This window comes from Onychomys torridus, chromosome 9 (assembly GCF_903995425.1).
Source record: "Onychomys torridus chromosome 9, mOncTor1.1, whole genome shotgun sequence".
Classification (NCBI taxonomy): Eukaryota; Metazoa; Chordata; class Mammalia; order Rodentia; family Cricetidae; genus Onychomys; species Onychomys torridus.
Window position 1 is genome coordinate 63255374 of NC_050451.1, and position 71612 is coordinate 63326985.

General features: G+C 44.9%; 1 protein-coding gene across 2 annotated transcripts; it reads left to right on the top strand.

Annotated features, from left to right (window-relative positions):
- Positions 1-2493: 2493 nt before the first annotated feature.
- Positions 2494-43581, top strand: Rubcnl (rubicon like autophagy enhancer). Of its 2 annotated transcripts, XM_036199399.1 has the most exons (15): positions 2494-2605; positions 7933-7966; positions 16929-17564; positions 20611-20693; positions 21542-21752; positions 26336-26437; positions 27085-27145; positions 30113-30245; positions 31537-31682; positions 33206-33270; positions 37951-38189; positions 39019-39080; positions 40396-40549; positions 40940-41030; positions 42956-43581. In XM_036199399.1, exons 1-15 carry the CDS (start codon positions 2561-2563, stop codon positions 43066-43068), a joined length of 2175 nt encoding a protein of 724 aa, XP_036055292.1. In that variant the 5' UTR covers positions 2494-2560; the 3' UTR covers positions 43069-43581. The 2 variants fall into 2 exon arrangements, with proteins under 2 accessions (XP_036055292.1, XP_036055293.1); XM_036199400.1 differs by lacking the exons at positions 2494-2605; positions 7933-7966 and adding an exon at positions 15161-15330.
- Positions 43582-71612: the final 28031 nt, after the last annotated feature.

Sequence of the window (71612 nt, forward strand, 5' to 3'; positions counted from 1 at the left end):
CAAAGCCCTGCTCACAGCACAATGGCTTCTTGTGAAGCCTGGCTAGGTTTTGCAGGGCAGCCACCGCCAGGCTCTTAGTCTCTTGCGACAATGAGAATGTTCTGGCCACAGAAAAGCTTTATGTGTGTGCTCATCAAATGCTCGCTGGCTAAAGGGCTGAACTGGCCAAATGTCCCTGACATTCATGTCTTTCATGTTAGTCTTGGACCTCCTTGCCATTGGCCTTCTTCGGGGATGGGGGGGGGGCAACATGTGGTGAGTGAGAACTGGCCAGTCACCTAGGCAGCCTCAGGAATCCCAGTCCTTATGTTTAATGCTGAGAAAGTTCTTTCACAGAAGGAGTGTGGAAGACTTCTAGAGAGCATTTCCAGGTTGAATGATGTGTCCTTGAAAGTTCCTCTTAGTTCTCAAGATTCTCTTTCAACATGTAGACCAATGTTGAGATTAGATGGGAAATAATGTATATTCTTTGTGTATGTATGCACGTGTGTGTGTGTGTGTGTGTGTGTGTGTGTGTGTGTGTGTGTGTGTGTTGGTACATGTAGAGACCAGAGGACAACTTCTGTTGTCATCCTTCTGCAACTGCTATTCACTTTGCTTATAAAGATGGACTCTCAGTAGCCTAGAGCTTGCCAAGTAGGCTAGAATGGCTGACTAGGGAGTCTTAGGGGTCTACCTGTCTCTGACCTACCAGCTCTGGATGACAAGTGCCACCATGCCCAGTCCCCTCACCCCCAGCATAGGGTTTGGAAATCGAACTCAGGCTTTAATGCTTGTAAGGCAAGCATTTGACCCAGTGAGCTAGAATATGCACATTCAGATTTGGTAAGGTACTCTCACAGGAGGTCAGCCAAATGGCAAATTTGGTAAAGACGATTTCATAGATCAAAACTCTTATAATGTTTGTTCAAAAATTCCTAGTCACCTTATGAGAAAACTTTTTTTAAAAATAATCTTTATAGATCAGGGACTGTGGGGCCTTATGCATTCCAGCAACCTGCCACTGACCTATATATCCCTAGCCCAAGAATCCTTTTCCTAGCTAGGACTTCATTTGGTCTGCCATTTGATATCTGTCTTCTTCCCGTGCCGGGGACTGAACTCAGGGCACACATCTCTACTACTGAGCCTCACTGCCATCTTCCAGAGCACTTGTTTTTATTTTTTGATTAGTGGTGTGTCTGGAAGAATTAACTCCAGGGCGGAAAGGCTTGTTTTGGCTCACAGTTTTAGAGGGTTTCAGTTGACAGAGGTCAGGATGGCAGGCACAACTCCATCTGCCGGCAAAGGCTTGTTCATCTAGGAGTGGACCAGGAAGCAGAAAGCTGTGGCATTGGGGCTGGGCTGCAAACTTGAAAGTCCTTTTCTTAGTGACCTGCTTCCACCTACTTCCTAAAGGCTCCAGGATCTCCCAAAACATCACCAGCCACTAGGGAACAAGCTTTCAAAAAACAAATCTGTGGGAGATGTCTCAGATTCAAACCTTAACACCAATTTGTTCTGTATGACATTCGCCGTTGCTAAGACTCTGCCTCCTGTCCCAGCCTGTGACTTCTTTCCTCTTAGATATCCCTGAAACAAGTTTCCCAAATGGTCCCCTTTACTTTGTTCATCTGCCTGTTTGATGCCCCATAGAAATTGGACTTAGGATCTGCTGTCAGATACACCTATCTTAAAAGTCTATCTGTGCTATCTAGCTGTGTGGCCTCAGAGGAGTTATTAAACAACTTTGTAAGCCTCAGACCCCCTTATCCTTGAAGCAGGATTGATGATTTGTTGCAGTCAGGGATGTTTTCAAGGCTGCTTAAAACAATAAGGCACAGCAGATGAGCAACAAATGTTAGCACTAACTTACACAGTCTGCTTATTGGCTTTTCTTGAAATAGTCTTGCCATGTAGCCCAGACTGGCATCAAAGTTACATTCCTCCTGCCTCTGCATCCGCTCTGCTGTCTGACTTTTTAATGTAAGTTTCCCCCAGCGGGTGTTCAGTCGACATGGAATTTTTCCAGGTCTAACCCAGTGTAACTCCCAAACAAACTGGCCACAAGGAAGGGGTGGGGGGGGGGGAGGCAATGAATGGCAGCTAGTATTCAGCTGACTTTGTCTTATTGGCTTCTAACCTCCTCTGAAGAGTCAACAACTAGTTAAGTTTAAACCTCTCCAAACCAGGATGTACCAGACACTGGGGATGTTTCAGAGATGCTAGACAAAGAATCCAAAATTTCATTGCATTTGCTCCATGACCTGGAAATGATAACGGACAAAGCCAAAGAACCATCTGGAGCGATGGAAGTCGGTTTTGCAGATAAGCAAAGAAGCAACAAGCCTTGGGAGGCTGGGACAATCTTCAGGATTAATGAGCCCAATCCTTTCCCCCAGAGAGCACCCAGCGCCACCTAGAGGGGCTGAGGGTGGTTGCACGTGAACCTGAGCCAAGAGGACTTAGGTTTCTATTGGTGAAAACTTTCTGTATTCGTTGGCAGCTTCTCTCTGCACCATCAGAACCTCGGAGCTGTTGGCTGCACACCGACGAGGTGACCCGGACCTACCGTGGCCACATGGCAAGGTGGCTATTAGGTGGATATGACGGCCAGGAGGCGCGGGTAAGCCACGGTCCCACGGGAGGCTCGCTGACTTCAGCGCTGACACGTCCGAGTGGGGAAGCTGCAGCTTTGGGAGTTGGGGGCTGGGAGCTCATTTGTGCCAGTTTGGTTTCGCGCTTATGTCAGCCGGGTGTGGAGGGTCGGTGGCGTCCGAGGGCAGAATGAAGCTCGAGGCACGGGTTCAGGGTGCCCACTCGGTGGCACGTCCCAGTGTCCCTACGTTCACGCATGCAGCCGCAGGCTTGGCTTTCCCGGGGCTTTTCACATCGTGGGCGTCACAGGCAGAGGGAAGCGAAGATGACCCGCGTCCCAGCAGCGTCCTGGCTGCATCTCGGACTTCTTTGCGTGTCCCCAAGGTTCGGCAACGCAGTGACCCCTTGAAGGCGGCCAGGAGCCTTGCGGGCCGGCCGCGGGAGGCGGGGCACTGTGAGGATGAGAGAGGAGCGCAGGAGGCCTCCCACATAGACAACCCGTGGTCCTGGAGGTGGTCAGGACAGTGTCGTGGTTACTTGGGGGCTGTGGGAAAGTATTTCTTGGGGGAGAAGGGGACTTTTGCGGTGTGATTTTTGCAAAACGAGCGCTCTTTTGAGAAGGGGAAGGGCCAGGAGAGGGGGCACTGTTGGCCAGGCGTTGTCCCTGGAGGCCATGACGAGCCTGTACCCAGGTGGCCCCCTGGGTCTTCTCAGTTCTCCATAGGTCCTTACATGAACTGTGAGAACCCCATCCTCACACCCAACTGCCCTAGACTTCTCAAGGTGGCAGAGAAACACATTTTTGCCACATAAGCATGCACACTCCACCTGAAGTCCATCCACCTGCTGAGCTGAAACTGGGTGATTCCCATCCCGCCCACCTGCTGCCACCAGCGCAGAATTGCAGAGGATTCCCCGTGGAACTGAGAATGCTTGAGAAAGGGCTATTACCCTAAATGAGACCTTAGGATCAAAAGACACATGTACTCTGGAGCTGCCCCTACCGAGAGCCCCAGTGCCAAGTGCGAGATCCTTCAGCTGAAGTGGTGATATGAGAGAGCAAAGAACTGGGAACCAGTTAGCAAACTTGGGGTTCCTTGGACCATCTCAAGGCCAAACATTTGTCAAGGCACTTCCTTGGTGAGGTGAGAGAGCCTGGGTTTCACTTCCCGGAGAGTTTGAGAGATAAATGAGCCACAGGGAGTGAGGTGTCCTTGCAGAGCAAAGCCTTAAGGGTGGTGGCCTTGCCGTGAGTGAGTAGCGCTGGGTCCACAGCTCCGGCCCACAGCCGCCAGTAAAGTTTTATGCAAACCTGATGTTTTTGTAACTCCCTGTGGCAAGGGTCAAAGCATGCCTGTTTCTGCATCCCCACAGCACTCAGTTCCTCTTTGGCTGCCTTACCACCTGACATTGCTCTTCACAGCCCTTCGTTATCAGATGATAGGAACTATGTCTTCTCATTCAGTTCCTTAGGGTCTGTATAGAGTTGGGAGGGTGCAAGGAACACTGATGAAACTTGAGGGTCATGGAACCTGAATCCTAGAGGTGGTCAGTTTTCATTCAATGCTCTTTTTTTTTTTTTAAATTAGTTTATGTTTTAGTGTTTTTTCTGCATGTTTATCTGTGCGTCATGTGTGTGCCTGGTACCTAAGGAGATCACAAGTAGGCCTCGGACCCCACAACTATGGATGGTTGTGAGCCACCGTATGGGTGTTGGGACTTGAACCTGGGTCCTCTGCAAGAGCAATAAGTGCTCTTAACTACTGACCTATTTCTCCAGCCCCCTTGTTTGTTTGTTTTTACATAGGAAAGAGTCTGTGAGAGCCATGGGCAAATAATCAAGTAGGAACAACTTTATTGGATAGTGAGAAGTATGTCAGGTAGGTGCTAAGAAGAGTGACAGCCTACTGGTCCATGTCCCCGCTCATCTCAGTGCACACACAGGATACAACACACAGATTTGAATATTTTCCCTCCTCACTAACAATAGATTCATATTGCTGATGCAGAGAGATTGGTGTAGTGTCCCGTGTGACTGTTAACATCTGAGCAGTTCTTCTTAAATAAGCATGCCTGGGCTTCCAGAGAGAATAAATCTCAGTGATGCTGGTGCCTGTCGATCCTATTACATCTTTCCATCGTGCCCCCCAAAAAGATCTCTGGTTGGTTTGTACATTTAGTACAAACCTGAGGAGGGACCTGAAGGAAGAATCAGAGGGTGAGGAATAAAAGAAGGGTTCCCTAGCCATCCGTCTTCTGGGGAACTGGGAATTGCTCTGCAATAAGGATACCAATGATAGCAAAGTTAACTTAGAGAACACAATGTGCCAGACTGAGGCTCACACGCTACAACTCAGTTAGTTCTCACAGCAAACTGGAAATGGAAATGGAGCGCAGAGAGATTCTGTGCCTTGGTCAAGGTCATGGAACTCATAAGTGTCTTAAAATCACCTTATTGCCTGGGAGGTGTGTGAGTGTGCATGTGAGCGCATGTATGCTCTCTGCCCTGGGTTTTATTCCATACATAGAGGGGGTCTGTGGGTTGAGAATGGAGGCTCTGGAGCAGGATTCCAGGCTGCTGTTCTCCAAAGAGCCATTGCTTGGCATCACTTTCAGTTTCCTGATGCATGAAATAATAATACTAGTATTCTCATATTGAGTAGATGCTCTATATTTATCAGAGCATGAAGTACAAATTGAGAAGGAAAAATCCTTCTTAGTGGGGAAATGAGGTTTCAGATTTGGGTGTTTTTATCAATCTGGAAGCTGGGTAATGGTAAATGAATAGAACATGAAACCACACACCCAGCACCATTCACCCTTAGGGTAAAAATCTTCTCTTTAAAAAAAAATGACTGCATCTTTGGCTTTACATTTATTAAAAGAGGGAAGTGTGTATTAGCCCTCCAAGATGGGTTGTGTTTGTGTGTGTGTGTGTGTGTGTGTGTGTGTGTGTGTGTGTGTGTGGTGTTGTGGGGAACTGGAAGAACACAGAGGGCTGAGGTGTGAGCAGGTGCTTTTCTCTAGTTGATGTCAAGTAATGAAAACTGTGGTCAGGCTGTTTTTCCTTATGTTCTGCAGCCTTTATTATTATTATTATTACAACACATTCTAGTGGATCTGAGAACATCTGAGCTCTGAAAATCGATGTAGTATCCTTCTCTTCTCTTTCTTCATTTGGAAATTAGTTTTTAAAAGATAGCTTTGGGGATGGCTAAGGAGACATGGACTGTAAAACATGTAAATATGGCTGGATTGCCAAATGACCTGAGCTGTCATGTGACCTGGACAAAAAAGCAGGAGCTTTTGGTTGCTCATCCCACTTTAAAGTCTTGTAGAGATTTAGTGTCAGAGAAGTAAATGCATACTTCATCACGTGGCTGAGGTAGCACGTGATAAGTACTGTTCTCCTGGAGGGAGTTTGGATTGCGAGGTTTAAACTTCTTGCCTTCACCTGTGGGTCTGAGATATTAAGGGCTACATTAGTTTGGCCTGGGTCTCCTGGGTCTACCCATCTGAAAACAGCTTTTCGGGCTGTGTGTGCCTTCTCCAGGAGATAACCCTGTTAACATCTTCCAGCGGACTGTGAGGCTATGAAGGCAGGTTTCTGTTTGTTTGGAGGTCTGGGCTGGTTCCCCACTCCCCTTCACCCTTCCTTCCTCCTCCTTCCCCTCTTCTTCCTTTCTTTGGAACTCAAGTTGATTTAACGTCAACTGTCCACATTTCTGGAGCATCTTCCCCCATTAAAGGGCTTTCAGATTTGTTCCCACACCAAGTATTTCTTAGTCATCTTGACTTTTTAATAGTCTTCAACTTGATCTCAGCCTCTGACCCCTTTGCTGCTATTTGGAAAGCAAGAGAGTTTATTTTTATTGTGGATTGGCTGGGTTGGTAATAATCTGAAATATCTTGACAGATTATACCCTAATCAAAGTGTGTGTGTGTGTGTGTGTGTGTGTGTGTGTGTGTGTGTAGAAAATTCACAACAGTTCCAAGGCACAAACTGAATGCTGTACTATGAACTGATGAGGGAGAAGACGTCAGAAGAAAACTGCTGTAGAGAAAAAGTGGGTGGGAAAAGGGATAGCACACACGTAGGTGATTAAAGGTCCGTGGGTAGCGTTTGCATAAAGACCCAGATACTGAAGAGACAGAGGGGTGGAGTGTTCCAGATAGGATAGAGGTCTCACAGAGGTCATAGGATAGAGCAAATGTTGAGATTCTTTTTCAAAATTCTTTATTTACAAAATTTTCTTACAGAAAATTTCCACTTGAAAGTAGAGTAGTATAATGAATAATACTCTCTTCTGCCAATCCCAGCAGTTATCAGTGTGTCTAATAATATCTTTCTGCCACATCCATCCCTTCTGGTAGTATTTTAAAGCAATACAAGAAATCCCGTTATTTCTGAGTCTTTCTGTATGTACTTCTAAACAATAGGCACCTAACCAAATACATCACAGTGCCTAACACTGGGGTCTCGTTGCCTCTTTGTTAACCAGGTCACAGACTCAGCTTCTGGGGTGCTGTTTGAAAGACAGGGTACTTGTCTAAGCATGTAGGGTACTCAAGAGATAGGGTCTGTGACAGCTGTCCAGAAGCCATCTGTGGGTGATGTTTTCCTCGCCATCTTTTTTTGTAAAGTTTAATTTCTTTCTTTTCTAGACAAAGCTGCTGTGGTGAGTTCACTTTTACTTCCCCTCCCTCTGCACACTATTTTAGGCTCACTTATTCATCCTTCCCTTTAGATGCTCTACTTCTCTTTCTGATGTCTTCTACCACGTCAGTACCTCTGCAGCCTTTCGGTTGGTGTTCCTCGGACGCCACTTTGATCCACCAGCTCCCTCGTATCCCTAGATCTTCCTGAAGGGAGAAGGACACTTATAAATACATAAAAATAGCATTGCTGAGATCAATATAAAATTCAGCTGCCACATGACTCTTGTTTCCTGTATAAGTCAACGAACTTTAGTGGATGTTATTACTGTGGCTGCTTTTAGAACATTTTCCTTACCTCATAAGTTACTCTTTAGGCAGCCGCTTTTCCCTCTCCTCCATTCTAAGAGCTGCTGATCCACTCTGTCTGTGTAGATTCACCTGTCCTGGACATCTATAAACATTTAGAAATGAAAAATGCCTTTTGTGTCTGACTTCCTTTACTTGGCTTACTCACGATAGTTTTCATTTTTAATTATGGCTAAGCACTATTTCACAATATGGTTATAAGACCCTTTGTCTATGTAGTCATTGGCTGGCAGACATTTGGGGTGTTTCCTCTTTTTGTCTGTGATGAGTAAGTGTTGCTCTTACGTTCAAGTATGAATCTTGTTGACCACCCTTTCCCATTCCTCATAGGTATGCACCTGTCATGGAGTTCCTCCATCAAATGGTAGGTTTGTGTTGACTTTGATGATGTGCCAAATATTTTCCAACATGGCTCCTCATTTTATTTTGCTCATTTGTGGAAATCCAGACATCTTTCAAGTACAGGTATCAACTCAAATGTTTCTGGGCTAGTCCATATTTTTCAATGTCTTACTTAGTTTTTAATTATGTTCATGTGTATTTCTCGTCTCATGTTGGTTGGTTTGTATGTTTGTTTGTTTAGTTGGGTTTTTTTTTTTTTTTTAAACAGGATCTTGCTACATAGCACATATCTCAGGCTGGCCTAAGACTCAGGATTCCCCTCCTGCCTCTGCCACTTGGAAATTGGCATTACAGGTAGATTCTGTTGTTTTCCATCTGTAACATTTAAAAATAGAATAGTATGGCTGGGCGGTGGTGGCACATGCCTTTAATCCCAGCACTCAGGAGGCGGAGGCAGGCGGATCTTTGTGAGTTCGAGGCCAGCCTGGTCTACCGAGCGAGATCCAGGAAAGGCGCAAAGCTACACAGAGAAACCCTGTCTCGAAAAACCAAAAAAAAAAAAAAAAAAAAAAAAATAGAATAGTGCTTGAACAGTAGTATCCTAAATGAAGGATTTTTCAGGGCACAAGAAGGTTCATTGAAAAGCAAAAATAATGTGTTATTTTTACATATCCATTATAATTATGTAGAATATTAAAGTAGAGAATGTATGAGCATATAAATGAAAGCATGTGGAGAATAAAGTGTGCCCTGTGTGTTTGCTGGGCAAGTGCTATACCACTGAGCTACACCCACAACCCCTTTAAATTTTATTTTGAGACAGAGTCTTGACACATCACCGAGGCTGTCAGTCAGTGTAGAATCATCAGCCTCTTGAGTAGCTGGGATTGCAAGCATCCACCAAGACCAGGGAGTGCTTCAGTTCTTAATCGTCCTGTTTTTTGTTGCTGTTTGAGACAGCGTCTCACTGTGTAGCCCACACTGGCCTTGGGCCTATTAGTAGCTCAACTGATCCTGTAATTCAAGATCCTCCTGCAGTAGCCTCCCAAGTACTGAAATCCTAGGCACAATCCACTACTCCCAGCTTCCTAATCCTTTTAAAATAAATTTGATAGGAAAGTCTTTAAGGTCACATTGCCAAGGGAACTGAGAATTTCCTGTTGACATCAGCCAGTGTGCCATGTGAATCCTCACGGAAGGACCTTCGGCTCAGGTGTCAAACTTTCATTTTGTCCAACTTCTGCTGATTGCCAAAGTAAAACTTGGGGCAGGTCCCCTCACAATCCCATTTCATTTCTCAAAGTGATACATTGGCCCCTGAGCTCATGTGAGTTTTCACTTGAGCAAACTGAGAGTAGGAAGTGGGTCATGTGTGACTCTGAGGTAACTCTGTGGTCCTTCAGGTGCACATCCAGTGTCCTCTGATCCATGTCTCAGGGCTGTCCCCTCATAGTGCCACCACACCCATTACTGTTAATGGCTGTCTGTCCTTCCTCGTGCCTCTGACAGCAAGCCTACAGAACTATTGGCAAATCTCTTTTCAGTAAAGAGAGGACCAGAGGGGAGCCCCTGTGATGTCACCCAGCAGCCACTGCAATAAGATGCTGTGTCCTTCCTGCTGACCGTGCTGTAAGAGAAGGTTCACTGTTACAGTAAAGCTTTGACCTTTGAAAACCTCCCTTTACTCTGATCCTAGATGCTATCTAGAAGCTTGGGGCCATATTGCTGAGCATCTTAATGTTTTCAGTTTGACATGATAGATTCAGAGTCTGTTAGCACACTTGGGGCTGTGAATCTTTGTTTACAGTCAAGTGTCTGAAGGGAAGTAGACCCAGAGAGAGCCTGAAGAGGCTGGAGGGAAATGTTCATGAATTTGATCACATGCCGTGGTTGAAGATTTTCTTATTTTCAACCACATTTGCTTACTACTGGATGTGTTTAGTAACACACCAGGAAATGTGTCATAATGAATTTTATTCATGAGGATGTGGAGAAAGAGGACCTTGTATGCTGTTGGTGGTAATGTAACAGTGTAGTCGGTGCTATTATGGGAACACAATGGAGTGTCAGCCAGTGCTGTAAACAGATCTACCAAATGGTGTAGGAGTCTCACTTCTGGGTAAATATCCAAAAGAAGTGAAATTATCACACCAGAGACATATGTAGTCCTATGTTTATCGTGGCTATTCACTATAGCCAACATATATAATCAATTTAGATGTCCATCAATAGATAACTGCATTTAAAAATGCAATACACAACACACACACACACACACACACACACACACACACACACACACACACACCAGAATACTAGTCAACCTTAAAGAAGATGAAAATCTTGTCACTTGTGACAACATGCATACAAAATACATGGAGGGTACTATACTAAGTGAAATAAACCAGTCAACAAGGTAAATACCACATAGCTTACTAGTATGTGGAATAGTCAAGCACGTAAAAGCAGAGAGGAGAATGGTGGTTAGCAGGGGCTCAAGGATGGAGAGGAAGGAATTGGGGAGATGTCCAGTTTTGCTTAGACAGGAAGAATAAGTTCAAGAGATTTGCTCTACAACTTTGTGACTATCATTAATAGCTGTATATTTTAAGTGTCCTTATTTACTTTATATTGCTGTGATAAAATACCATGACCATGGCAACTTATAAAAGTTAGCATTTAATTTGTCTTGTGGTTTTGGAGGGTGAGACCATGATGGCAAAGTAAACGAACAGCTGGGAGCTCACATCCTGATCTACAGCCACAGGCAGAGAGTGAACAGTGGGAATCATAGGAAACCTAACAGCCTCACTGACATACTTCTCCAACAAGACCACACCTCCCAATCCTTCCCAAAGAGTTCTGTCCACTGGGAACTGAGTGTTAAAATATATAAGCCTGGGGGGGGGGTGTCCTTCTCATTCAAACCACCATACTCTGCACACACAAAATAAGAGAGAATGTGTGCCAGTTGGTTTTTCTTCAATTTGATACAAGAGCCATCTGAGAAGAAACTTCTCTTGGGAAGAACCTTCACTTGAGAAGATTCTCTCCATCAGATTAGCCCATAGGCAGATCTGTGAGGACTTTTCCTTAATTAATGATTGATGTGGGAGGGCCTGACTCACTGTGGGTGGTGCGACCCGTGCAAAGGTGGTTCTGGGTTGTGTAAGAAGGAAAAGCAAGCCATGGAGAGCAAGCCAGTAAGTCGCATTCCTTCATGGCCTCTTGTTTCAGTTTCTGCCTCCACGTTCCTGCCTTGAGTTCCTGCTCTGACATTTTTTCCATGACGTGCTGTAGGCTGTAAGCTGAAACAAACTCTTTCCTTCCTGTGTTATTCAGGGTTCTCTAGAGGAACAGAACCAGTGTGTGTGTGTGTGTGTGTGTGTGTGTGTGTGTGTGTGTGTGTGTGTGTGTTTAAGCCTACATAACAAACACACACATACACACACACACACACAGGGGTGGGATTTATTTGAGTGGTTTATAGGCTGTGGTCCAGCTAGTCCAACAATGGTGGGCTTCTGATAGAAAGGCCAAAAATACAGTCTTTCGGTCCATGAGGCTGGATGTCACAGCTGGTCTTTGGGATATGTTTGAGTCCTGAAGAGTTACCAGGGAAAGAACGCCTCTGTAGCAGGACAGATGAACTTGCCAGTGAGAGCGAGGGCAAGCAGGCAAAAAGCAAAAGATTTTTTTCTTCCATGTCCTTTCATGTGGGCTGACACCAGAAGGTGTAGCCCAGATTTCCAGTAGGTCCTCTGACCTCAAATAATCCAGATTTATGAGAGTTTTCCCACCTTAAAATCCACTGCTGGTGTGCTTGGGTTTTAGTCAATTCCAGATGTAGCCAAGTTGACAACCAAGATTGGCTGTTATACTCCCCAAGTTGTTTTTAGTCATGCTGTTTATTGCAGAGGCAGAAATCAAACTAGAAAAGAATGTCTGTGTTGGTTGTCTCAATTTAGCTTTTCCATAATGCAGATATATTTCAGAATACCATGTCATTTTCCACAAATATATACATAGTATTTGGGGGGTTATTTTAATTTCTATATATGTGTGTTTTGCATTTATGTATACATGCAAAGTTAGGTATGGGTTCCATCTCATGGAGTGGGCAGGTCGTTGTAGATCACAGATTTTGTAGCTAGGTTGGTGCTTACCTTTCTAGTGCAGAGCCTTCCAGCACCTCCAACTCTAGACAGTAGGGCTGAAGGCTGTAGGAAGGCAGCAGCTCGACTTCTCTGTGTTCAGTGAGTTAGGTAGATGTTGTCTGCAGCAGTAGGCCTTACTCTCAGAACAACCAATAGCCTTGGCAACAGCCTGGGTTGTTTGAGGGTTTCCGTGGGGCTGCTTTGGCCAACAACGCATTTAGATGTTACCCATACCAGGCACTGGAGGTTTCATCTGGTGGTGAGAGATGATTAGTTGGGGGCTTTGTCTTGCCAGATATTTGGTGATTCCATTTAGATTTCTTCCGGGTTTGTATGTGCGTCACTTCCTGTCTGTCCCAGTCTTCCATTTCACAGAGACCGCTCCCCTCTTGTGAGTGTCCGTCAGGTCGGCTTTTTGCTTTTCCGTTGCTTGCCTGTGACTTTAGGTATAAGGAGGTTCTGTGGGTCTGCTCAGTGCTGTTGTGATCTAATTCTCTAACCCAGCGAAAGCAGCACTTGCAGGCTGTCTGTGTGAAGTGAAAATGTAAAGAGAGCACTGACTCTGATCATCTCGGGAGAGGAAGTCTGGTTTTGCTCAGTGAATTATGGTCATTTCTCTGTGCAGATTGCTTGCAAGTAAGGCTTAACTTCCAACTTGTATCTGCTTATAGAACATACTATGAGTTGGTGATGGTGCACACACCTGTAATCCCAGTTCTGGGGAGGCCAAGGAAGGAGTATCAGAAGTTCAAGGTCAATGTATGCACTTACTTAGTGAGACCCTGCTTAAAATCAAACAAAACAACAAACCATCGGGTAACTTTACCATTGGAAACTGTTCATTTCCACATATTTTTCACTTCCATAATCATCTCTTCCCTAATTACAAAAGCAAATATAATGTATAGAGAATTAAGGGAGTAAATCATGACCTATGTACAGAGCTCTATCCTCTAGGGAATAATGGGGCCATTCTGAATGTGACTCAAGTAAGATTGGAACTAGTAAGAGAAATGAAGAAGTAAAGGGGAGCCAGCAAAAACATGCACAAAGATGCTCACTGATGTGTATTTCCTAGTAATAAAGAGCTGGAAATAAATATTTGTCTGTTAGGTCTAGCAATGTAAACTGTAGCACATGCACACTGTAAAAAGTGATAAGTTAAGACAAGGGGCTGGAGAGATGGCTCAGCAGTTCAGAGCACTGGCTGCTCTTGCAGAGGGCAGGGATTCAATTCCCAGTTCCCATACAATGGAACACAGCTGCCTGTAACTCCTGTTCCAGGAGATGCCCTTTTCTGACCCCCACAGGGCCCAGACACACACACAGTGAACAGATACACATGCAGACAAAAACATTGATACAATAAAAATAAATAAAGATATAGGATTGAAAAAGAAATTAAGATGTATGTGAAATAACCTTTAAGTTACACTGTTGAAAGAGATAAGATAAATTATGGAGCATGTCCACTAAGAAGCTGTGATGGTCTGAATGAGAAGGCCCCTAGAGGCTCCTATCTTTGAATGTTTGGTCCTCAGTTGGTGAACTGTTTGAGAAAGATTAGGAGGTGTGGCCTTATTGGAGGAGGTGTGTCACTGGGAGTGGGCTTTGAGTTTTAAAACCCCACACCAGGCCCAATCTCAGGCCCCACTCCCTGCATACTGTCTTGTGGATCACAATATAAAGCTCTTAGCTACTGCTCTAGCACCATGCCTGCCTGCATCCTGACATGATGATCATGGACTAACACTCTGGAACTATAAACAAGACCCCAGTTAAATGCTGTCTTTGATAAGAGTTGTCTTGGTCATGGTGTCTCTTCACAACAATAGAACAATAATTAAGACAGATCCAATGTATGTGCTTGAGAAAGAACACAAAACAAATCTTTGGATCTGGACTGGGTGGGATCATTCATTGCAAAGGGCATGGGAGGAATGGAAAAGCCAGCAGTCATCTGTGGGATGGAAGAAGGGTTCATGGATCATTGAGTGATGGGAACTCTACACTCTTTATTCTGGACTTCTGTGTTTAGGACCTTTATAGAAACCTAGATATTGTTTCCTTTTGTAAAATCCAAAGTTACTGGGCAAGAAAGGTGTGTGACCAAAATAAACCAGAGCACAGGGTAGGATTCGAGGTAAGAAGGAAGATGGGATGACACTCTCAGTGGGGAGGGGGGGAGGGTAAGCTTTGGCAGTTATCATCATGACTCCAATCTTACTTTGAGTCACATTCAAAATGACCCCATTATTCCCTAGAGGATAGAGCTATGTAAGTAGGTAATGATTTACTCCCTTAATTCTTTACACATTATATTTGTTTATGTAATTAGGGAAGAGATGATTATGGAAGTGAAAGTTATCACAGGTGCTTTTATCCTGTGATAGTCTCTCAATGGTAGATTGGGACTCCTACAAAATTTTCAGGAGATCACACACACACACACACACACACACACACACACACACACACACACAAAATGTATCCTTCATCTGCATTACTCCAAAATACATGACTTAGAATACAGGGCTTTCAAATCAAGGAAGTCTAAAGACTTTTAAGAACAATTTTTGTATGTAGTTTCTTTTGGTGTATTTGAATTTGTATCTTGCCAATGTCCACAATGAGTGAGGAAAATTTCATATCTCTAGGAGGCATGTGTTCATTTCTATTCTCACTGAAATAATTATGTTCCAGTAATTGAACAACCATATCTACTAAAGAAGGTGTTTATCTCTTGACTTTATTTCCAATTTGCTGGTTATATTCATCTATTCCATAAGCATTTATTAAGCTCTTACATGCAACTGAAGACACAGGGGATATGATGTGGCTGAGAAAAGACAAAGCCCTTGCTGTCATGGAGCTTATAGTTGGGGCAGAGGAAGATTATTTTGGAAGGAGCTAGAAAAGAATCAGGAAGTGATGTTTCTGTGTCAAAAACTGAACAGAGTGACAGAGTAGGGGGAGACCAGAGAACTGCCTTTAGTTAGGAAAGACTTCCTTGAGGAAGTAATTCAAAACTAAGGCATGCATGACATGAGAAAGCCAGGCTGCATTCACTTGGGGGAAGAGCATTTCAAGCAGAAGGTGAACTGCACCCTTGGGGTGGTGAAAATTGAGGGTCCAAGAGCTTCTTGTGTTGTTGGGGCTGACAGAGGCTGAGAAAAAGATAAATGAGAGGTCTTCAGGGCCAGGGCCCATGTCGAGCCTTAAGGACAAGGTAAGGAGTGTGGATTTTACTCTTGATTTGATGGATGGGTAAGGGCAGAAGGAGAGGGGCCACTCTTCACTGTGAAGTCATAGGTAGGTGTCCAAGTGGGAGAAGACAGTGGCTTAGACGAACACGCTGGCTCTAAACGTGCTGAGCGATTAAAGATGGAGAGTTAGGAGAGCATAGAGTCACACATGGCTCCTAAATCTTGGGCTCAGGTGACTGAGAAATGTACTTCCTGGGATAGGGAAAGTAGGAGAGGAACAGATTGGGGCAGGGGGGCTTTAGAGTCTGATTTGGGCAAATTAAGTTTAGGTCACTGGGAAAATGTCAAGTAGGTAACATGATAAACTTGCCTGGAGTTGAGAGAATGTGAAATAACAATGTGCATGTGAGAGTGAGCTCCACACAGCATGGTGATGTCTAACACTCTGGAGTCAACTCTAAACCTCATATTCAGTCACACTTGTATGTGATAGTCTTGCCTGTCGACTGGATTGAATAGGACAATCCTCCAGTGTGTCTGTGACAGAGTCTTCAGAGGAGATTCAGTTCTGACCTAATCCATGGGCTAACCCCCTGATGGATTAAAAATTTGAGTAGACTATGGGGAGTTGGGGGCGGTTGGAAGAAGCAAGACATTGGAGGTATGCTGTGAACGGCATGTCTTACTCAGACCCCTTCTTGTTTCTGACTTTGTCACACACTGCTAAAGCCATGATGTACTGGGTCATTATACCCAGTAACATGAGTTCTGTGACCAAGCACTGAACCCTCTGAAGACCTGAACTGAGGAAATCCTTAAGCTGCTTTTCTCTCAGATATTTGGGCACAAAACCATAAAGCCAATCCCAAGTGCTGTGGCACTCTTCATTTGAGCTGAACTTGCCCAGATGGACCGTGTCTGTGTGAAGGCTGACCTGGGTGAACTTTCTCCTCCCTTGCTCTGGAAGGTGGACAGGAAAAAGAAATGTTTGCTGAGCCTGGGGAGATCTTCTCACTGTGCAGACCAACATTTTGACCATCATCACATTCACTGCAGCCAAATTCAGAACCATTTTAAAGGTGGATTCTATAATCATGCATCATTTAAGAATATTAGAAACTAATATTGAATTCCTATAGATATCATGAATATTCAAGTTGATGCAAGCCACACGGCACCAGGGTCTTAGTGGTTGTCTTCTTTCGTTTGAATGCTCCCTTACTTTGCTGTAAGGCTAGAATGAACCCCAAATAAAGTGATATAAGTGTCTTTACTTCTATGTGGCATTTCCATTTTTGATTTGGTGGGTAATTTTATCGTAATACCTTTGGTACATTGCTATTTTGCATTGTTAGTTTGTCTTTGTAGTTTCTTCAATTAAGTTCACACTTGCAAAAATGTTTCTTTTCCCTACATCAAACTCTCTAGGCTTACCGATGTTTTTTGTTATTTGTTTGTTTTGTTTGTCTGGTTTAGTCACTTATTTTTGGCTTGAAAATACAAGGAGAAGTTAATGTGAGCTATAAAGAAAAATGATGTTTTTTTTGCTTATTGACAATAATATATAACCAGAAATACAACTGGACTCTCATTTATCTGGAATGATTCTTGCTCATTGCAGATAAACTCTTCAGACCTCCAGCTGACCATGTGATGAATTCAAGGACCATGCCAGATGGTACAGCAGCCACTGGAGAGCTATGTTTTGAGCCCATTCATTCCACACCTGGAAGGATGGTGTCCCCGTCCACAGGCCTGCAAGATTCTCCTGTGGATCCCTATGAAGGGACCAGCTGTGCCTTTGAGGACACTGACGGTTTGCCCAGGCTCCTGGACACTGACTACCCTCCTTGCCGATTAGACATGAGGCTCACGAGGCACAAAGCCTCCTGGATCAACCCACCGTGTGTGGAGAAGCCGCTCCAAGACGTATGCCCCCAGAGACCAGCAGTGCAGAACAGTGGGAAACACTTGGTGGTGGACACTCTCTCTCTTGTGGGCCTTTCACTGCTGTCCCACGGGGACTCTGTAGCTGAGACACCATTGTTTGGTAATAGTGCTGATGCCCTCTACAGCACCACTGCTCATGGCTCTGGGGGCAAGAATGGTGACCTCTCCCTTGCTACAGAAGAGCGAGAGGTTCATCCTCAGCATAAATCTCTGCTCAAAACCCCCCAGACTGTGGCCACTTCCCCATCCCCTAAGGAGGACAGTACCCGTATTGAGTCTCCCTGTTTGACAGTTTCTGCAGATGACGGTAACTCTGTCTGGTGACTTCCTTTATTCTTCTCCATCCATGTGTCTGTCTGGGCTGGCTCAAAAGTCTGTCTATTGTCTTTGCCGTGAGAAGTGAAGTTCATGGCCTTCTACTTTGATTGGGAGTCAGTGCATGAGCTCCTTTTAATGTGACCACAGCCCATGCCCTGGGATGGTCACCACAGGTGGATCAGATATCATCTCCTCCTTCCACGGAGGTCATCATTTTAGCTCAGCATAGTTAGAGTGCTGGGCCCAGACCTTAGCACGGAGAGCCAGTGGTGAAGCAGGGCTCACTCCTAGCTGACAGACGTGAAAACACCCAAGGCAGTTCCAGAAGCAGTCTTTGGGCTTATTAGTTTGTCTGCAGGGAAGACCTTAGGAACACTCAACCTACTGTGGGTGGGGAAGGCATTTGCAGACTTGAAAGGAATTCACTATGTAGTAGTGTTCCTGCAGGTGATGGCCATGTTATAGTTCCAGCAGAGACAACTGAGGAAAAGCAAATTTGAAGACAGTAGCCACAATCCTCCCCACCCCCAAAGGCTGTGTAAAACCTATTGGTACAAAAACAAGGGCTACCCTTGCTGTGAAGTAGTGTACATGTTCTTAAACAGAAAACTCCTGAGTGAATTAGTCCACACAAAGTAACAGGCAAGACTCAGCTAATTGGCTTTCCTTGATTTTGAAGGATTCATTATGTTATATTCATGCTGTCAGTTTAGAGCCCTGCTTCAAACCGCCTGGAAAGCATTCGGTTGTTGTTGTTTGCTGCAGAATGATTTTAAAAGCTGTCACTTGCCAGTTCTCTGTCGCCTCTTTCTTTCTCTTGTCCATCTAGGTGGTTAGTTCTCAGGATAAAGAGTGGCTTGCAGATTTAGAGGTTGCTAAGTGAGAGATGAGTTTGCTGTTAGATTGCCTCCTGGAGGAAGTCTTTCTCCACATAAACCATCATGGTAACAAGTCCTAAGCAGCCACTGACTGATGACCTTTGAGGCTCAAAACCACCTGCCATAGCCTTGTACAAGAAGTAGTTCTGCAACTTAGCATTACTTTCGTCTCTTTGTCTTTATCCCAGAAAAACAGTGGGACAAAATAAACCCAAAGCCGAGACAAGTGCTGTGGCCCCCTTTGTCCAAAGGCAGGGTTTTCCAGCCATCCTTATCAGTACCTTTAAAAGCCACCCCGTGTTTTCAGGTGTTCTGTCTGTTTTCTTTTTGAGATAGACTCTCTATGACCCAGGTTGGTCTCAGATTCATGGCAGTCCTCTCATTTCTATCTCCTGAGTGCCGAGATCACAGGTGTGAGCCATCATGCTTGACAAGACTCTCTTGAGCTTGGTGAAGAGATTCATTCTACGGAATTAAGAAACAGAAGCTTGGGCGGGGGAGGGGGGTTAGGTGGTGTCGGATCTCTGTGAGTTCGAGGCTGGCCTGGTCTATGTAGCAAGTTCCAGTGTAGGCTCCAAATCTACACTGAGAAACCTTGTCTTGAAAAAAGGAAGAGAGAGAGAGAGAGAGAGAGAGAGAGAGAGAGAGAGAGAGAGAAGCTCAGAAGTGACTGGGTTCTCTCTTCCTTTAGTGTGGAGCAGCAAAAGGGCATTGACCACTAAGACATGGGCTTTCCTAGGACCCTCACATCTCCAATGGCAGCTGAGGGAAGCATTTCCTGAGGCTGGAGAGACAATCCTCTGGGGCCAGTTGTTTGAACGGGATCTACATGTTTACAAAATACCTTTGTAGTCTATCTCCTTATGTCGTAACAGGTAATAATTCCAACTCAAGGCATGAGAGAATTTGTGACTAAGGCATAATGGGCTTGGCACCGTTCTGCTGGATCTTGCTTTTTCCTGTATACTCAGGTCTGCACCTATGACCTAGGGACAAAGCCTGCCAGCTTCCTGTTTTTGTTTGAAAAAAACAATGCAGCAATTTAGTCTCTTTCATCAATAGTGGCATTCTAGTTACAATGGCAGAGAAGGTAAATGGCCCTCACATCCTACCCCCAAAATGTTTACCGACCCCAGCCAGGAAGTCCTCGGTTTTCATTTCGGGCTTACTTTGTTAAACATGAGGCATCAGGATGACACTGCCTACATTTGTCTGGCATCTGAGACCCACAGCTGCCAGAACGTCTGCAGACTCTTGTTTTAATTCAGCAGGGCAGGAAACCTCAGCCCCTCTGGCTGTCATGAAATTTCACTTCCTTCCAAGGCTGCAATTAGCAGTTACGTGATAGGAAGTACTCTCTTAGGTGCCCCTTGCCAGTAAGGAGTGGGTGAGGATGCCAGAATGGGTGATACAGTACCGTCAACATTGGCTTGACCGGAGGACTATCTGTTTTCAGATGACTTTGTGTGTGTAACAGGAAGTTTGGGGCCAATTGCCATGAGCTGGGGAAGTGATCCTGTAATTCAGGCCACCTTCCTATCTCTCTGGGTATTTCCCATGACCTATTCACTTTCCTGCCATCTCTGCTCCACAGCTCCCTCTTTTCTGGTGGTCTTTGGCTGATACTTCTCAGTGACTCCGTTAGTTTCCTGTAGAAATGATTGACAGTTAGGGCCTTCTCATCAGAAGGCTCTTTCCTCTTCTGTCACCCACATCTTTCTAGAACTGTACTTTTTCCCCTCTTAACAGTGTTGAAGACTTGTACTCTACAATTAGCTTTGTTTGCTTAGATAATCTTTGAATTTGCTTTCCCCATTTTTTTCCCTGTATGTGCACTCATACGAATGTGTGTGTGTGTGTGTGTGTGTGTGTGTGTGTGTGTGTGTGTGTGTATGTGATGTCAGGTGGCCCCAATCACTCTCCACACCGCCTTCTTTTGGAGACAGAGTGTCTCACTGAACCTGGAGCTCACTAAGTTGTCTAAACTAGCTGGCTAGCCTAGGGATACTCCTGCCTCCGCTTCTCCTGAGATTACAAGTGCCTGATGCAAAAGGAGACTGAACTGGGGTCCTCAGGCCTGCATAGCAAGCACTTTCTTGATGAGTCAGGTCCCCAGGGCCCCTTTCTCCATTTTTTAATTACTCACTGTGTTGACAGGTGCTGCTCAGAGCAGCAGAGGAAACCATTCTTGGAATTTCTTCCCGCTAGAGACATTCATGCTGCCCATTGATGTGGAAAAGGTGAGTGGATCTTCTCAATCACTGAGAGTCTGAGTCTTTTGGTAGCATTTCTTGGATGTGAGTCTGGAAACCTGTAATCCAAAGTTTCTCTGTCATGCAATGTCCTGCAGCCTTTCCAAATAATCACTCATTATAAATTATAAATGTTTGGCCGATGGCCCAGGCTTATTACTGTAACTGTGATTACAACTTAAATCAACCTATTTCTATTAATCTTATTGTTGTATGGCCATGACATTATTGGCCTGCTGGCATCTTGTTTCTTGGGTAGCTGGCTATCTTCTCCCAGATTCCACCCATCTTCTCCTGTATCTGTTTGGATATCCTGCCTGGCTCTATCTTGCCTTGCTATAGGCCAAAGCAACTTTATTTATTAACCAATGGGAACAACAAATTTTTATAGTGTACAGAAAGACATCCCACATCATAAACCACCCTGGTGAGGTACAGTCAAAGGGTTCTTTTCAGGATTTGATGGAGAATTTTTTGCAGGTACTGTGTACTCAGTTGTCCATGACTAACAAAATATGTCAGGTGCTGGGCCCTACCTATTGAAGGTGTTCTAGCATAAGACATTCAACTTGATGGCTGGGGATAGAGTTCAGTAGTAGAGTGCTTACCTAGCATATGTTGTGTTAAGTTTAATCTCCAGTCCTGAAAATGAATTCAATTTGCTGTATCTGTGTCTCTGGGTGTGTGTTATGTTATAGTTATGTTAAATCAACAGTTATGTTTATCTGCATTTGTGGCACTTAAGTGGTACTTCTCCAGTTCTGAAACATGATCTGTACTCCACAGCAAAGTTGATTGTGCTCCTATTTGAACTGACTTTTTTTTTTTCCTTGCAGGAAAATGTCCACTTCTATGCTGCAGACATGATAATCTCCACAATGGAGACTATGAAATGCAACCTCCTGAGTCAACAGCAACCAGAAATCTGGGGCACAGAGGAAGCCAGCAGGTCTCGTGGGAATAGTCAGACCAATGCTGAAGTGACCTTTTATACCCCCGCCAAGCAAGAACCAAGGTCCTCTACTTCTTCAGACAGTGGCTATGAAGGCAAGTTGAGCAAGTGCTTGAATGCTAAGTGTTGTGATCTCCAGGCTGTCTGTCCTCTGTCCAGTCCTGAAGGAAGGACATTGTTTAGGCCTTTGAAGATGTGCTCAATCCATGGCCCATTGGCCACATGTACCCCAGGTTAGCCATGTATGTGACAATTCAAAATCTGAAACTAACTTAGAACATTTTGAGGTGGGTGTGTGTGTGTGTGTGTGTGTGTGTGTGTGTGTGTTATTTTCAGTGACTTGGTTTTGAGGGTCTTAGGTGTATACATTGTTGGTGATAATGTCACTTTGCACATGTGGATGATCTCCCCCAAGGCTGCTGTTTTGCCTTGTGATTGATGCCCATGCTCCATCTTTTGGCCAATGCTGCATTTCTTGTTTGTTTGTTTGTTTTCCCCTTGGATTTCATTCTGCCTTTTCCTGGTCGCTGCTATCATCTGTCTCCCTTCATTTTCTAGCACACAGCATTCTCCTAGCTTTCCTTCCACATTTTTTCCCTTGCTTAGTGGTTCTCCTTCATTTAGCAAACAATGAACCTGCCATGTACTCGGTGATGGGGCTCAGTGGTGGCAGGATACTTTTTTAGTTGGCTTTCTATTGCTGTGAAGAGACTCTGTGACCATAGCAACTTTTATAAGGAAAACATTTAATTGGGGTGGCTTACAGTTTCAGAGGTTCAGTTCATTATCATAATGGCAGGGAGCATGGCAGCCTCCAGGCAGCACCAGGGTATGCCAAAAAAAAAAAAAAAACCCAAAAAACAAAAAAACAACCACCTAAAACCAAACCAAAACAACAATAACAAACACCAAATGCAGTGAGGGCTATCTTTTTCTATCTGAGGGGTAACTAAGGAAACACACACTTTCTAATGGCAACTTTCTCTTTTACTTCATCTTGAAAAAAATCCTCTCTGAAAAATCTCTCTTGACCTCTCTCCTGCCTAGCTGCTCATCCTCCCTCCCCAGCTCTCTCTGCACAGCCAGACACACACTCACATACTCACTCACTTTTCAACAGCTATCAGGGACTATGGGGGTCCAGCCCCTCAATAGTCCCCTCCCAGGGTCCAGGAAGAATCTACAACCAGCTGATAATAAATCTTTGATGAAAAGAAATGAATCTATGTACACGAAACTCCTTAGTCCACACACTTTATTATTCTGAGTCAGTTCTCTGTCTACACAGCTTCTGTTCTGCTCACATGGCTAGCTCCTTTCTTGATTTCTCTCTACATTTACCTGCTTGTCCCCTTTAAGGTCTATCTTAATTCTCTCATCTTAGTTCTGCCCCATCTAGTTCTTTCCCATCTTAGCTCCTTTCTCATCTCCTTCTTTCTATCTTGTTCTTCCTCAGCTTGTTCTTTTCCATCTGGCTCTTCCTCATCTTCCATCTCGTTCCTCTAGTACTCTCTTCTAGCCCTTCAATCTAGTTCTTCCCCATCTCAGTTTGTTCCTCTCAAGTTCTTACTCATCTAGTTCTTCCATTCTCTTTTCTCTTCTCTGTCTCCTTATTCTCTCCATTCTCCCCAAGTCTCTCTGGAATCCAGCTATAAACCCAAGCAATAGCAATCCTCTGGCCTAGAAAGTCACCAGGCTTGAATTCTATGGTGCCATAAAGGCAGGTGAGAATTTTCCTCAGGCAATAACTGTCAGGCCTTCTTTTACAACACTAAATGGGAGTGGGAAAAGTGATCAACTGAGTGCTAATGGCCATTTAGTATATCAGAAAGGGGATCTCTATGTGCTCAGTCTACATTCCTAGAAGTGGTTAGGTAAGAAGTTAGGGGTCTATTAGTAAGGTTGTATAAGAAAGGAGGATCTCACCCTAAATTGTACAAGAAATAAAGCTATCCACCTGACTTAGGAGACAGGTGTAGTTTCGTTCGGCCTTGGATGCTTGATAGGCATTTTAGATAAATACACTGTTAGGAGTTATTGGAAGCACGCAAGAAAATCATTTTAGGAACCAACTAATACATATATATATACAAAATCTAAAATATCACCAAGACTTCTTAAGCCGTGGCTTGACCTTTGGAGAAGTCCTTGACTTTTCCAAGTAGTAGCTTTTGTGATTGTAGCTGAATTCCATTTTGTTTTCCTGCGGCTTGCAGCAAACAGCTGGACTATTGTATGCTACATTTTCAGGATATGACCCATTCCCATAACACATGATAAGTCACACAGTTTTTTTCTCAGACTAGGGAGGTCACATTGACTGGTCAGTGAGTAATACTTGACTGTGCACTCTTTCCCAGACAGAAAATGACATTAACATTCACGACTTAATAATAATAGTTAGTTGGCTGAACCCTGAGCCTCATAACATAAACTGAGGCTGAGATTACATGCAGAAAGTCAATTACCGCAGAGGGTTATTTTTATCAAAGTTGTTCCAAGTCTGACCTTGATTCAGCAACAAACACCTGGGAATTTGTCTTTGTGTATTCTCTGCAGGGGCAGCTAGTCTGTTTTGAATTTGAAGTCTAAAATTAGCTGTCTTTGTGACTGAGAATACTGTTACTTTCCTATGTCAGTTATGAAAAATTTTCTAGTAGTATTTCTAGTCATTAGAATTACATAGCTTAAGCAGAAATCATCTTCCTGACCATCCACAGCTATATGTGAGCCTAATGGATGGACTACATACATGAGCTAAACACATAAGCAGTGGGAAAATACCCATAGCAGTTCTTAGGGAAGAAATGTAGTAGCACACAAGAGAAATTATTAGCAGGAGCAACCAGTCATTTAAGATCAGGGACCCCACGGTCCTTTCCAAGTGGGGCTTCCCATCAGAGAGTTATTCGTCTGGTATGTCGATCTGTTGAACACTACTTGTCAGCTGCTATATATTCCAATAGCCTCTGGTAAAGCCATTGCTACTAGAAGCTCTCAGGAAATGCTGGCAATGAATGTTAGCTTTCACACTTTGCATCCATTTCTTAAAGCAAGCCTTGTCTTCAGCCCCATCCCACATATTTACTTTCTGGCAGATTTTGTCTTCATCAGTTGCTTCCTCTAGGTGGCTACCTCTGAGAGACCTGTGTTTTCAGTCCTGAGCTCTCTTTCTAGTGTCTCTTTCTGTACCTGTCAAACTTGCCCCAGATCCTCTGATTTAACACTCTTCCTGTACGGCTTAAAGATGCTCCATTTTTCTCTGTTTCCTGTGCATCATATCTCCAGCTTCAAGGTGGGCAAAGTAAGCCTCTAACTTAACACGTCTACACACCTGATAATTCATCACAACCCCTTCTGGGGTGGGGGAGGCTATGGCTTGACTCTGCATTCTGTCTGTAAAGATTCTATTGCCAAATGAGGCCATGTCCACACGCTCTAGGTGGACACAAACTTTGGAAGGACATGACTCAACCCAGCATGATTCTGTGTCCTGTACTATGTATTTCATGGCCAGGTTGGCTTTTTATTTTTATTATTTTTATTTTGCCTTCACTAGTTTTATTTCAAACTTTGTATTATAATGGGAAATTTTCAAACGTATCTAAAAATGGACATATTGCTTCAGCCTGTCTCACCTAATTATAGTGAATGAAAGATCCTAAATTAACTTCCTGCAGCTTTTAGTCCTTGAAGCTGCAGCTTTAGCCCTGCTCACCCCCAATTTCTGTCAGTTAGGAGCTATGCTGTTCTTTTCCCCTTCCTCCTCTTCCTTTTCCTCTCCTCCCTTCTCTTCCTCACACTCCTTCTCCTCCTCTTCTTCTTTCAAAAGTGTTTTACTATAAATCAGACTGGTTTAAATTGAATGTGCAATTCTCCAGTCTTTACCTCCCAAGTGCTGATACTGTAGGTGGGTATCCTCACACCTGATGTTATTTATTTTATTTTATTTTTTTGCAATACTATGATTGAACCCAGGGCCTTGTGCATGCCTGGGGGTGTGTGTTCTACTCTTATTTTTATTTGTTTGTTTGGGTTTTTGAGATAGGGTTTCTCTTTGTAACAGCCCTGGCTGTCCTGGAACTCACTCTGTAGACCAGGCTGGCCTCGAACTCACAGAGATCCACATGCCTCTGCCTCCCAAGCTCTGGGATTAAAAGCGTGTCCTGCCGCCACTGCCACTACCACTACCACCCACCACCTTGTGGGTGTCCTACTCTTGAGCTGTTTGCTTGTTATGGTATTCATGCATATGAGTTTAAACGTGTGTGTGTGTGTGTGTGTGTGTGTGTGTGTGTGTGTGTGTGTGTGTAGGTCAGAGGACAAATTTGAGTGTCAGGAAATGTCCTCTTGGTTTTGGTTTTGGTTTTTCAGAACAGCTCTCTCACTTGGCCTGGAACTCTCTGATTAGCTCACCGACTTCTGTTAGCTCCCAAGATCCACCTGCTCCCCTCTTCCCTCAGTGTTAGGATGACAAGCTCAAACTGTCATGATCTGCTTTTTCTGTCAGTTCTGGGAGCTGAACTTGGGTCCTTGTGCTTGTACAGGGAGTGCTTTGCCAACTGACCCGTCTCTCCAGCCTCCACTCTCATTTCCTGTTGACCAAGTACTTCTTTCTTTCTTTCTTTCTTTCTTTCTTTCTTTCTTTCTTTCTTTCTTTCTTTCTTTTTTTTTTCAGGTTGTGCTGTGCTCCAGGTCAGCCCAGTGGCTGAGACACTTTCTTCCTCTCCTGTGGGGAGAGAGGCCTGCAAACAAGACTTGGATGAATTGGTTATGTTAGGTGAGACTTAGAATTTCCTTGCTTCCAACTCCCTCACATCCCACACACCTACCAGCAAACAGCACATACAAGGCCATGTCAGGGATGTTTGGGAAGACCTCTCCCAGGCTGCAGAGAAGGAGAAGCTGTTTTCCTAGTCCCTAGCATCTTGATAATTATTCATCTCACTGGTATGTGCTGAAAAAAAAAAAAAAAGGTGGATACTCATTACATCTGCTGTGTGGTTTTTGATGAAGTTCATATAAAAATCCCATCTCTGGATAGGTGGTGGTGGCGCATGCCTTTAATCCCAGCACTTGGGAGGCAGAGGCAGGAGGATCTCTGTGAGTTCGAGGCCAACCTGGGCTACAGAGTAAGTTCCAGGAAAGGTGCAAAACTACACAGAGAAACCCTATCTCAAAACAAAAACAAAAACAAATACAAACAAAAACAAACAAACAAACAAAAAACCACACACACACACACACACACACACACACACACACACACACATCTCTGGTGGTTAACTGGAGCCTCACACTGTTGTCTGTAGGCAATCAGCCACTGCAGGTTCCCTTAATGCAGGGACCTATGTTTGTATTCTGATAAAATTAACTGAGTGAGACAAGCTGAATGGCCCTGTTACCCTTTCTTTAATTTTCCCACAGAACTTAGGAAATGTAATGACATCACAGAAGGCAGCAGACGCCCCTACAACTCTTTTAAGAGGTACATGTCTTCTTGTGTTGGGGGTTTCTTTGGTGCTACCATGTACACTATGCTGCTGATACCTGATATTGTGGCCAGGTTAGCTACAGACAGGGTCCATAATTAGAGTTAATTGTCAGCTTGGAAGAATCCAGAATCACCCCCGAGAGTAGGGCACCTTAGCCAGCCTATGGGGATTATCTTGACTATGTTAATTGATGTGGGAAGGCCCATGTTAATTATGGGTGGGACCATCCTCTGGGCAGGCAACCAGGGCCACATACATGGAGAAAGAGCTGAGCTAGCATGCATGTATATGCATTGCTCTCTTCTGATCGCTCGTGTAGTGTGACGAGCCACTTTGAAGTCTCAATGCCTTGACTTCTCTGCCATGGTGGACTGTCCCTTGAAGAGTGAGCTAAGTAAGTCTTTTCTGACATTCCTGGGAAATAGAGTCTCACAGCAAGCTCTCCAGTCCTGTGGCTATAATGATTTTCCCACACCCTCTTCTGCAATGTTCCGGAGCCTTGGGTGTGACAGGTTTGTAAGTGTATCCCTTGAGACTGGGCTCCACAACTCTGCGTTCTGATTGGTTGTGGTTTTCTGTAGCCTCTGTCTGTTGCAAAGAGAAGTTTCCCTGATGAGAGGCAAAGACTTCACGTCTAAGGACAAACGTTAATAGATTGTTGTTGGGGTTTAGTAAGGTAGTGGTGGGGGGTGGAAAGGGAAGGGAGAAGTGTTATAATATCAAAAATTTTAACCAGGAGGTGGTGCTGCACGTCTTTAATCCCAGCACTCGGGAGGCAGAGGCAGGTGGATCTTTGTGAGTTCGAGGCCAGCATACTCTACAAAGTGAGTTCCAGGACAGCCAGGGCCACACAGAGAAACCCTGTCTCTAAAAAAAGAAAAAGAAAAAAAAAAAAACAAAAAAAAAACAAAAAAACAAAAAGAGATTTAAAATTAGAAAAAGTAAAGTAAATCCTTCCTCCCTTAAGTTAATTTTTCTGCAGCTTACTTAGTTGTATTTTTTTATGTGCGTGGTTGTTGGGCCCCTTCAGTTACTCTTGTCATTTTTGTCACAGCAAGAGGAAAAGAATTAGGATTAGCCAGGATGGTCACCTAGAGTTCAGTCAGTCATCTCCATAGTAGCAGCTTTGGTTACTATGAGAAGATGCCGGAGACGATGAACGTACAGAGAGAAAAGGTTTACTTGCCTTTGGAAACTCAAAGACGTGGTAGTGTCATTGACAGTGAGGGCAGTGTGTCTTGGGAATACCATGGCAGAATCAAGGGCAAGAGGGAATGTTCCCACCATCCTTTGTAGTTACTGCCCCCAATGACCTACTGTAGTTAGAGTTTTCCTGCCTGGCCCACAGTCAGGACAAATCTCTCTCACCTGCCAGGCCCATAGACGCTCAGACCCAACCAAGTAAACACACAGAGACTTACATTGTTTACAGACTGTATGGCCATGGCAGGCTTCTTGTTATCTACTTCTTCTATCTTAAATTAACCCATTTCTACTAGTCTATACTTTGCCATGTGGCTCGTGGCTTAACAGTACCTTATGTCTTTTCTGTCATGGCGGCGGCTGGCAGCGTCTCTCCCTGCCCCAGCCTTCCACCTCCCAGCATTCTCTTCTCTCTTGTCCCGCCTATACTTCCTGCCTGGCCACTGGCCAAACAGCATTTTATTTATACAGAGCGATATCCACAGCAACCTACAGACCCCCCTGCTAAGTTCCACCTCCCCAAGCTTCAATCATCTCCCTGGGAGCCAATCTGTTAACATCCAGACCTTTGGAGGACACTGCCCATATTCGAGGCGCAGCACCCCCAAATCATTGTGTGTTATAGTATGTGAAAGGCTATTGTATATGTGTAATAAGCTTTCTTGTTGGGACTACCAGCCCACAGAGACTTATTAATTATGAAAGCTTGGCCTTAGCTTACACTTTTTTCTAAATTGCTCTTATAACTTAAATTAACCGGCTTTTATTAATCTATGTTCTACCCCATGGTTTGGTTACCTCTACTTGGTACCGTATGTCCAACCTCTTCAGTGTCTTCCTCATGTCTCCTGTAAGTGTAGATTCATCCCTCTGACTTCCTCTCTCTGCCTCAGAAGTCCCGCCTATCCTCTCCTGCCCAGCTATTCGTCATTTAGCTTTTTATTACACCAATCACAGCAACACACCTTCATACAATGTATAGATATTCTGCAACATATATGTTTTCATTTTACCTTACAGGGAGGCCAGACAAGTTTTACATATATATTTGTGCATTTATTTAAAACAAACTTAGGTTTATTTTAGTTTGTGAGTGTATTGCCTACATGTATGTATGTGTACCATGTGCATACTACATGCCCATGGAGGTCAGAAGAGGGCCTTTGACCCCCTGGAACTGGAGTTATGGATGGTTGTGAGCTGTATGTAGGTGATGGAACCAAATCCTGCTTCTCTGCAAGAGCAACAAGCGCCCTTAACTACTGAGCCATCTCTCCAGCCCTGTGCATTTATTTGTAACCTTGTTTTAGAAACATGGAAGCTAAGGCTTATAAAAGGATGTCACAATGCTCCCAACCCATTCGACAGGGTCTCACTATGTAGCTATCGCTGTCTTGGAACTTTCTGGGTAGACTAGACTGGCCTTAAACTCACAGAGATTCCCCTGCTTCTGTCACCCCAGTGCTGAGATTAAAGGCTGAGTCAGCCTCACAATGCTATTGAACATCAGAAGAAGGATTTGAACTCTGGTCTTCTGACTTTAAATCCAGTGCTCTTTTCACTCTACCCCAGGTCTCAGTCCCCTTGATAAATGAGAGACTCCGTTTGCTGATCACAGATGAACTGTTATTGCTTTGGGTGCCCAGCTAATAATGTCTCACACAGTTTCCTCAACACACAGTTGAAACCCCAAAGACCCCGATTCTACTCCCTATGCACAGTTGTCCAGCATTTTGTTTCTTTCTCTCATGTTTCAGTGCAACATGTGAGTCAGACATCAGTCCTGCTGGGCTGTTAGCCAGAGAGTTGCTTCGAGGGTTCTGGAGGTACCAGGTACTGTCGGAAGTCAATTCTCCGCTGGCAGGTTCCCTGACAGCAGCCAGCTCAGGAGTAAGTATGGAAGGCAGCTGATGTAGAATGAAACTTTCTTAATTTCTCGCTTGGCCTGCTCCATTCAAATATTTATGTTTCCTTGTATGGCTCCTAGGTGTCTAGGAGGTCTCAAAATGAACGTGAGCACCCATTAAACATCAGGGAATGTGCCTAACGATTCACACTGTGTTGTTATTGTTTTGAGAAAAGGTCTTGCTATGTAGCCCAGATGAGTCTCTAACTTACAGAATCCTCTTACCCCAACCTCCCTAGTGCTGGGATTACAGGCTTGCTAAAATGTTGCCATCCTCCCAAGTATCCTGGGGTGGTGTTCTCATTTTCCCTCCTTCTTATTCTTATTTTAAAGAGCTGGGCCCAGACCGTAGCAGGGTGGTGGGCAGGGCAGGGCAGGGCAGTGGTGAAGTAGATGCCACTGCTGACTGAGAGATGTGAAAACACACAAGACTCTGCTTGGCGGATATACTGTCATCTAATTCTACCAGAGGAATTTAAGAAAGCTGATTGGAGAGCTTAGATCCTGAGCCAGGTGTTAGCCAGATGGTGCTGGGCAGCTAGACCCTGTGGAGAAGCGATCTTAGCAAGGACCATTGGCATACAAATGGAGGGGTCTGGAGCCCAGATGAGCAGAGACTTAGGTGTGGTGGACAATGCCAGTGCAGGTGGGGTGGGGGTCATGGGAACAGGCTTGAATGATACTGGCCAAATTGTGGAGGTTTCAGAATGCTGATTGGAGGAGTCTGGATTTTCAATGACCACAGGAAAAAGTAAGATTTTACAGTAAGCTGTTCAGCTTTGTAAGCTAGGGTTCTGCAGCAAGACCATGGCAAAGCTCTGATTGGCTGCCGCTTTAGTCCCTGGGGGCTGCTTCTGTCATGAAGAATCCCAGGTCGCAGAGTTCTTCTCATCACATGGGAGGTCTGAAAACAAATGAGCTAAAGATCCTAAAACAGGCGGGTTCAGGCTCAGTGGGAAGAGTGCGGCTGTCTTACAGTGTGAGTTCCCAGCACCTACACCAGGCTGCTCACAACTGCAGGGAACTCCAGCTCCAGGGGATCTGACATGCTCTTCTGACCTGCACAGGCACCACACACAATCATTAAAAAAAAAATAGAGGGGTGGGGGGCAGGGGCTCAGCTGGAAAGTAGAGGACATGTGCCAAGATCAGCTAAAACCAGTTCCAATTTCTGGTTGTAAATTTTAATGGGAAACACACTTAGGAGTTTTTTCAATTAAACTCCTGAAATGTGCTTTCTGAGGTTACCTCTGAACCCTCTCATGTGTCATGCAGGCTGGGAATGAAGAGAATGCTGGGGAGGACTTTGACTCCAGTGTGGATGCAACACCGGAAATCATGCCGAAGTCTAAGGTCCCAGGGGCTGAAGACTGGGTACCCTCTCGATTTCAAATCATACTTACTGTTCACACGCCAATCAAGTAAGTGTGGGGCGCTGCCTCAAATCTTAGGTTCTACTTGGAACATGTGAGGGTCCCACCTGACTCCTATGGAAGCAGAAGAAGAAAAAAACAGTGTCCTGAGGGACAAAGGAGAATGTGTGTCTGGCTTAGTTTTGGCACTCTATTGTGAGCTTTGCAGGGAGGTACATCAGTATTCACAAAAGTTAAAAGTGTAACTCTCCCTTCCCAATTATGAGCATTGCAGAGCCCTTGTAGATTAAATAGGCCTAAAGAGGACTTGAAGGGGCTATTTCTGAAACAAAACCCAAATACAGTGATTTAAAATGATGAGACCATTCTATTTTCCAGACTAGCTAGTATGCAGTTAAAAGAGCAATGAACGCATAGAAGTTTTGTGTTGTTGTTTTGTTTTGTTTTTTGTTTTTTTGTTTTTTTTAAAGAATTTAATCTCAAGGAGATTGTCCATAGTTGAGAAATGCAACAGGACATAAGTAAACCCTTTATTCTGTAAAATCACAGACGCTCCAAGACAGCTAAAATTATACAAGAAGGGACTAAACCTATGTAGTGTGTGTCTATGTGGCCATACATATAGTAGTTTAATTGTAATTTGTTTTTGGAGTATGGAATGGATTACAGATAAAGGTTACAGGCAATGTATTTTAGCCACATGCAGTTTTTCTGTTCTCTTGGTCTCTCATGCAAACTTTAGGGCTATGGAGCAATGTTCGCTGCTCCAAGGAGGTCTCTCATGGACCATGTCCTTGCTTACAGTCTTTGCTGTCAGACTTAGTGGATCCCAGGAAGGGTGCTTTGACTGCAGGGGCAGAACTTGCCCTCAAGGCACTGGGACAGGTCACTGTTATTGCACAGGGTATCTTTTCTCTCAAATTTCCCAGAATCCTCTGTAAGACATATGGATGAGGATTTAACACATTTTTTTAACCCTGGCAATTTTTTGTTGACCTTGGACTACAATAAATATTTAAATTTACCACTTTGCCCGTAATTCTAGGTCACTGTTGAAATTGGGGCACAGCTGCTCCCAGAACCCTCTCCACAGGAGCATTAGATAACTGTGTCTTACATCATCTCTTATTCCAGTGTGTATTGTATTTATTCACCTGTGACCTTTCCAAGCATGTCAGACTGTGTTGTGTTTCCTTGGCTGTCTTTAGTGTTCATGGGCAGTGGGAAGCCCCAAGGACTCGCTAATAGGAGAGTTCTTTGTGATACTGACTTCTAATTTGGGAACAATTGAGTTTTTTTGTTTGTTTGTTTTGTTTTTTTGTTGTTGTTTTTTTGTTTTTGTTTTTTTTGTTTTGTTTTGTTTTGTTTTGTTTTTTTTTGGTCCTAGCTTCATAAAACCCAGGAGTTTCAATTAGAAGACCATATTGGATAAGCATAAAATTTTCACAAAATGAAAAAAATGACAAAATTAAGGACCCCAAGCCTTGATTGTCAACTGCTTTTTTATCAATGAAAAAACGCTGCACTGACCAGCTCTGAAATGTGTAACAGCTGCCATTTTCTGTCTTCAGGAGGGACATAGCGGTAGTGGCCCAGAATTTCTTCTGTGCTGGATGCGGGACTCCAATACAGCCCAGTAAGTATGGGTCCTGCTTGTTACCTGATGACAGAGTGAAGATCCACAGAGATGGAGTGTGTATTGCTTTGGTGTGAGACAGACTTTTTGGTGTGAGCCTGTTGCAAAGGAGGTGGCACTGTCTTTCACTGGGAGGCCATCATGACCCACAAAGCTGCATGACTAGGCAGGAGGTAGGAGGACCAGCAGCCTGGCTGCTTCTCTACTGGGCACTTAGAGAACCACTCCTGATTTAGGCATTTGAACCTGTTGTTTCCTTTCCCCAGAATGCCTCTCTGTAGACTTCCCTATGACTCTTGGCTCCTTCACATCTTTACCTTCTCCCCCTCTTCTTCATCTCTCCCTCCTCCTCCTCTTTTCCCCGAGTCCTCTCTGGTTGCCCTGTGGAATGTGCCCATCTGGCCACAGACAGAGGTGTGTGTGTGTGTGTGTGTGTGTGTGTGTGTGTGTGTGTGTGTGCTTCATGTGATCATCCTCCACACTGTTTACTCTCAGCATGGCATCCATGCCTAGAACGCTGTTTTATTTACAGATTATTATCTGTCTTCATCACCAGCAGTAAGTTCTGTGAGGACAGAGACATTGTTGGTTTTACTCATTCTTCATCTTCAGCCTCTAGGGCTGTGCTTTCATAGACTGTCCTCCAAACACACCCAGAGTCAACAAATGGCTCCTGGCCAGACTTCTCTGACAGAGGACATGGTGACTCATTTCTGGGCTGGCCAACATCCTGCAAACTAGTCTTCCCCGTGCAGGATTTTCAGCTGGGCATTACTTGCTCTCCAGCAAGGATGTCTATTTCAAGAGATTGCAACTGAAGCAGAAGCAGGCGAGGCTTCTTCTATCTCACTTCATGTTTCTGGACCACAGTCACAGGGAATCTGCCTTAAATGACTCAGTTTCCCAGCTAGTCTAGCAAGAAGCAGGTCTGTTAATCTGTGCAGCCTAATGTCATACACCATGTCAAATGCGTGAGTCAGAAACTACATAGACATGACTGACTCCCCCAATCCTTAAGTACCTCCCTTAGTTCATTGAAATGCTGTCAGTCCAGCAGGGAATCTTGCAGAGCCTGCCCTCACAAAATCTGTTTCTCAGCTTGGAGGGCAAGCTAAGGAACGGGGAAGGCAAGACTGCTGTGGAATTTACAGTGGAGAGACTTCATCTGAGATGGAGGTGGAGGGGGAATGAGAGGTTTCCTAAAGAGGAGATTATCTCAGGATGTGGGTGGGGTGCTTGGCACAGACAAAGGGACTGTGGCAACTGGAAAGAAAACTGAGAGGAAAACACTGCAGGGTAGGTACAGCCCAGGTTTGGCTGATGTCAGTCACGGAAGCGATTTAGCGCTTTTCCTGAAAACTTTGTCTAATTCTGACTGTTTTCACTTGGAATTGTGAGCTCATTAAACTTACAGAAGACTTTGAGAAATAGTGTGAAGGGCTCCCAAGCCCTCTTCCCCAGCTTCTGTCAATGTCAATCAAAGGGCAATCATTATATCCGAGATGTTAATGTTGGCTCAACCCCCTCAGCTTAACTTCAGACTTCACCAGATTTTAGAAGATTGTTGCTGCCCATAGCCTTTAAATGTTTCAGAGTTCAGTCCAGAAGTCCACATTATGTTTACATTCTTCCTCAGCCCCCTCCAGTCTCACAGACAGGCCATTTACCCTCTGTCCCTGTCCTGGTTAGTCTTATGCCAACTTGACACTCAAGCTAGAGTTATCTGAAAGGAGGGAACCTCAATTGAGAAAATGTCTCTGTAAGTTCTGGCTGTATGGCATTTTCTTAATTAGTTATTGATGGGGGAAGACCCAACCCTTTGCGGGTGGTGCTACCCCTGGGCTAATGGTCCTGTCTTCTATAAGAGATCAGGCTGAGCAAGCCATGAGGAGCAAGCCAGTAAGCAGCACCCCTCCATGACCTCTGCGTCAGCTCCAAGTTCTAGCCCTGCTTGAGTTTCTGCCCTGGCTTCCTTCAATGATGGACTGCAATGTGGAAGTGTAAGCCAAATGAACCCTTTCCTCCCCAACTTGCTTTTTGTTCATAGTGTTTCATCACAGCAATAGAAACCCTAACTAAGAGAACCCCTTGCTCATATTCTAAAAGTAAGAATTATAAGCAGTTACTACAACAAAATAGCAACAGCAATTCCCATTATTATCACCTCAGGTCCACTCTCCCTACTGCCTGCAAGGCATCATCATGTATGGCTCACTTTCCAATTTGATTTTGCATAGTGCACCTAGTCACTGTTTCTCTCTAGTCAGCTTTATTCAAGAACTGCACTGTGTGCCCATGTGGCATCATGAAATCAAAGTTAATTGCAATTTAAACTCAGTTTCTTAGTCACACTTGGCCAATGTCATGGCAGCTGTGTTGGACAGCAGTCCATTTCCACGTCTTCAGAAGGTTTTGTTGGACAACCCAATTCTAGAATTATTTTCCATGTCATTGACTCCATGAGACAGAAAACAGCTGTTGGAGGGGGTGGTTTCTGAACTTCAGTGCTGATGACTTCCGGGGGTGGGGGCAGGCATGGGTTTGAGAGTTTGGGGCAGAATTATATGATCCCCTGAAGCCCCTCAAACAGGACAAGTAAATGTCCCCAGAGGGCAAAAGTCACCCTGGCTGAGAGCCACAGGTTTAGAAACCTTCCATTTGTTTTTTCTATCTTAATGGTCTTAGGAAGAGCGGTGACATCATTCATTCTCTACTGATGGTAGCACAGTGGGTATTCAATGAAGCTTGGTGAATGAGTGAATGGATACTGAGCTGTTGGTGGCTTAGATGTTAGGGAAAGGCAGGTTACATTAGGAGGAAATTACGGGCCCCTTGTGTCCTGTCTCTTCCCATCATGGCAATTCTGATCAGGGATGCAGGTTCCCAGGTCAGGTGCTGCGCTGAGTACTATGCGTTTTATATAGTATAGTATACTATTCCTGTCTTTCAGGTGGCATGCTGAATACTATAATTTTTATATAGTATAGTATAGTATAGTACAGTACAGTACTCCTGTCCTTCAGGCAGCATGCTGAGTACTATACTTTTATATAGTATAGTATAGTATAGTATAGTATAGTATAGTATAGTATAGTGTAGTGTAGTATAGTGTAGTATAGTGTAGTATAGTGTAGTGTAGTATAGTATAGTGTAATGTAGTGTAGTATAGTATAGTATAGTGTAGTATAGTATAGTATAGTATAGTATAGTATAGTGTAGTATAGTGTAGTATAGTATAGTGTAATGTAGTGTAGTATAGTGTAGTATAGTATACTATAGTATAGTATAGTACTCCTGTCCTTCAGGCGGCATGCTGAGTATATACTTTTATATTATATAGTATAGTATAGTATAGCACATCTGTCCTCAGGTGGCATGCTGAGTACTATAGTTTTTTTTCTTTTGGTTTGTTGGAGATTTAGTGTACCTCTCCCCTCAGGATAACACAGCAAGTGTAGAGACATTGGTCCTTCCCCTTCAGCATCTGAACCCAAGGAGAAGCAGGAAGTGCTGGCTACACTGGATTTCAACTGAGCTTGCCTGCTCACTGCCTGTGTGTCTCTACTGTGATGCTTGTCTTCACTGTCCTGAGTTTTCCTTAATGAAAGAGGGTTCATAGGTTCCTCAGTCATGGAATTGCAAGCATAGAATGACATCTATTAACCCATAGCCAGCTTGGGGAACAGGCTAAGTGCCCAGTGAAGATGCATCCCTGCCTATTCTTCGAGGCGTTGTTTGGAAAATGGTCATCATTAGCTACAGTGTGCTAGGGAGTGCAGTCACCCTCTTCCCATCCATTACGTTGTTCTTTCTCACCACGAATCTAACAGACATACAAACTACAATTATACCTTGTGTTATCTCATTTACAAAGAGACACAAGTCAAAGCAGGATGGATAAACACCAGACTTGATTCATGTTGGATGCTAATGCTGAGGGATGGCTGCACGGGAGACTTCGGTTGCGTTGTTTTCCTTCTTAGCCCAGGTAGTGAGGGTGCAGTATTGTTACCTTCATCCCTACATCTTTTGTGCATCAAAATATTTTATCAGAGACATTTCAGAAGCACCATGTGTTTGTTTTAGCAGATTCAAAAGTGCAAGAAACAAATAGTTTTCTCCACACTGCAGAGATGTGCATCGTTAGCATTCTGGGGGTCTAGGTATTCTCTCTCTATCTCTCTTTGCCCCCTCCCCAATTTATAAGGAAATTCTTTAGAAGGCTACATCCTAACACTGTGCACACACTGCTTTAGAATGTGCTTTTGGTCTGTGGGCTATCCCTGAACCCTCCGCGCTGCATGTGTTAGCCGAGGAGACTCTGGGCTGCTGCTGGAGCTCCTGTCAGTAGCAAGTGGCATCTGTGCACTCCGCCAGATTCCCAGACCCTACACGGAATGTTCTCACTGCACTACAGTTTGCTGCACCCATTTTCCAAGTCCGAGAGTGTTTTTTTGGGGGGTGTATTCTATTTCTCCAGCATCTGTTTACCACAGCAAACTCACAAATGGCATAAGTGAAATCCCCAAGTCGATGTCACAGCTACGTTACCTGGCAGCTGAATCTGGCTCTGCCCCTGTGAACAGGGGTCTGGGAGTGGAGCTTGCATAGGAATGGGGAGGTGGCCTAGGGTGGATCCCCAGCATCATGAGCATGGTCTCACCCTCCTTCCCTCTACAGAGTTTGTGAAACGGCTCCGGTATTGTGAGTATACAGGGAAGTACTTCTGTGACGGCTGCCACTCATCTGCAGAGTCCTGTATCCCTGCAAGGATCCTGGTGATGTGGGACTTCAGGAAGTACCAAGTCAGCAATTTCTCTAAGTGGCTACTGGACAGCATATGGCACCAACCTGTCTTCAACCTGCTAGGCGGGCACCACGCACTCTATGCAAAAGCCAAGGAGCTGGATAGAGTGAAGGTGAGCTGATGCCTCCACGGGGGAGGAAGTAAGTGTAGGAAAAGAGATGTCCCATGGTAGGAAATGTATGTCACTATTGTTGTTTATTTCTGCTCTTTTGGGGGGCCCCCGCCACCCAGCTCACAAATAAATCACATGTATGGAGGCTTATTCTTAATTATAAATGTCTGGCCTCAGCTTGGCTTATTTCTAGCCAGCTTTTCTTAACTTTAAATTATCCTGTCTACCTTTTGCCACTGGGCTTTTCCTTTTCTATTCTTGTATACCTTTCTTTGTTTCCTACTCTGTGGCTTCCTGTGTAGCTGGGTAGCTGGCCCCTGGAGTCCTCCTCCTTTTCTGGCTCCTTGATCTCTCCCTTCTCCCAGATTTCTCCTTCTATATATTCTCTTTGCCTGACAGCCCCACCTATCCTTTGTCTTGCCCCACTATTGGTAATTCAGCTCTTTATTAGACCATCAGGTGTTTTAGACAGGCACAGTAACACAGCTTCACAGAGTTAAACAAATGTAAACTAAACAAAAGTAACACACCTTAAAATAATATTCTATATGTCATTCTGGTTTCAGAGTGTCTCCAGACCCTCCACAAGGCAGATAGACTGTAGAGTGAATGGTCTCCCACTTGTGTGGGTTCTTCTAAGGCTCCACAAAACCTGTGTCCATTCAGGACTTGTGGATCCAAGAATTCAGTTTGAGCCCTTGCTGAAGGGGCCATTTGCTTGAAAGATGATTTTGCTTGCCAGCCTGTTATTTCCAATAACTATAAGGTTTGCCGTGCACATCGCCAGTGGCCACTCATCTCATTCCCTCTGGTTGGCTTCTTGCCTTAGGACATCCAGGAGCAACTGTTTCATATCAAGAAGCTGTTGAAGACTTGCAGGTTTGCTGACAGGTATGATTCCCAGCTGGAGCACTCTACACTCCTACCTCACAGACGCTTCCTGGTCCTTGTTCCCCCAGGAATTCCACCTTCTTAGAACCTTTAGTTCTTGACCCCCAGCACTAAGGAAATAAAAAAAAGTGAATTTAAAAAAAACAACACAACAAACAAACAGAAAACAGGACAAGGATAAAAGCAAATACCTCAGCCAGCGGCTAGAGTATAAATATAATGTGAATATAATAAACACAATAGATTGTGATGAATGCATGTAACGGAGTTTTGTCTTCCCACCCATTTTAAATGCACAGTTCATGGACATTGAGGGCATTTCCACTGTGTTGCCACCACCACTGTCCAGCTGCAGAACTTTGCCTCTTGCAAAATCCAATCTCCATAACCATTCTTCTGTCCCTTTCCTTCCTTTTGTATCCCAGCTCCTGGCAATCCACCGAATCTGACCACCCTGGGTACCTCATGTATGTGGATCATAGAGCATGTGTCTTTTTATCACTGGATTATTTTACTTAAAATGTTCTCCAGGTCCATCCACATAGCAGCATGTGTCAGAATTCCCTCCCTTTTGAAGACTGAATAACAGTTGGCTCTGTGTATATATTAACTTTTGAATCTGTCCACCAAGGGGTAGGGGCTGCTCATGTCTCTTGTGAGTAGTGCTGCTGTGAGGATTCCCATGGCCTACTAAATCTCCCTCAGGTAGAAGCAGGATGAATGCCACTCTGAGTGAGATCATGACTTCCAGAAACTACTTCTCAAAGCTTACCCTAGGGATGTTCTTACAGAGATTGAAGAAATTTAGTTAAGATATAAATTTAAAATAAGAAATAACATAGAAACATAGGTGTTTGATAATATGATAGTAGTTAAATTTACATCACAGACACATTATCTAAAGGTTGAGACATGAATTCACAGATAGAGATTTTTATGTGTGTTCCTGTGCATGCGTGTGCACACGTGTTTGTGTTCATGTGGAGCCCATAGGCTGATGTTGGGTGTCTTGTCAATAGCTCTCCCCCTTATTTTGTGAGACATAGTCTTAGTCTTTCACTTGGCCTGGAACTCACTCACCAATTGGCAAGTGCCAGTGAGCTCTGGGGATCGCCCCCATCTCTGCCTCTGCATCACTGGGATTATAGACATGAACTACAGTGCCCAGTTTTCTGTGTAGGTGCTGGAGATCTGGACTCTGGTCCTCTTCTTGCAAAGAAAGCATTTTAATGGCTGAGCTATCGCTCCCAGCCCCAAGAGAGCTTTTTAGTAGAAAAAAGTGTAGGTGACTCAGGAACTGTTTGTTTTCCTGCAGTGTCCTGAAGGAGTTTGAGCAGGTTCCCAGCCATTTGACTGACGAATGCCATCTGTTCTCCATGGAAGACCTCCTCAGGACCAAGAAAGGACTGTTGGCACCCTTGCTTAAGGACATCCTGAAATCTTCTCTTGCCCATGTGGCCAGCTGTGAGGTGAGGGATCACTTGGGACAGGTTCCCTTCCCAGTGCCAGGATCTGGGGAGGGAGATGTTTCTCACTTGACTCTTAATCACTTAACTTTCACAGCCCTGAGCAGGCAGAGCATTGAATCATAGCCCTGCATTAGCTAACCAAAGTCACCCTGTTGGGATGCAAGATGGGACCCTATAGCTTCTGTGTTTGAATGGCCATCCTCTGTGAGAGCCCATTCTGCCCTGAAGCAGTCCTATGGAATGTGGGTTGTTGTTGTTTTTGTTGTTGTTGTTCTGATTCTGTTCTTCTAGGGGCTAAAATCATAGACACTGAAAAGTCAATGCCTCTACTGTTCTGTGTAAGCACCAGAAGCAGCATCACCTGGTGACCTTAGGTGCCTTCTTTTGCAGCTGTGCCAGGGGAAGGGCTTCATTTGTGAGTTTTGCCAGAGCACGACTGTCATCTTCCCGTTTCAGACCATGACCTGCACAAGATGTTCAGGTATTTCAATTACATTCATAACGTCAGCTTCATAATCGCTTAACTTAACTGCAGAGTAGCTAAATCACAATGCTAACTTCAACTGAACGATGCCTCAGTCACATAAGGACAGTTGTCTCTGTAAAGTGCAGTGATGCAGTATGTACTTGGGGGTGGATTGGAGGCAGTAGAGTTTGGGGCTCACAGCGAGGCATATTTTACAGGACAGGGATAAAGAATGCTATTTCTTGGGGTGTTGGATGAAGAGGATGGTCCCAGTTTGACCTGTTGTCACCACCGGTTTTAACTAGATCACAGTTCCAACCAGCACTGAATGGTTATCTCTGTGTTTAAGCCATAGTGGTGGAGTGGACCTGCTGTTCCGGAGACTGTCTTAGTTACGGTTCCTACTGCGGTGAAGAGACACCATGACCGCAGCAACTCTTATAAAGGAAAACATTTCATCGGGGCTGGCTTACAGGTTCAGAGGTTTAGTCCATTGTCATTACAGAGGGAAGCATGGCAACGTACAGGCAGACATGGTGCTGGAGAAGGAGCTGAGAGTTCTATATCTTTACCCATAGGCAGGAGAAGGAGTCTGTGTGCCATACTAGGCATAGTTTGAGTACAGGAGACCTCAAAGCCCACCCCCCAGAGTGACACACTTCCTCCAACAAGCCTACAACCCTTCTGACAAGCCCATACCTCCTAGTAGTGCCACTCCCTATGGGCCACGCATTCACACACATGAGTCTATGGGAGCCATACCTATTCAAACCAGCACAGAGACCAAATGGCTCTCAAGGCCTAAAACAATTGCTACTGGCTTTTGTGTGACTCGTGTGTGTGTGGGGGGGGGGGGGTGGGGGGGAGGTGTGGGGGTGTGCGCATGCATGCATGCATGCATGCATGCATGCATATGTGCATTCATGTATGTCAGCCAGTGTATTTGCATGTGTGTGGAGGCCAGAAGTCAACCTTGGGTGTCATTTTTCAGGCACAATCCGTCTTTATTTTTTGAGACAGGGCCTACCACTAGCCTAGGCTCTCCAGTTATGCTAGGCTGGCCCAGAGTCCCTGCAACCCTCCTGTCTCTGGTCTCTCAACACTGAGTTTCAGACATGTGCTACCACATCCAACTTTGTACATGGGCTCTGGGGGATTGAACTCAGGTCCTCATGTTTATGTGGCAAATACTTGACCTGAGCTACAAACTAGGTCCAATTATTTGTCTCTTTACAGATGGGCTGTCCAGGGAACCCATGCTCTCTAAATTCTGTCGCATGGGAGGGATTTTGGTGGGGAACCCTGCCTTCATCTTTTATGTGAACATGGTCTCTTTTTTTGGGGTTCTCTAGTCTTGCAGGATAGGGTCCTCAGAAAAGAGAATTGAACCTGGAATCTCCAGGCCCATGGGGCTGCAAAAGTAGCAGACCTGGACATGGGAAATATTGAATAGTGGTGGGCTACAAGAAGCCCTGGGCCATCTCACAGAGCTCTGGGTAGCAGAGGATGTAGCATTTCAGCATTGTTCCAACTCACAGAGTTGATGGGGTCTTCAAACTCCACAGCAACTCGTCACTGAATACAGGCTGCTGCTAAGAAAAGAGCTTGACTTTGAATGAGGCAGCTCTGTCCATTTAGAGACATTTCAAGAGAATCAATGTCACCTTGCAAGAGCCATTGGCCACCAAGTTAAGACTTGGGGAGCTGCCACTAGTGCCCGGGCTGATCTGGAGGTGTGTGGCATCAGCTACATCCACCAGGCTTCTTAGCCTCATGGTCAAGAGTAGTTGAGTAACTGGCAGTTCTGAGAGTTTTGACATTTTTTTTTTGTAAGACCCTGTGTTCTGGACCCCCTCTTCTCCCCTGATGGGAACAAGCGTCCATATGTGTGTGAGAAATTAGGAAGCCCATTTGCTGACGACTGGTCCCCTTGCTTGCAGGGTGCAGGGCTTGCTTTCACAAACAGTGTTTCCAGTCTTCGAGATGCCCCCGCTGTGCCAGGATCACAGCCCGGAGACAACATTTGGAGAGGTTGCCCTCTGCAGAGACATGACGGCCCTGAAGCTTTTGTTTGTTCAAAGCACTTTATGATGATACCAAATTGCATCAGTTGTGTCTGCTCCTGGTAACATTGTTTCAGATACTAAGTATTTTAAAGTAAGAAAAAGATGACTCAAATTTCCCCTCTTGTATATATTTCATGTTCTCAAGGAGTATGGAAGTTTTGTTACTAAGCATTAAGTTTGTTGCTAAGATTTTGTTTACAAATGTTTGACTTTTTGTTTTGTTTTGTTTTGTTTTGCTGCTCCTGGTTGTCTTTAAAGAATTCTTTTTACATTGAGTTGTAGTGGGACAGCTGTTTTTAGCTAAACACAGTACCTATTTTTTTAGGAACTGTAACTGACAAGGTGAAGCACTGGTTCCTCTTCCTTCAAAGTTGCTTGTGAAATGGATTGGCCCCATAAGGGAACAAAGTGTAACGAGAATTCTGTTTGGCCAAGCTTTTGTTCCTTCAAGAAAAAGACTCCTTTGGAATGTTATTTTGTGATTGTGTCAGTCTCCTGTTTCATTTATTCCATGGTTTGCGTGGAATGCATGCCCACTCTGCCCTCCTGTTCATTTCTAGATGACTGTTTCGGCCTCCCACCAAGGTCCTAGTGAGCTGTCATTTGGAGAAGTTGCCTCTAGGTGGCACTGTTTCAGAAGCATACATTCAGCTCCTTTGCTCTCTGTTCCTGCTAGTCTTGAAAGTCCATGCTACATCTAGGGAGCCAAAGGGAATAACTCCATTCTAGCCCTACATGGTCAAACTTGATGGGTATAAAAAGAGAATCTGAAAGCTGAACATGGTGGCATGCATTTGTTATCCCAGCATTTAGAAAGTAGAGGCAAAGATTAGGACTTTCTATGCTAACAAAAAATCTGAGGCCAGCCTAGGTCACGTGCACCTGTACTTTTTTTTTTTTTTTAATCTGAAAGAGAATGAAATTTTTTAAAAAGTAAGTTTGGATAAAATATTCTTTTTCATTTGTTTGGTTTTTGTTTTGTGAGACAGCGTCTTCCTATGAAGCCCTGGCTGACTTTGAACTTGCCTCCCAACTCTATGTCCTGAGTGCTGGGACTAGAGGTATATGCCATTACACCTAGCAAAAAAAGCATTCTTAGCACACAGACTGCTCTCAGTCACAACCTTAAAATTGTGACATCCATTAAGATGCATGGGAGTGACTTTTCTCCACCTGTGAAAAAAATACATGCAGAGCCAATGGAAGGGAGGAAACCATTGTTCCAAGTGGTTTCAGTCTCTGAGGGCAGGGAAGGGACAGCAGGCGTCACAGAGGAGCACATGACCCAGACTCCATCACACGAAGCCCGCAGGAAGCAGAGAGCTAGCCTAGAGCCAAGGCAAGGCTAGACCTCCAGAGGCCCACCCCAGTGACACACCTTTGCCAGCCACCCTGTCCCCAAAGGTCCCAAACCTCCAAGGTAAGGACCAAGTGTTCAAACACATGAACCTGGGGTGTGGGTGGGGGCACTTTGCATGTACACACTAATGACCAAGTTCTGTGGATCAAGAAACTGGTGAAATTCTTTTCCTAATACTTCTCAGAGTTACACACTTTCCTGGAATGGGTAAGCCTGTTTTTCCCTTCTCTCTCCTGCATACCTTCTCCTTCCTACTTGAGGAGACTTAGTTCCAGGTCTCTCCTAGAATATCTTCAGGCTGCTTTTCAATAGTACTTGGGCATCATATTGCCTAGCCCTCATGTGCTCCACGCTGACCTTCTCAAACAGCCAAGGCAGGCAGCCAGCGCTACAGGTGTCCCCACCCCCACCCACCAGTGTCCCCCACCATCTGTGTCAGGGGTAGGGAAAGGAGATTGACTTTCAGTGAGATAATACTGAGCAGACTGAAACACAGAGTGTCCCCCTCCACCCCTGCCATGTCTGGACATTGTGCCAACTGTCTTCTCTTTTATGGTTCTGGGAGGGCTCTGCTCACACTTATATTTAAGCAAGGTCCCCTTTAAGTAGAAATATGGGTGCACAGGAGACATAAGATTAAACTCCAGACAGTGTTTCATTCTTGTCCTTAGCTCACATTCTCTCCTTGTCATCAACCGTGAGAGAGGCATGTGTGGTTTCCTCACTCAACAGTATTTAAGGTGAATGCTGACACTCCCATTTTACAGGTAAGGAAACTGAGGCTCAGAGGAGAGAAATAACTTGCCTGGACTCTCACAGGCCATGGGTGGTAGAGATGGGGTTGGTATTTGTGGCATGGGGTAAAGTGATCCTTCATTATTCCCCTGTGTTGAGCTGAGGGACCTACTGGGCCTCAACCATTACATGTAGGGCTCAGAGTCATTGTGTTTGTAAGACTGGCATGTGTGTATATTTATACAACTTTAAAGTCTTAAATTACATTTGTTTACACTTGGGTGTGCGTGTGTGCATGCGTGCGTGTGTGTGTGTGTGTGTGTGTGTGTGTGTGTGTGTTCATGAGTATGTGAGCACAAGTGTGTGTCAGTGGATAGTTTACAGGCGTCAGTTCCTTCCTTCTGTCAAACGGATCCCAGAGATCAAACTCGGGTCCTCAGGCTTATCAGCAAGAGCCTTAACTTGTTGAGATGCCTTACTGTCCCACACATTATTTTAGTGTGTCTCTGTGTGAGTATGTGTATGCACACATGCATGTAGATGTGTGTGCCTTTATGTGGATGTGCTTGTGGAGGCCAGAGAACAGCGTGGGTGTAATCTCACAAGCACCATCCACCTCCCTTAAGACAGGGTCTCTCATTGGCTTGGAAGCAAGCTCTAGGGACCCTCTTGTCTCTGCCTTCCCAAAGCTGGAGTTACAACTGCTCACCACTGACCCAGCATTGCCATGTGGGGATGGACTTCGGCCCCTGTGCTGGCCAGGGGAGTGCCTGACTGTTTAAGCCACCTCCCCATGTGATGTCAGGGTTGATATTGAGGAAGAACGTTGTTCCTGGGAAATGTTCCTTTTCATTTCTCACTTTGAGGGAGAATGAGATCATTTCAATCGCTCATCTGTAGCAATTCCAAGCTCTTGGTTCCTCCTCTGCATGCTAGCTTAGGATCTTGCCCAGTGAGGCAGCAATTAGAATGGAGAAGTGGTCCTGGCACCCCCTACAGGGACGTCATGAATTGTGGCATTGATGTTTAATGGGGTTTACTCATGGGTGGTTCTTCCTCAGTTTGCCTTGCTGGAAAGAAGAGAAGCACTTATGTTTCCCATCAAACCATCACCCACCGTGAGGCATCCGGTTGTACTGACTTGTGGCACTTGGACAATTCCAGTAATAATTCCAGTCACTTACAGTCACGATTCTCACATGCAGGCAGAGAATGGTGCCACCTTGAGGCGACAGATGTGGAGTGAGGAGGGTGGGCCTTCCCAGAGACATTCTTCTGTGTGACCTGGCCAGGACTTTACATCGAGTCCCGCACCTGCTGCTGCTAGCTGAGTGACCTGGGTAGGCATGAAGATTACATGAGGATTAGGCTTGAGAAGGAAGCACCCAGCAGGGTACCTACCACAGGCAAGGCACAATAAGTGATAACTAGATGTAAGCCGATAATTAGGTACCATGTATGTTGTTAATCTCTGGGTAAGTTACCTTGAATCTCAGTTTACGATTTACAGTAGAAGGATTGGATCAATATCTACCACTGTGGGTTAATTTGGCTCCCCCAAATATGAAGGAGTCCAAACTCTAGACACTGATGATGTATTTGGAACTAAGGTCTTTGCAGATGTAATCAGTCAAGTTAGAGCAGGGTGAAGATGAACTTTGACCCAACGGCTGATATCCTTAGAAGAGGGAAGAAACATGGACAGAGCTGTGTAGACACAAAAGGGCAAAGGCAGGATGCACCTGCAAGCCAAGGGTTGTGAGCAGTCACCAGAAGCTGGAAGAGACCTGGGATGAAGCCTCCAAGCCGTTGGAAGGACCCATAGTGGACAACACAGCTCACTACTACCTTCTGGAATCCAGAACTATGAGAGAACCACAGCCTGCTGTTTTAAGCTACCAAGTTCATGGCTGTCACGGCAACACTGGCGAGTGACTACATCTGCTATTTGAGGAGGTCTTGAGGGTTCAGTGATGGGCGAGTAGCACCTGTGGAACAAGAGCCACAGTTCCAGGCATGGGAGAGGCCTTATACGGTGGTGTACACCCAACACTCTGCTGTCAAGTCACAGCAAATAAACTCTGAAAGGAAAAGATGGCCAAAGATTCACACTAGCCACAGGCAAGACCCAGAGCACAGAGCAGTGGCGTGGAATGCTGTTTCTCTTATTTTCTTCCCTCTTAAGCACTGGGGCCAGCCCTCCAGTTGTCAGGGCTAGCCTTGAATTTGGAAAATAGTGGTTTGAAGCATGGTGAAACTATATTACTTTACATCGAAGATCTATGGGTCCATATTAATTTTCAGACGGAAAAGAAATCAAATCTAACATTCAAACAAGTCTTCCTTTCTCTGTGGTCCACAAAGGGCTAAGGTAAGACTGGTATGGGACAGTGAGGCCACCTCTTCCTGAATGTGTTAGCTTTCTTTCTGTAGCTGTGAGAGAATACCAGTGGCTGTGTATTTTATACATAAAATAAGTTTAGTTGGTTCATGATTCTTGAGACTGGAAGTCCAAGAGCATGGTGCCAGCATCTGATGAGACACTTCTCCAGCATCAAGCATGTTGGAAGGACGAGTGGACACCTGTGTGAGAGAGGAAGTGAGGCCAGATTCACGCTTTTATCAGGAATGCACTCCTGTGATGACCAATCCACTCCTGTGAGAACCGTCATACAGTCTAGAAATGATACAGTCTAGAAATGATACAGTCAAGGGCTCTTGATTGGGTTCATTTTCTCTGCCAGTTAAAGAAGTAAAAGGTAGAACTCTGAAATGCAACAGGGAGCAGCAGGGAAATCTCAAGCGCTGCCAACAGAATCAACAGTTATAAGAAGGTGTTTATTGGGGTTAGGAAAGATGCACACAGCAGACACACAGAGAAAAAGACCCTCTGAGCTGGACTCAGAAGCAGAAAACCCGGTCTCCTCTCAAGACCTGGGGGTTTTGAAGCATCTGAAGAGTCTCCCTCCCCTACTTTAGGGTTGGTCAATTTGAAAATAGGATGGTTGACTGGCTCACACCGTTGTTCACATGTCCTGACTAGGCCTTGAACTTGTTTAGCCAATCCATCAGCTGGGGCCTGCTGGTGAGAGACAGAAGCTGCCAGACTTTTGTCTCAAGGCAAGAGGGTGAGGAAGAAGCTGGCCATCTTGGAAGCATGCCACCTTTATTACCAAGCCATGGCCCATCTCCCTATCTGTCCACCTCTCAGAGAGTCCATCTACCTCCTGGTCTCTCGGTAGCATATGTCCCTTCATGAAGAAGGGCCCTCAGGACCTAAGTAACCTCTCAGAGCTCCCTCCTCTCAGCACTGTCCACAGTGGCAGCTAAGGTTCCACATGAGTCCTGGAGAGGACATTAAAAGCCCAGACTGCAGTCTGTGAGACAGGCTGGAATTCTAACCACACTTCTCCTCCTAGCCTCACAAGGAAGATGCGGGATGGGATAGAAGAGGGCAGAATGCCATGCTTGGGCATCATGCTTGGGCACTGAGCAGGCCGCTCTGTAGATGCAGGATAGAGATATCGACAAGGAGTTTGTTCTGTGTGGCCCTGGGAAATAAGCCAGTCTAGAAGAGAACTCTGTTTTCAATCAAGTCTGAGGCATCATGGGGATAGCCAACAAATGGAGAGAGAGAGAGAGAGAGAGAGAGAGAGAATTCTCTGTGAGGACAGATCTGAGGCAGAGGCTGTGGAGTGAGCCAGATGTCTATGGGGAACCAAGGAATGACGGGAGAGGCTGGTGCTGGCATTGAGCTGCTGTCCAATCCTGGTGACGGTAAAGTGCAGGCTCTGCCATAGAGCACTTGGGGTTTTCTGGTGAGCTGACAGGGGGAGGACAGGGGTGAGAGGTCTGCAGACACGTCTAATGCTCAGGTGCTGTCAAAATGCTACTACAGCGATGGCTTCCACTTGTAAGTGGAGGGTGATCCCCAAAGGCTAATCAGACTCCATATTGGAGAGGCGTGAAGAGAGGAGGCTCCATGAGAGGGTCAACAGCCCAGACGCCTTGAGGTGGGAACAGCAGTCTGCTTTGCCAAAGGACACGAGGCGGGGAGGAGTGGAAAGAATTAGTGGGGCTGCAAAGGAAAGCCCATGGCAGGCAGTGGCAGAAGGTGTTTACATGCCACACAGAACAATGACATGATGAGCATGTTTGCACTCCATACAACATAATGAGATGATGGCCTATGAGGGACACAGCTTGGCCTTTGCTCCAGGAAGACAGAGAAGGGTGCTGGGCAGATTGAGGACAGGTAAATGAGACATTTCATTTTAGTGTAAAGCTGAAGGGACACCCCCCACCCCAAAGCTCAGCAAAAAGATAAATCACAGGTCAATAGTGTTTTTAAAAGTGATGTTAGGGGCTGGGGAGATAGTGCAGTTGCTAAACTGCTTACGTGCGTTTACAATCTCATCACTGGGAAGGTGGAGGCAGGCTGCCTTGCTTGCATATATGTGTGTACCAGGTGCATGTTGGTTCATCAGATTGGAATTGAAGTTAAAGGATGGTTGTGAGTCACTATAAGGGTGCTGGGAACTGAACCCAGGCTCTTCAAGAGCAGCAAGTGTTCTTAAGTACTGAGCCAGCTCTCTGGCCCCCATAAATATATTTCTTTTAAAAAAGAACAAGCCGGGCAGTGGTGGCGCACGCCTTTAATCCCAGCACTTGGGAGGCAGAGCCAGGCGGATGGATCTCTGTGAATTTGCCAGCCTGGGCTACAGAGTGAGTTCCAGGAAGGCACAAAGCCACACAGAGAAACCCTGTCTTGAAAAACAACAGCAACAAAAAAAGGAACAAATATAGGCCCACAGACTGTAGGTCTAAAATTGAAATATTCTCCTCCTACTTTATGAACATACCTTCATTGGCACCCAAGAGAGCAGCTTCGGGTCTCAAACGCCCCTGCTCTGCTATGGAAGGATGGCCCAGGCTCAACTTGCCCTGGGATGACACTAGCTCCCTCCCCTTGCACACTGGCTCTATCTCACAGTCCCCCTTGGGACTCAGGGAGGCAGCACAGCTTGCCTTAAGGAGCTAGACCAGGGGGAAAGTCTTGAACAGCTTTAGAGGGAGGCTTGGAACCATATTCCAGGGAATTCTGGGTTCCCAGGTACCCATAGCATCATTCTGAAGAGGAGTGCAGTTGTGGGCAAACATGGCCCCATAACCTTTGTCTCTCACCTGTGAGGAGGCGATTAGCAGGAGAAAAGTAATAGCGAAGGCCTCAGCTTTCTGGATCTGAGGAAAAGCCTGATCACTGGCTAGCAAGGCCAGACCTACAGACCACAGCAGCAGGAAATGGGTGGGATGAGGTAGGATGGAGAGACCTAGGGATGAGAGGAGACTGGAGGCCCACAGAGAGGCATGAAGAAGTGCGGGGACCAGTGTGTCCTGCACCCCTTCCCAGCTAGGAGAGCTGCCCACACACTCGAGGACGCAGGGCCACTGTCTCCTCTGCATGCCGAGTTCCCAATTTCTTTTTGTGTCTGCTTGCCACAGCACCATTCAGAAAAGAACTCTGTCGGTTGCTAGTGGAATAAGAAAAGGGAACTATGATTTCCCCTTTCAAACCAGTTGAGAAAGTACTTTTTAACACAGGTCCTCAAATTTTTTTTTTTTTTTTTTTTTTTGACAATGAAACAGCAATTCTCTGCCTTTTCCCACTCTGGCAATGACCTCAATAAGGCTGGCGAATGAGCAGCAGTCCGTGGGCAGTGTCTGGCTGACTGATGTTAAGCAGGCACACAGGCGTAGACCTAAGGGCAGGACTAACATCCTAAATACCCGTGGATGTGTCTACAATGTTCTCTTCAGTCGGAACGGGAAGCTGGGGCCCAGAGAGGCTAAAACAAGGGGTGGGTGGCGGGAGGCGGGGGGGGGGGGGGGAGGTGCATTCAATCACCAACCCTACAAAACGGTCTTCCACCCTGTACCTTCCCTGCAGTATTCCGGGACCTCAGAGAGCTTCCAGCTGTTCACTGGGGAAAGTGTCCCTTTTGCCACACTGTCCCTATTATCATTTTCTGGTCCCCAGTCCCACTCACCTAAGTACATTTTAACATGAAGAAGGAATTAATGAAGTTTATCGAACAAATACTATTGCCAGGCATCTAAAGAGGCCTTTGAGGGGAAGGGTTGACAGCAGCCACCAGTTACGGGATCTGAACTCTCTTCCTGTTTCCTTTGCTTGTTACTCTAGCACTGTGACACCAGGGTGCATCCCCTGACCTCTGATGGCCCTGGGCAAATCACCTCCATTCCGTTTGGAAGTGAAGCACTCCTGTAGGCACAGACAGAGCTTGACCCCTTGGGAGACAGCTAGTGGTGCTGATAGACAGCCGCTGGACCTCCAAGAGGCGAGCTCTAGATGGAAGAAGTGGACCACTGGGGGCAGGCGCTCAGCACATTAGCATCCCCAGGGGGTCCCTGATCCCCACCTCTGACACTGGTCATACTAGGAATCATGGTACACACAGTGGGACCACACTCTTTCTCCCATGTCTCCCCCACCTCTGACACTGGTCATACTAGGAATCATGGTACACACAGTGGGACCACACTCTTTCTCCCATGTCTCCCCCACCTCTGACACTGGTCATACTAGGAATCATGGTACACACAGTGGGACCACACTCTTTCTCCCATGTCTCCCCCACCTCTGACACTGGTCATACTAGGAATCATGGTACACACAGTGGGACCACACTCTTTCTTTCTCCCATGTCTCCTCTTACTGGACACAATTAGTTTGTGTGTCTGTGTGTGTCTGTGTGTAGTCTGTGTCTGTGTGTATCTGTGTATAATGCATCCCTGTGTATGCAGTTGTGTTTCGACACACTTGTGTGTGCATGTAGAGGCCAGAGGTTGATATCAGATAACTTCCTGTGTTCTTTCTATCTTGTTTTTAGAGACAGGCTCTGCCATAGAGCCTGGAGCTTGATAATTAACTAGACTGGCTGGCCAGCAAGACCAAGGGATCCCTTCCAGTGCTGTTAGAGGTGCACACTTTTGGGCACACCTCATATGTGTGTGCTGGGTCCTCATGCTAATGCAGCAGGCATTGTACCACAGTGTCTAAATTGATAACTGGTGACTCAGAAGAAAATACCATTCCTGTGAATGTGGCTGGGGATCCTCTAACAGTAATTATATATATATATATATATATATAATGGTGAGAAGGAGTATGAAGGCTTTGAACTTGCTGGGTGCTAGACTTCTGATGTCACTGCTTTACCGCACAGCTGCCCAGGAGCCTATGAGGTGTAGAAAAGAGAAGCAAGCAGACTCAGAGAGGAAGCCTGGGATGGTTGTGGGGGCTCAAGTACCCACCTTTTCCCCAGTGCCAAGTTCCTTTCATGGCAGCCTCCAGCACAGGACAGGTGTGCTGACAGTTACCATTCTGAGGTACTTCCACGCAGCCTGTGAAAATCACTCCCTTCAGCCCTTCTTCCCGGAACCCTCCGGCACTCCAATGACAGTGGCTGGTGCCATCTTTTCTTCTTTGTTTGGGACCGTTCTGTACAGGTGATATATTTGACTATTATATTTCAGTGTGGTGAATGGGACCAGAAACCTTCACCACCACCACCCTTTTCTACCAGAGAATCATGAGTCCCTGCATGTTATGAAGATCTGAGGCACAGAGAAAAGCACCACCAATATGACCTATAAACTTCCCCTTTCCAAAATTTGAAGGCCCACCATTAAAGGCCAATATCAGCAGAAAGTTAACATTATACAAATATCATTATATGTGGTTTTTCTGTAATCAACTGCCCTCTCTGAAAGCAATTCTAAACCCTTGGGAGAGTGTCGTGATTGGATCTTAAGGGTCTTCTAAAGCCTATGTGCTAAAGGCTTGATTGCCAGCCTGTGGTACTGTTGAGGGGTGGCAGAGAGGCCACCAGGCAGCAGGCCCTCACAAAAGGGAATTATATCATTAGGAGCTCTCCCTTGAAGGCAGTCAATCCCCCCCCTTTCTCCCTGTCTGTCTGTCTGTCTGTCTGACTGTCTTTCTATCTGTCTCTCCTTCCCTCTTTGCTTCCTGACTACTGGGACCACACACCTCTGTCACCATCATGTATTGCTTCTCCCCAAGTCCCCAAATGACTGATGAATTGTGGACTGAAGTCACAGCTATGGACTCTTTCAGAGTGACTTAACCCAGGTATTTTCTTACAGTGATAGAAAGTTAACTAACAGAAAGACCAAGAGAAATAGCATGTCTTAAAAGTTGCCCGTTGGGTCCTCGAAGCGCGAGCATTTGGGAAAGAGTCTCTATAGTGGTTTCCTGTTCTCCTGCCTTGGTGGCGCCATCCACCTCACCTCAGTCTGAATCTCCCCTGACAGCCAAAGAGAGAGCACCAATCCCGATGACCTTAGTATGACCTCTAGACTCCCACACTAGGAGAGATTCAGTTCCCACAGGCTGTACTCTGAGCTCCACGTGTGAGCCAGTGTCTTTAATGGGTGTCTAAGTGTCTTCAGTGGGAGTGGCGGAGAGACAGGAAGAAAGGATGCATCTGACTAGCTGTGAAGAACATCACTGACTAAAGACAGGCTTTGTGGAGCTGACTGTCTGCAGAGCTATTCCCACCTCCAGGCTCAGGGTTGCCAAAGCAGCTAGGGCGGGGCCAAAAGGCCAAAGGCCAGAGGTTGATTTGGAAAGCATGGCTTGCGTCACTCAGGACTATTGTTTCATGGGACTATTTCCTCACCTAGAGGAGGAAGGCACGACCAGTCTGTGCAGATGTGAGTCCCCTGTGACACACATCTGCCTGTCAGTTGGCTCACGAAGAGCAGAGCTCCATGGTGTAAAGCAGGGTTTTCAACCATGGAGGCTGCTGCTGGCATCTGGCAAGTGGAGAGAGCAGGGGTGCTGTCCAGTGCTTCCACAGCAGATGCTCTGATTCAAAATATTAGTGTGCTAGACAGCAGGGGCAGTGAGGAGCCCTCAGCCAGTAGCTTTGGGCAATACAGGTCCATTAAAACTTGTAGGAAAATGAATGTGTTGGGCAGTTCATGCATCAGGCAGCACCCAGAGCCTGAACTGGGCCAGCGTGCCACTGGGCAGCATGAGCAGCCAGCTATAGGCTGGCCACAGCCTCAAAGGTGAGAAATAGCTCCATGCTTGCCTTATTTAGCATGGTTTTATCTGGGGACTTTCTGTGATTTGGGTGAAGCTTGTAGTTTATAAATGGCTGACTACTAATTATATATAATTCATAATTTACATTTAGGATGTTTACATATTGAGGTTGCTGATTGTTATGTCGAACTCAAAATATAAAGACAGCCTCAGGTCAATGGCTTCCTGCTTATTTCAATACTCTTCTTTTCTTTGTTTTTTGTTGGGGGCGGGGGGTTGAGACAGGGTTTCTCTGTGTAGTTTTAGTTCCTGTCCTGAAACTCACTTGGTAGCCCAGGCTGGCCTCGAACTCACAGAGATACGCCTGGCTCTGCCTCCCGAGTGCTGGGATTAAAGGCGTGTGCCATCACAGCCCGGCTTAGTAAATTATTTTTAGTCGAGCTTCTCCCAAACTTCTTGCATCCCGGAACTCCTCCCCGGCACATATTTATAATCTTGACATCACGTGGAGCTACACTGAGTGTGTGGTGTGTGTGTGTGTGTGTGTGTGTGTGTGTGTGTGTGTGTGTGTGTGTTAGCACATGTGTGAGCATGGAGGCCAGAGGATGACATGATGTCAGGAGTCATTCTGTATCACTTTGCACTTTGCACTTTGTGACAGGGTCTCTCACTGAATCTGGTGCTCCCCGGTTTGGTGAGGCTGACTGGTGAGCAAGCTTCAGGGATCCCCCTCTTGGTACCTCCCTAGGGCTGGGATCACGGACATGTGGCTTTCTAAGTGGGTGTCTGGGGACCTGAACTCAGGTCCCCTTTATCAAGTGAGCCAGCTCCCGGTCTCTGCAGTCTCTTGATGGTGAGCCATTATCGGGATATGCTGGTCCGATAACTTCACTTTAAACATCTTTTAAAAAGTATTACCCCTGATAAAGCAGCAGAGTGGTTCTATGATCCAAAACTCCACGGCTGAGTTCAGCCTCACTCAGTGGCCTCAGACCTATGACTGTGGGCAAGTCCCTTAGGCCTCTGGTTCCTCAGTAGCCTGACTTTGGCTGGTGGTAGCAACAATCTACACATATGGATCTTTAGAGGGTCAAATGTCTGAAGCCTGGAGAGCAGCAGGCACGCCTAGCAATCCTCAATTGAACCTTAGTCAGCTTCCAGGTGTGGTCTCTGTCCTTTCCCCATTGTGACTACTGTAAACAGCGGATATGTCCAGCAGGGGGTACTAGTGACACAGCTCATCCATTGCAAGGCTCAGCAGGTGGCCTTTTGCTGGTCTTTTGTAAACTGCTGTAACCCTGGAATTTTAGAGCTGGAAGAGAGTATAGTCCATTCAGGAGGTTAGATATGGCTCTCAGAACAACAGCGCTACAGGGAAAACAACCCTAGCAACAGTGTCTGGGATGGAGCGGGGGAACGGGAAAGAGGGCAGCTCCATCTTTACAAAGAAAAAGCCACCAAATGTACTAATAATATTAGTCTACGGCTGAAATGAAGGGGAGGCGCTGGTAACACTTGTTGCCACATAAAAACCAGCTCAGCAGCACCCAGAGGAATCAGCCCACTCAAGGAGCAGGAAGGAAGAGAGGCAAAGGTCACCTACCCCAGAAAAGAAAGAGCTAGGGAGGCAGCCCCCTCCCAACACCACCTCCCAGGCCCCTCCCTCAATGTTGGAGCAAACGTCAAATATCTAGCAATTAAACGTCAGAGGGAGAAAGTCTGGTGTGGTCTTTTGCTTGCTTGTTTGTTTTCTGAGACAGGATCTCACTATGTCTAGCTCTGGCTGCCCTGGGTCTGACCTCCAACAGTCTTCACCGAAACTTCTCCTATAGGCAAATCCTGACTAGAACTATTCTGGAAAATTCGATCGAGGTTAGCCACGTTGACTCATAAAATCACCTCAGGGATGCTAGTCCCTGTCCTGCTTCCGGGTCTTCCCATGGTGTGTGACAAATTGTACCTCATGACATTTCGGAGGCACTAAAGATGAGAAATTATAGTTTAAGTCTTGGGCTCGAATCAAACTTTAGAACAGTGAAGGGGGGCCTGGAGGATGGAGGATCTTTATCAGAATTTTACATTAAGACAGGAAATCTGGGGTGGGGGGGCTGACACCTATTTTAAAAATGTCCACTTGCAAGGCAGGCGGTGGTGGTGCACACCCTTAATCCCAGCACTCAGGAGGCAGAGCCAAGCGAATCTCTGTGAGTTCAAGGCCAGCCTGATCTACAGAGTGAAATCCAGGACAGGCACCAAAACTACATGGAGAAACCCTGTCTCAAAAAACCAAAAATAAATAAATAAATAAATAAATAAATGTCCACTTGCTTGAGGAAGTTGGGAGAGACATTATCATATTTATGAACACATGGGAAAAAACACCCATGCAAATACAAACCTTGTACATGGTGTCTGAATGTATCTTATTTACAAAGACTGGAAACTCAAGCCAAGGAATGTTAGTTATTTGGCGCTAGAAACATGTCCCGAACACAACAAGACCACGAAAGAGTTTTATTAAAGAGGATAGAGGTGACAGGCCTGGATGAAGCACACGTGGGTGAGGAGAGAAGGGGCTCATGTAAAATGGCGCTGGCCTTTTAAAGGTTGGGCCGTGCATGCGTACAGGGACTCCTGTGTGTACTCTACGCATGCGCGTAGATTACATGGCTGCGCGCGCGCTTTACGCAACCACGTAAGGCCAGAGTCCCGGTCCCGCGAGATGTCTGACCCGGAGATGGCTATTCTACACCGGAAATAGTTAGGCGGTCCCCCGGGCAAGCCCAACCGTGTAAACATGTGATTGTCTATCAAGGAATAAAGCAGAGGCTTTACCCAGAGTCACTGAAAACACTACTATTCCCACCAGAGCAAATGGAAGGTTTTCAGAACCCAGGGATCCTGGGGTTACCCTGGGAAAAAGCATTGTCTATCCAAAATAATTACAACTAAAAGAAATGAATAGTACAAAGAGGAAGTCATCCCCCAAGAAAAAGTCAACAGAAAAGATTAGCTTGAGGAGAATGTGAAAACCAAGACATCTGAAGCTCCAGAATGAGCACATTTATGGTGGCTAGTTTAATAGGATTATAAATCATAACAAGAGAATAGATACCGTGAAAAACAAAGTCAACAAGAATCAAACAGAAGCCAAAGGGCCACTAAAGATTGACTGTGTGGGATAACTGCCATCTTAGAAACAGCTGGGAAACAGGGAGACAAACGTGAGGAAATCCTAGAGTGTGGCCCACCGAGACAAATGGACGGAAAGGGGAAAGAAATGGAAGATCAAAGAGGCTTCGCATCACAACAGGAAATCTAGAACATACAGAAAACCAAGGAGAGCCAATGGCTGAGAAGTTTCTAGAAAAGGATAGTGTGTAGCTTCAGTGTGAGGATTTGTACTAAATTCCCAAGCTTGGTAACACCAAGTTCACACCAGACATGCCCCGCTGCAACATCAAAGGCAAGGGATGGGAGATGCCGTGAGAAGATGCACGGGCTGCCAACAGAGGGACATTTGCTACACAGAGGGCCAGTTCCGGGACCTTCATGTCAAAGTGTAGAAATGGAAAAGCCACCAGCCTAGAATTCAGTTCTCAGCTGGATTTCTGTTTTAGAGCGAAGTGAAATAAAGGCATGTTGGACAGAAATATCTATCGCATACCAGAACTTTCAACTCTGTTTAAAATATGTCTCCCAAAAATTCACATTTTCCTCACACAAAGCCTCTACACATGTTACTACTGTTGATTCAGTTTTCTGAAAGGAAGAAAGAAAGAGGGGGAGGGAGAGAGAGAGATTTAAAAAAAAAATGCTGGCAGTGGTAGTTCATACCTGGAGTTCTATCACTATTGAGGCTGAGGCAGGAGGATTGCTGCAAGTTAGGGAACAGCCTGAGTTATATACTGAGTTCCAGGCCAGCTTGAGCTACATGGAAAGAGCGTGTCCTAAACAAAACACAAAAGCAATCCACCCTATACTTTCCCACTTTTACCCCAAACCCCAGGGTTATTACTTTCTAACCCTCAGGCTGCCATAAGACCAGAAGGGCTTTTGTTTCTTATCTAATCCACTATTCTAAGATTTTGGTTTGTCTTGGCTGCAGCTGCAATGGGTGACTTACAACAAGAAAAGCTGATTTCTTACCATCCAGGACTTGTATTTCTACAAGAAGAACAAAGCAAGCCATGGCTGGACCCTGCCTGCAACAATTGCTCTGGGGGCATTTGGTAAGACATCAGACACCATCTGCTAACATTCCATCAATAAAAAAGCAAGTTCTGGGCCAACCCCTATGCTAATGACCAGAAAAAACAGCTTCTGCAGGAGAGCATGGTAAGTCACATGGCAACAGGTATGGACATAATAAACCTTTTACAGGGAGAAATAAGAAGTCTGGAAGAAGTATTGCAAGCTATCTTGTAGCCCCCAAACTATTATAGTCTTACAAATTGTTGAGTATAATTTCTTATATAGATATGTAATATACATATGATTGTATATAAATTATATAAATAAAAATACATAATTATATATACTTTTTTTTGCAAAAGCTAACATTGTCTAAAATTGTTCTTCCATTAATCCTCTGACCTAGGGAGCTTTTTTTCTTTCTTTTTTTTTTTTTAATCATCAGCACGACTCAGAATCTGACACAGGAGCTCTTTGGTAAGTTTGCTTTGTGATAAGAAGATTGTGTCTGGGAGGAAGTCTGCACACTGCTTCCTTTGTCCCCAAAGTCTTGCTACAATAAATAATGACGCTGGGCTGGGCAGTGTGCTCACTGGTGCAGTTTGGCGGCCATTTATCTGATCTCTTTCCTCCAGCGCAGGCCTCCATGTGAGAACTGCTGGTGGCAAAATAGCCTACTCCGAGTGGGATCCCTGTGCCGGGCGCCTTCACTCATAAGCCCATTCAATTCTAGAATTGTGTATCGCTAACTGCAGGTATCATGTGGGCCCAATTCTGTCTGTCACAGATGAAAATCTTAGAAACTTGAAACATTTAGAAAACTTCCCAGATTCTTGTAAAAATAATTTCCATAGGAAAAAAAAAATCAAGTATGGGGACACAGAAGTTTGGGGCACTGATAGCTCCTCATGCTGAAGGAGCCCAAAAAACAAACAACCAACAAATAACAACAACAACAACAAACAACAAAAACAACCCCAAACCATTAGTAGTGGTTGTGATGCTTCATGAAGCAAAGGTCAGCTGGCCTCAATCATCCTCATCACTGTCCCTGAAATGCCCCCAAAGAAGATATATTTCAGCAGAGGGCTCCATTGGGCAGCCTTCATCTTTGGTGAGGATGTAGCCAAAAGAGCCAGGTTTCCTTGGAAGGGAAGCGTGGTGTGGAGGATAGCGGTGGAAGGGAGAAGGGGAAATGGGATGGAGAATGGCGTGAGGGTGGTGTAGAGGGTGAAGGGGTGTGAATGGTGACCAGGTGTGAAGGTGAGGCTAAGGGTGGGTTGGAGGGTGGTATGGAGAATGAGGGTGAAGGCTGAAATGTCTAGGAGTCCTTCTGTGGCAGGCGGAAAATTCACCCCACACCTACGTCCAAATCCCTGGAGCTTGTACTGAGGTCCAAGTACATTTGGATGTTACCTGCAGTGAGGGAACTGGGATTCCTGGTTGAATTCACACTGCTGGTCAGCTGACCATGAACTAAGGAAGTTACCATCAGCTTTAACCCAAAGACCCTCATTTCAAGCTTCAGACCTCCAGAACTGTGAGCTGCTGAGGCGGTGCGGTTGTAAACCACTGGTTTGTGGTTGTTAGCAGGAGCAGTTGGGGCCAGATAGATAGACCTGCCATTTGAACAAGTGACTTCCTTCACAGAGCAGTAGCTTCACCATCTTTACAAGACACAGCCCCCGGAGAGCATATCTGGCCATGGTATGCGTTGGCAGAGTGTTCTGGAAAAGAAGCTAACCCAAGCAGGAAGGCTGCTTCTGCCATGCCTGTCTCGCCTGCCGCTCCTTCCTTCCTTCCTTCTAGCTGTTTTGTTTACAGATGGATCAAAAGATGGTAGTTTGCATCTGAGGATCCTTACACTCACAATTCAAATGTAGTCTAAAATAGCTGCTAATTTGATTTTTCTTTTCTTGCTTGATCACCAGTTTTGGAGACACAGTCTTTCCAGAAAGCATTGCTCTTCTGTGCTGCACAAGATATTAGATATTATTTGCCAGGAAAGGGTTGAGTGAAGGCAACAGGGAGGGGCTATGGTGGCTGGCAGACTGTGGTCTCCTCTGCAGCTTGCAACAACACCTGCCAGTCATCCTGATTTATGCAACTCTCTGAAACGATGTGAAAGGGCCATGGGAGCATTTGGTTCTCAGTGGATGTTTCTGGAGTCAAATGCTCTGCCCCTGAACATGGACCTACTTTCTGTGGAATAGGCTTGGGCTTTGGACTTTGGTAACTCCTTATTCATGGAGGTGCATGCAGTTCTCATCATGGCAGGGACAGGATACTGTGGCTGGCACAAGGAACGACCTACCGTACAGCCTGCAAGGCTCAAGCTAGTTCTGCCACATGCAAAACCACATGCTTCCTGTCACCTGTGTGTGCTGGTCAGCTTCTTGGTAAGGGCACATCCACTCCGTTGAGGGAAGCCAACTTCTGTCCAGTTTCTCAGCGCCTGGAAACTGTTCCTTTTTCTGCAACAAGCCACAGGAGGGGGAGGGGTTGGTGTGTAGAGAAGGCTTTCCTTTCTCTAACCTTTCTTTCTTTTCTTTCTTTCTTTCCTTTTCAATCTCTCTCTCTCTCTCTCTCTTATTGGTGAAATTATTAAGGCTACTCCACGTAGTTAAAAGGGAGGTATATTTTGTGGGGTAGCTTACAAATGAAGGGATAGGCGGTCTACCTCCAGCGTCCAGGGTCCTGGAACCAAGAGAAGCTTCTCCTCCCAATCCTTGGTCTTCAGCGTCCCCCCTCAGCCCCGCCTTGTAGGCGTGACCATTACTGAAGCCTCAATGGGGGTTGGAACTTCCAGGCCAAGGCTGGAATGGCTACCCACTTCTCTGTCTCTCTCTGTCTCTCTGTCTCTGTCTGTCTGTCTGTCTGTCTCTCTCTCTCTCTCTCTCCTTTTTGTAAAACGAAATACTTAGACTCCACCCCCAAGCAGAGTATTTAATGTATTAGTAGAGTTGTATGCCCCATAAAATTTAAAAAGTTTATAAAGGTAAACCACCAGAAAATGGAATTGAAAGTAAGAAAAATCAAAATGGCCACTGTGAGACACTATTTCCTATGTAATAAGTCAGTCAATGTTTTAGAAGAGAATTCTCAGTTTGGAGACTAGAATAGGGTGGGTGGGGGTGGCGTCACCTTCTGGGATATGGCTTAGAGGGGTCAACAAGTTTGCAGAAAGGAAACTAGCTTTCTACAAGTGAATCAAGTGTGCTCACGTTCAGTGCCCTGCTATCCGACTGCTCAGAATCTGCCGTTTCTTTTCCCATTTCAATTACCTGTAAAACAGAGACATTAATTCAAAGTGTTTCATGGAGTGACGTGAGAAACGGATGATAGACAGCTAGCATTCGGCCTATGCCCACCAATTTTTAGGCATAATTTTTGATAAAGACATATCAAAAGTCTTTCTAGTTGAAATTTTTACAGTTCGTTGGCACAGAAGCCCAGGGCCCTGTCTGGCAGTGAACCTGAGAACCATTACAGCCAGGGAGCTTGGGCTGTGCCTTAGAGCTTTCTGCCCACGCACTTCCCATTCAGTTTTTGAATAGATCTCTTGAGATGTCTGAAAATTATTTAAATTAGAGGTCAAGGTTTAATTTACAGATACTATCATAAAAAAGTTAAGAACCTCTCGAGTAAGAGAGTGGTACATACCATTTTGGGGAATAAATTTGGAATGTGTTTCAGGACCATGCTAGGGAATGAATGTTCAATTACCTGGAACTGTGTCATTTGTATGCTCATCAACCCCCCAGTGAGCACGGTGGTGAGCCTAGGATCTGGGTCCATTCGCTTTTCAAAGGGCTTTGGAGAGGGGGTACTGCTAGTTCTTGATGAAAGGGCATCCGATTGCTTGGGGTGGTCAGGAAAAGGCTGTGGTTTAGACAGTGTGCCAGTCTGCGTTAGTGTTGCTGTGACCCAAATACCTCCGGCAGCCACCACAAAGGAGGAGTTCTTCATTTTATTCACACTTCCCGAGGTTTTAGCCCTCACGGTGGGAGGTTGTGGTGGAGCAGAACTGTTCAAAACTGAGCAAGCACCACAGAAGAGCAGAAAGGTGCCAGGGTAAGCTTCCATCCCCCAAGGCCAGGCTCCTGTGATCCACTTGCTTCAGCTCTGGCTCAGCTCCTACTGTTCACCACCTCCCAATGGCACCATCGAGTTTGATACATTCCTTGTCAGGACACTCATGATCTAACCACGTCTGGAAACACCCTCACTGGCATTGCTAGAGGTGTGCTTTACCCATCTCCTAGGCTTTTCTCAGTCCAATCTCAAGATGAAAGTCAAGATCAATCATCACAGATGGATTATCAGAGTTCTGCTGTGAGTGGAGAGAAGAGAAGGAAGCCATGGCTGTTGGAAAGGCTGTAAACACCTCATGCCAGGAACCACAGAGAACAGAGAGGAAGATAGAGAAGAGCTGTGGTTTGGAGATGAGATTGGAAGGAATTGTCAATGTGCAGGGTGGTAGCCAATGTAGAGTCAAGGTGGGGCCTAGCAGGGGTGATGGAAAGGAACCTAGTTTAAGCTTCTGTACTCTGAGGCCTCCTTGAGCGGTATGTTCAACTCCAGCCACTGACATTTCAGAGAGTGGAAATCGGAATCCCTCTTCCTAGTGGACTCCACCGACCCTATGCCTCAGCAGCTGAATGACTGGCACAGGTGTGTCTCAGAAGAGCTATGGTGCTTGCCTCTCTAGACCCCATGCTGACAACTTCTTACAAGTCCCCCAAAAGAATTCCTGGGGGAACCTTAGTTTCTCAGAGGATCTCAGGGTCTGGTGTTAAGGCAGGGTCTTGACAGATTGAACAAAATGTAGATACTCAAGCTGAGACAGGGCTTAATTAGCACCCCATTGCCTTTGCAAGTAATATTCTTTCTCCACTTCTTTTAAACTTATTTATCTTGGTCTCCAGATGGGCCTGGAGATGTGGCTCTGTATTTAATAGCATTGGCTGCTCTTCCAGAGGACCTGGATTAGATTAACAGCAACCACGTGGTTGTTTACACTTGTCTGTGATGCCAATCGCAGGGGATCTGACCATCTCTTCTGGCCTCTGAAGGCAGCAGGCATGTATGTGGTGCACAGATGTATATTTTTAAATACAAAAAAAATGAGTAAGTAAATTATAAAAAGAAATACTAATATAGATTACTGTAACTCCATTTGCCCCATGGAAAGCAGAGAAGAAATACATAGACAGCAGATGCCTCTATCACAAGATGAGAATGGACTCAGGTGGGATGTAATATAGGGATGTTTAAGGGTTCTCTAGTTCAGACACATACTGACCAGGCATCATAGTGGGTCTCTCCCTTGGTGGACTGCCAAACAAAAAGAGAAATTGAAATTGGAAAATCCCTATTAGGCAATTATTTCTATGAAAGAAATACCCTTGTCTGAAGCTCTTTCAGAGGCTATTACCATGATTTCTGAGATAAGAAATGTTCAGTTAAGGTCACTGAGAATCTGGTGTCTTGGCATATCTTCCCAATTAGATAATGACTTGTTCTAAGTGTCTCTGTCTGATGGAGACTATTGATCCATGTGTGGAGCCAAATTTTGCATTACTATAAATGACTTGGGTAGAGCTGCCATTTTCATACCTCTCTCCTCAAATTAAAAGTGTACAACAAAATCAGGAGGGATGCAGGGTTGAAGAGGTCAGCAAGCTTGCATCTTTCCTTAGTAGATAGAATGGATGCAATCCACAAGGTATATGAAATTTGAAGGAGAGAAAAAGAAAAGAAAATGGGAGAATTGTTTTCATAATTCCACACAGTTTAGGCTTCTCACTAAACCTTTAAAAATATAGTCCACATCTTCTCCGAGCTCCAGGGGAAAATGCTAGTTGGTTCCTTAATGTACCAGCTGGAGGGGAATGCGGCCACACACATATTTGTTCTGGAGACACCTCTGGTTTGGGAAGAATATCTTAGCATAGATTTTCTTTATTGAAACACAGCAAATATTGAGCAGGTTTTCATTTTCCCAAGAGCAAACAGATGAGCAGCTTGCTTCTGAATGTTAAGGCAGGTCAGACCCTGAGATCCAGGTAGCATACTGAGTAGTAGGCTGATCCTAGTTCTCCTCATATTCCAGGCATCTTGAAACCCAGTCTCCAACAGAAGAATAGCCCCATACATTGCCCATGTTCATCAGCAGCTCTAGACTGAAGAAGGTATGGCTGCTTTTTGAACAAGGATGGTCCAATTAGGGATGATGACCATGGGGGAGGGGCAGCATAGAGTAACTTGGTTCTTTCTCTCATAATCTTTGATGCCTTTTCCAATAATGTTTGTGTTTGTCTGTTTTCTCCCCATCTTTTAATGAAATCTCTTGTAGTCAGACTTTTTGCTGTCCTACCATCCAGCTCCCAAATGAATGACATGGAGACTTACTAATTATAAAAGCTTGGCCAATAGCTTAGTCTTGTTTTTATCTAGCTCTTATAACTTAAATTAACCCTTTTATACTAATTTATGTGCTGCCACATGACTCCTGGCTTTTACCTCTCCTCTTGCATGTCTTTCCCTCTCAGTTTGCTGGAGACTCCCCCTTCTTCTTCCCAGCATCTTCTGTGCTTGGAAATCTTGCCTAGCTATTGACCATTCAGCCCTTTATTAAACCAAACAGAGTGACACAACTTCACAGTGTACAAAAAGATTATTCCACAACATTGGTAGATTCAACTGGGGCTCAGATAACTAAGACTCACAAATACAGTGTTTTATGGTACACATAGAAATTAGATATAAAGAGAAAGACTCTCTTCTATTGCTTAATGAATCAAGACCAGATAATCAAAGGACACAACAGCTTTCATACCCTTAGGTCCTCAAGGACTGAGGAATGCAGCTATCTCTTGACAGAAGTCCATCATGGATAATGTTTGTCCGTTGGGCTCATTAACGTTCCAAAGAGACCATCCCAGAGTCGTTACCCACCAATAACTCAGGTAGAGTCTAAATACAGGCATGTTTAAGGTTTCTTTGAGCCCTGCCAAGAGCTGGTTCTGATACTGGGGTCATACTGGGTTTCTCTCTCGGTATATTGCCAAACAGAGAAACTGAAATCGGAAAGTCCCAATTAGGCAATTCTTTCTATGATACTGATGTTGAAAAGAAATACCCTTGTGCTCACACACCCACAAGCGATCTGCATCTCCAATTCTGTTCTCTGTAGAAAAAGGAGGGCATGTGCCTGTAAGTGCTCCTTGGCTGGTGAATAGTCACACTCCTCTGATTCCCTCCCTTCCACCACTTTTGTCCTCTTGCACATTAATGACATTGTTTTCTTCTCTTCCTGTTGTATTTGTCAGCTTATTCCAGTAAACCTTGGGAAGTTAGAGGTGATGGTTCCCTTTGCCCCATAACAAAACCCTTTCTGCCTCTTTGTGTTATAAGAACTGTGTGACTTGGGACTGGAAAGATGGCTCAGAAATTAAAAGTACTTATTGTGTCTTCAGAGGACCTGGGTTTTGTTTCTAGCACCCACAGAGGAGAACACACACATCTTTGTCCCATCTTGTTCCTGCAGCTTCTGCCCAGGCTGCTGCCTCCTTTTCCTTTGCTTGGCACCCTTGGGCTAATAGCCAGTCTCTTTCCTTCTCATTCCTCTGGGTGTCTTGCATCAGTGCCCCTTGTTACTGATGCTCCAGGAAGCACATCTAAACACTATCAAGTGTGCCCGGAGGCTTCTTCATTTGGCATAGGGCAAGGGGGATCAACCACTGTGGCTTCTGAAGTCTTAGCTTAGCTGTGCACTACTTTCCAAAAGAATTCTTCACATGATGCTCAACTTAATAAAAATCCCTCCTTTTCTGTGTTTGTAGTATATGTATGTGTTTATGTGTATGAATGCAGGTGCAGGAGCAAATGCATGCACTCCACAGTGTACCCATGAAGGTTAGAGGACAATCTTAGGTGACCTCTCACCTTGAGACTGTTTTTGCTATTCACTAATGCATATGCCATTTTAACTGGCCTGTGAGCTTCTGAGGATTCTCTTGTCTCCACCTCCCACCTGGGTGTGCTGGAATTATAGATGTGTACCATGGCTGACTTGATGTAGATTCTGGGAATCTGCACTCAGATCTTTACATTTGTGTGGCAAACACATTACTCATTGAGCCATCTTGCCATCCCATTGTTTATCTTTTAATTCACTGTCTCAGTCCCAACACACATGCCTCTTAGGTATCCTCCAGGCAGATAGACTGGTTATCCTCACTCCAGTTTGGACCACCTTGCTCCCAGGTTGTTTAGTGCCTCATTTTGGAAACATCATTTTATTTTAAGCCACAGGACTAAAATAAAGACAATGAAAATCCCAGTTTTGGTACCGTGTTGCAGTTTCTACCCAGTGCCAATCATAGTTCAGTGAGCAGAAGAGAGGTGATATCAAATGCACTTGCAAAATGCTAGTGTATAAACACATAAAAGTTTGAAATGAACTGGTTGACATGGTTTGGAGGCAGGGCAGGCTTAGAAAACAATGTGTTAGAATGGTTGGGCAATATCTCTGCAGTGAGCTGCAGAATATGATGTCGCAAGGGTAGAAATGTGTGAGCCCAGTAACTGCAGTGAGTGTTCTTAACCACTAAACCATCTCACTGCTCCAAGTCTTGTTTGCTATAATTTACATCTCTTTAAACCATAGGCTTTTTCTCCCCAAAATCTGCAAGTGACCATAATTTTGAATGTATTTTACAAGATGAGAATACACAGAGAAAATGTAGCTCATCTAAATCAAAGAGGAGATTCAAAATGATTGAATGTGTGAAATCCTTCACACAGTATGTTATTGGGGCCACTATTGTTTTGAGAATTTATTCAGATGAATAAATTTATTAGTTATTTGCTATGTGCAAAATGTAGTGCTACATGATATGTTAAGAACCACCAGGATGAAAAAGATCTCATGCCCTCAATTTTAAAAAGCAAAGAAAGAAACAATTTATTAAAATGTAAATCCGTCACTAAACTCTACAAATGTCTCCAACCAACCATGTTCTTTCTTTCTTAAGCAATTTTATTTACTTAATACTTTTATTTAATGTGCATGAGTGTTTTGACTGCATGTATGTTTGTGCACTGCATTTGTATCTGATGCCCACAGAAACTAGAAGCCAGAAGAGGGCACTGGAATTACAGACACTTACAACCTGCCATATGTGGGTACTGAGACTTGAACCTGGGTCCTCTGGTGTTCTTATCTGCTAACCCACCTCTCCATCCCCTCAACATCTACATGCAGCAGTGCTTGCTGTGAGAAGCAGAGCCTCCTAACCTGCTAGGAAAGAGTGAGGTAATCAGAATGACTTGGCATCTTGCTCTGTGGCTGCATGGATTTCTGAGATTAATTGCATCCAGAGCATTAGCATTTTTCAGTAGTCAAAGGAATCCTATTTAAACATTAGATGTGCTCAACTAAGCACAATTTGGAGAAATCAGAAAGAAGAATCAATCTTCTATTACTCTCCCAACTCCCAAATGTAATGAAAACAAATGAAAAACTCAAGAGAAACACTACTGACATTTGATCACTTGGAAGGTCATTGTGTTCTATAAGGAGCAGAAACTGGAGAAATACAGGCTTAAAAGTCTATTTTAAATAAGTAAACAAGCAAGCAACCAACCAACCAACCAAACAAACAGTAGCTCGCATAAAGGCAGTGGTCACAGTGTAAAAGGGAGGCTTGGGCTGGGCTGGAGGAGATACGAGTTCTATTATTAAAATTAAGAGCTACCCTTCCTGAGTCCTGGGCTCTGTGCCAAGTCCTGCACCAAGTCTTTTGCCAGTCAAGTAACAAGTTGGAAGCTTTGGGCAAATCACTTCATTTCAGCTTTTCTATATCTGCCATGAGAACGTGAGTCTAGCCTCTAAAAGGAGACAGATTTAATTCCTGTCCATTTTCCATGCCATATTGTTTAGTTATTCCCTTGATAAAAAGAACTCCATCTGAATGTCAATCTACACTGTTGAGAAGAAGAAGATGTTTGGGATGAATTAACATTAGTAGAAGAGGTGGGGATAGCCTGCAGAGGCCATGTTCACCACTGCAGAGTGGATCATTTTTCTTGCTTCCCAAGCAAGCCAACTCCAGGCCTCTGTACTTCATCCCCTAAACTGGCAGGAAGCAGAGCCTTAGGCAGTACCATAGGGAACCCTCATGACTCTGGATTCCATGGTGGAGCACTGGTCTCTCTCCATCTCTACTCCCTGTCCTTGCTGGTAATATCTTCAAATAGTTACTCATTGCCCTGGCAGGAAAGGAGTCAGGCTATCAGTGCAAAGGCCAAGAATGCATGAGTTCACACATCTCAAAGCAAAACCCTGCCTCCTTGAGGAGTTTGTGTTAAAGCACAGATACCCAAGGACTGTTTGGGAGTGTCTATTGCCTAGAGGATGTTGAACCTGTTATGTTGTGTTGTGGAGAGGATGCTGCACAGTTCTCTAAGATTCCAAGTATAAATGGCAAAGCTTTAGAAAGTCCTGCCCCTCCATTCCACCCCTGGCTTTTTTCACAATTGGCTGAGAATACTGATTTCCCACAAAGACTGTGGGTACTGAAAGGAAAAACAAGCAAACACACAAATGAACAAACCAGAGAATACTCCCTAGGAAGGGGCAATAGAATAGATAGTTATGAATGGAGGGGGGGGTAGAATGGAGGATTGAATGGGGAGGGAGAGGGAAGGAGAAGGTCAGGGAGGGAATGTGGGGAGGGAAAGCTAAGACTAAGGACCATACAGAAACCTACTACAACAGAAGCACAGAAGCTTATTAAAATATACACATAAATGAAAGAAATACAAATGGAATCACTAAATAACAGGGGAGAGAAAGCCCCAAAAGGACCTCTCTCTCTCTCTCTCTCTCTCTCTCTCTCTCTCTCTCTCTCTCTCTCTCTCTCTGTCCACCAAGTGAAACCTCCAGTGCTAGGAATGGCTTACATCTAATGGACTGACTTGTGGGACTAAGGGGCCCCATAGAAACCCCCAAATAACTCATGTTGTTGTCAAGGCTATTGGTTGCTCTCCACAAACTGATGGTAAAGTCCTACTGCTGAAGATAATACCTATACAACTCACTGAACACGGAAAGGCTGAGCTCGTGCCTACCTAGAACCTTCCCCACTACCGACTAGGGTTCACGATACTGGCAGGTACTCTGCATGCTACCAGAAGAGGAAAGTCAATATCAACTCAACTACAAAACCTTCTATGTACCATGGTGACTTGACTGCATGATATGCTCGTGCAATCTGGCACAAAAGTTGTGGGAGCAACCAATCACCATCTGACTGGATTTAGGGAAGGCCTGCTCTGTGCAGAACCCATACCCATCACTGCTCAGGTGGCCAAGAACCTGAGCCTACATAAGCCATGGACCTAGAGGAAAACCAAATACTGCTGTGCTGCTAAAAGCCTGCAGCAATAAAAGTGACTCATAGCAACATTCTGCTAGCCTCAAAAATCAGTGTCTTGCTCATTCATCATTAAAGAAGGTTGTTCCTTCGGTAGATGGGAACAAGAACAAGAAACCCACAACTGGACAGTATGAAGAGAGTGAGAAATCTTGGAATACTTAGTCCTGAAAGGGATGTTTCCATCCATTCTCTCCCCTCATGGCTCAGAGAACTGTAGAAGCAGAGGCAGAAAGATTGTAGAAGCCAGTGGGGATGGAGGTCACCAAGAAAACAAGGCCTTCTAGACACAACAGGACTAACACAGAAACTGTGGCAGCATGCACAGGGCCCGCACAGGTCCAAGCCAGATGGGGTCCCAGTGCTGAGAGGGGAAGTGGACACAAGCCCCCTTCCCTAACCTTGAAGATCACTAATGGATAACTACTTGCAAAAGAAAAATTATCTTTCTCCAATGGAGTCTCATTGGGTATGCAAACCACACTTACAGGTAGGCCCCATACCCAGCAGGAGATGGCCAACACAAAATTAACTCAATTGTATTTTCGGAGGATTTTTGTTGTTGTTGTTTGGTTTGGTTTGTTTTTTTTGCCTTATAGGCCTGTTGCTTATATATTATGGTTTCAAGTTTTGTGTTTTTTATGGGATTTCTGTTGTGTGAATGTGTATCATTTTTTCCCTCTGTTTGTTTGTTTTGCCCTATTCAGGACTGTTTAGTTTCATCTATTATTATTATTATTATTATTATTATTATTATTATTATTATTATTCCCCCTGTTTGTTTTGTCCTATTCAGGATTGTTTGGTTTTATTTCATTATTATTATTATTATTATTATTATTATTATTATTATTATACGCACGTTTATTTTCTAATGAGAGAGAGAAAGACAGGGTATAGATTTGGGTGGATGGGGAGGTAGGGAGGATCTGGCAGGAATTGGGGGAGGGGGAAGTTGTAATCAGAATATATTGTGTGAAAAAAATTGATTTTCAATTAAAAAAAAAAAGAGCACAAACAGATTTACAGAGCAAGACCTTAAAAATATGCCACAGAGCTATATGGAGCAAAACTCTGAGCTTGGAAATTATACTTTTTAATTTAGTACATATGTAATGATATTCATAGTTACAACGTCCAGAGAAGATTCAGACTTCAAACTACAGATATATTATTTTTACTGTAGCTAAAATAAAACAAACATGTGAACTCCTAATAAGTAAATAAATGTCATCATCATCACATAAATGTGCCAACACAGTGTTCCTGGCTGGAGAGATACTACATTGTGTGTGAGTATTGGTTCTTTTCAAATTAGAGTACTTCTAACCAAAATCCAAAATGGTATACTTACAGGAGAAAACAAGACAAAGCAAATCTAAAGATTACAGTGATCACTATGGGAAAAAAAAAACAAACAAACATGAGTAAGGTTTGGGTGTAGCTCAGTGGTAGAGCCATGAACTAGCATGTGCGAGGCCCTGGGTTTGATCTCCAGCAGTGCAGGGGATGGGGTCTAGAAAGTTTTATGTAAAAGCAGCATAAGTTAGAACTTGTAATGTAGAAGTATTGAGGTATGGTTTCTGTTGAAATAATGAAAACTGTGCAGTACTGGCATTAAAAGGACACAAGTTGGTGGATCAGAATAGGAAATGAATCCAAAGGGCTGATCACACAAGACCTCCGTGGATCACAGAGGTGGAT

What these genes read in the sequence shown, in the direction of transcription:
- Rubcnl (XM_036199399.1), top strand. Translation starts at nt 2,561, where the DNA reads ATGGCAAGGTGGCTATTAGGTGGATATGACGGCCAGGAGGCGCGG. An exon ending in TGCCCATTGATGTGGAAAAG is followed by an intron (nt 20,694 to 21,541) that starts GTGAGTGGATCT and finishes TTTTCCTTGCAG; the next exon opens with GAAAATGTCCACTTCTATGC. An exon ending in AGGAGCTGGATAGAGTGAAG is followed by an intron (nt 38,190 to 39,018) that starts GTGAGCTGATGC and finishes TTCTTGCCTTAG; the next exon opens with GACATCCAGGAGCAACTGTT.